General features: G+C 38.0%; 1 protein-coding gene, 1 long non-coding RNA gene and 2 pseudogenes across 6 annotated transcripts; 3 read left to right on the forward strand and 1 right to left on the reverse strand.

Annotated features, from left to right (window-relative positions):
- Positions 1-17,863: 17,863 nt before the first annotated feature.
- On the forward strand, positions 17,864-36,405 carry LOC126706717 (uncharacterized protein At4g06744-like). 4 transcript variants are annotated; one of them, XM_050406254.1, is made up of 3 exons: positions 17,864-18,982; positions 27,791-27,967; positions 35,857-36,405. In XM_050406254.1, the coding sequence occupies exons 1-3, from the start codon at positions 18,026-18,028 to the stop codon at positions 36,199-36,201; spliced, it is 1,479 nt and encodes a 492-aa protein (XP_050262211.1). In that variant the 5' UTR covers positions 17,864-18,025; the 3' UTR covers positions 36,202-36,405. The 4 variants fall into 4 exon arrangements, with proteins under 4 accessions (XP_050262211.1, XP_050262210.1, XP_050262209.1 ...); XM_050406253.1 differs by lacking the exons at positions 17,864-18,982; positions 27,791-27,967 and adding an exon at positions 34,492-34,894 and having other exon boundaries at positions 34,937-36,405; XM_050406255.1 differs by lacking the exons at positions 17,864-18,982; positions 27,791-27,967 and adding an exon at positions 34,494-34,903 and having other exon boundaries at positions 34,994-36,405.
- Positions 36,406-46,087: 9,682 nt separating this feature from the next.
- On the reverse strand, positions 46,088-49,072 carry LOC126706720 (uncharacterized). 2 transcript variants are annotated; one of them, XR_007648696.1, is made up of 2 exons: positions 48,567-49,072; positions 46,088-47,554 (listed from the first exon to the last, which is right to left on the reverse strand). It is a non-coding gene; the product is annotated as an uncharacterized LOC126706720 (long non-coding RNA). The 2 variants fall into 2 exon arrangements; XR_007648697.1 differs by having other exon boundaries at positions 48,553-49,072.
- A 5,502-nt stretch (positions 49,073-54,574) lies between these two features.
- LOC126704996 (leucine-rich repeat extensin-like protein 3) lies at positions 54,575-59,181 on the forward strand (annotated as a pseudogene).
- A 4,668-nt stretch (positions 59,182-63,849) lies between these two features.
- Positions 63,850-65,485, forward strand: LOC126706719 (uncharacterized protein At4g06744-like; annotated as a pseudogene).
- Positions 65,486-72,089: the final 6,604 nt, after the last annotated feature.

Here is a 72,089-nt window from a genome sequence, read left to right on the forward strand (position 1 = left end):
AGATATATTACTTTTTTTCTATCGTTCACAGCTTACCACATTAGAGTTGTGCCAAAATTATGACACAGAGTATTCTCTTAGATTTTTTTTTTCCTCACACGCAGAACATACAATTACGTACGAGCTATAATTTGCTGAACACTCATCTAGAGTCTAGCCTACCAGTCAACGCATTTTCTTGTAAGAGCAATTTGATAGGGAAAAAACACACCCACACGGCCTCACCCACTGGCTTGGATATGACTGTATAAATTATCACAAGCCAGGTACCAAGGCTTTTTTATTTATTTATAAATTATCACAAGCCAGGTACCAATGCTTTTTTATTTATTTTATTTAGTTTTATTATTATTATTTAAATTTTAAGTGGCATGGGTCGTTTTGATCGTTGTGGGATGTAGACACGAAAATGAAGGACACAATAATATCTTATGTTACACTCACAATTTTGGCCAATTTTTTTTTCCAACATTCCACTATTATACTAAAGTGACAGAAGCTGTATAAACATAATTCAACATTTATATTATATATCTTTTGTTCTTTCTGAAAAGAATACTTCTGTTCATGAATCATGAATCATGAATCATGATGTCGAGATTGTTTTTTGTGCCAATAATTGGTTGCAACTTGTCGAGATTGTTTTTAGCCAAGTCCTTTTTTGAGAGTGTTGTGTTGTGTGCTGGAGAGGTTTTTAAACTTGTCAAGTCCTTAAAAATTATTGGATTATCAGTACTTAGAAACATTATCATAAAAATACAAATCAATACAAGTCATGGCATGCTGTCCAGTTCAGTTTTAGCTGTGTGAGAAATATGAAGACAAGTTAATGTTACATTTGATGTCAAATAAATCCAAAAAAGTAAAAAATCAATAGTTTCACCATCCATTGAATCAGAAAATGAGCAATAGTGAATGTGAATCCATTAATATTATATAAAAAAGATCTGATAGCTTCTCAAATCCAAATTACTAATAAATGAAATAATTCTATGATGTGTAAAGTTGGAAATTCCTATTGGCTTTGATCTATGATATATGAGATTAGTGAACTGTGGGGTGATATCTTGGTGTTAATTTAACACTTGGGTCATGATCAGTGAGGTCAATTTTGTTATTGATTTGGGAGATCATTTGCACCATACCTAGTAGTGATTTTTCTTCACATACCTATCAGCCTACAATTTTTTGCATATTCTTTTTGTAAGGACACGATTCGTAACGACCCCAAGATAATATTGGGCTCGTACGTAAAAAGGGCCCAAACAATATCATTTATAGAGCATAGGTTTGAAAGGCTAGGCCTTGGTCACCGGACGGTGGTTTTTCGTGGTGTTCATACATAATTAAATCGTGTTCGTCCTAGGAGTCTTTCTCGTGGAGGTGGGCTGGGAGGCTCTGGTTTTTGGCCATTTTTCCCAGCCCCTTTTCCTGGATTGCTTCTCCCTCTTTTTATATTAGCCCGTGTTCCTTATCTTTCGTCCACGTGTAGGATCGACTTTTCCAAGACTGATACTTGTCCCATCAGCCCATACCCAGAGTGGTTGGGGGTGGTTGTAAAAGTTGAAGAGCATGGCTCTGTCAAGTGCAAAATGCTTTATGGCAGTTCTGGCAGTCTTTTAATCGTGCTGTTCCGCACTATGATCACTCTTCCTTTTAGGGGCATTTATGGCATGCCGAGTAGGAGCTCGTCCTCGGCCATTTCCTTAGATCATCCTTGACTCTCATGGTGCGTCCTCTGCCCTGTATTTCCTCGGCGCAGGCCTTGGGCCTTAACATGAAATGGGCTGGGGTCACAAACTCTCTGACCCCACAATAACCCCTCAAAATCCTGCTGTCCGACCTCTTGATCGGAGAGGAGGGTTTTGGGTGATGTCAAGCCTTTATTGCAGTCTGCTTAGTTTTGCCCTTCATCAATGTGAGTGTCTCATCATCTATCCAGGAAATACACCGGACTACGAGACATTCCTCTGAATTCATTCACGCTGCGTTCCTGCCGTTTCATTATCCAAAACGCGCCTTTAATGACTTCCCTTTACGAGACCATTTAATTTTGATGGTTATTGACGGCGTGGGGAAGTGGAGTGGGTATATTCTCGTTTACAGATTTTCTTGGAAATCTGGATAGATTGAATGCCTCCCATTTTGCCCTTCATATAAGAAGAAAGGCAAGAGGTTATTTCTCTTACATAGAGACCTTTTAATCCTTTTGAAGTCTGAAACCCTTAGCCTCCCCAGAGTTTCCTTTATTCGCTAGTTTACACCTTGAATTGTGATACGTTCGAGATAGGAGCGGGAATGAAGGGACCATACCCTTCCCAGAAATGCTATGTTCTTCTGAAGCTTAAAATGGCTCAGTCAAGGCAGGGATGGCAGAGACTCAAGATATCTCTCATCCTCTCTTTAGCCAAAATCTGAAGCAGGGGCTCATCGCGTCAAACTCTTGGTGCGACTGAGCTGGGGTCACCCATTATCAGTACCAGCCGCTCTCTTATGAGCATAACTAATATGGCACCAGCGTGTTAGGAGTCAGGGCTGACGCAGGGACTAAGTATCCCTGCTTCTTCCTCTCTTCCTTTACTGGTGCCTCATTTTGCCTCCCCTTCTTCTTCTTTCCCATCACCAGATCCATCCTGGTGCTTTTCCTTCTTCCTCTTCTTCTCCTCTTCCACCAAGGGAGGTCCTCCTCTCAATATGGGTGTTATTGGGGCAAAATTTGGAAAGACTTCGAAACAGAGCTTAAAAAGACTTCTGATTGTTCGTTTGCTTTGTTTTTTTATTGTTTTTGTAATTCGTTTCCTACATAGGCTTGTTTAAGCCCTTCATTGTACGCTGTAATACCTCTTTATATTAATAAAAGTCATTATTGCTTTATTTTGTATATTCTATCTCTTCTTTTTGAAATGGTTATGCAGTGAATAGACGTACTACCCTGTGACTTCTTTTTTATTTTTATACTCTGAACGATGCTTAGGGCCAAAACCCCAGTTAATAAAAAGACATTGCTTTGTGCTTATTGAAACTATCCGACATAATAATGCCGATTCGAACAAATAATACTTAGGGCTGAAATCCTTACTAAGAAGAAAAGGAAAAGATATTATGATAAGCTTATTAGAGCTGTCTGGCATAACGCCGACCTGAGAAAACAATACTTAGGGCCGAAACCCCTTACCAAGAAAAAAGATGTCATTATGAACTTATTAGAGGTATCGTGTACAATAAGACCGACCTGAAAATGGGTTGTGTACCCCAAACTTGAACAAGGTGATGGCTGAATGCTCGATGCCGACATGAAAATGGGTTGTATACCCCAAATTTGAACGAGGTGATGGCTGAATACTCGATGCCATGTAGGAAGTAATCATCCGAGGATATATAACCCAAAATGTACAGCCCTTGTAGGTCGCTGAGTAATAAGGCGTTTCGCCATCTTCCTAATAACTTTCATAGCCTTAAGCTTTTCTGGTATTTGGTCCGAGGACCATGCAATACCTTGGTTCTGTCCAAAACTTGGCATTTAAGTAGTTGGTTTCCCCATAGGTTTGAGTCCGAGGACCATGCAATACCTTGGTTCTGTCCAAAACTTGATATTTAAGTAGTTGGTTTCCCCATAGGTTTGAGTCCGAGGACCATGCAATACTTTGGTTCTGTCCAAAACTTGATATTTAAGTAGTTGGTTTCCCCATAGGTTTGAGTCCGAGGACCATGCAATACCTTGGTTCTGTCCAAAACTTGATATTTAAGTAGTTGGTTTCCCCATAGGTTTGAGTCCGAGGACCAGGCAATACCTTGGTTCTGTCCAAACTTGATTTCTAAGTAGTTGGTTTCCCCATAGGTTTGAGTCCGAGGACTATGCAATACATTGGTTCTGTCCAAAACTTGATTTCTAAGTAGTTGGTTTCCCCATAAGTTTGAGTCCGAGGACCATGCAATACCTTGATTCTGTCCAAAACTTGATATTTAAGTAGTTGGTTTCCCTATAGGTTTGAGTCCGAGGACCATGCAATACCTTAGTTCTGTCCAAAACTTGATATTTAAGTAGTTGGTTTCCCCATAGGTTTGAGTTCAAGGACCATGCAATACCTTGGTTCTGTCCAAAACTTGATTTTTAAGTAGTTGGTTTCTCCATAGGTTTGAGTCCGAGGACCAGGCAATACCTTGGTTCTGTCAAAAACTTGATTTCTAAGTAGTTGGGGGAATTAACCCCTTAGCTATGGCGCGAGACCTTGGTTTAGGGGGATTAGCTCCTCGGCCAAGCCCCTAGAACCATCCGTGCTGCTGACGCTACGTAGCGCAGCCTCTAGTGAAGAAACGTAGCCCCTAGTGGAACTTTACGCTAGAACACTACAACCGGTTGTTGGAAATGACAAAGAGACTGTCTCGACCTACAGCCTATGCCAACACACAAGCCTTTCCCACAGACGGCGCCAATTGTAAGGACATGATTCGTAACGACCCCAAGATAATATTGGGCTCGTACGTAAAGAGGGCCCAAACAATATCATTTATAGAGCGTGGGTTTGAAAGGCTAGGCCTTGGTCACCGGACGATGGTTTTTCGTGGTGTTCATACATAATTAAATCGTGTTCGCTCTAGGAGTCTTTCTCTTGGAGGCGAGCTGGGAGGCTCTGGTTTTTGGCCATTTTTCCCAGCCCCTTTTCCCGGATCGCTTCTCCCTCTTTTTATATTAGCCTGTGTTCCTTATCCTTCGTCCACGTGTAGGATCGATTTTTCCAAGACTGATACTTGTCCTATCAGCCCATACCCAGAGTGGTTGGGGGTGATTGTAAAAGTTGAAGAGCATGACTCTGTCAGGTGCAGAATGCTTTATGGCAGTTCTGGCAGCCTTTTAATCGTGCCGTTCCGCACTATGATCACTCTTCCTTTTAGGGGCATTTATGGCATGCCGAGCAGGAGCTCGTCCTCGGCCATTTCCTTAGATCGTCCTTGACTCTCATGGTGCGTCCTCTGCCCTGTATCTCCTCGGCGCAGGCCTTGGGTCTTAACATGAAATGGGCTGGGGTCACAAACTCTCTGGCCCCACACTTTTAATTAGGATCCAAGTCTTGGAATAGATTACTTCCGCAGAATTTGGATTTGGAACATTGTCTCAAATTGACAGTCAGTTGAACTCTTTAGATTGGCTGCGATATTTGAATACCATATGTATATATAGAAGGTTTTTTTTTTTTTTTTTTAATTTCTTTTTTTTCGCGCTAAATAGATGTAGTGTAAAAAACTAGAGGAACGAATGAATGATCTAATTCCATTCAATGATCAAAAAGTGAATATAGTGTACAGGTGGCTTTGCTTTTGAAAACCAAAACAGGCCAGCCAATTAATGAGCTCATGCCATGCTGATATTAGGTTACACATGATGAGGATGTGACAACCTAAACTGTATATGAACTTTGTCTTAGTATTACAGAACAATTTGTTACATTCAAAAAGTCTTTCCAAGATACACGTCGTTCAATTTATCTCCTCAGGCTCAAAGAGATCTTCTAACACTCCCCCTCAACATTGAAGACACGGTTTGTGGATTCTCACTTTGACAAACAACAATGAGAATTGAAAATAGTCCAATACTTTAGTAAACAGATCAACTAACCGAAGAGTACGTACGTAGTGGAAACATGTAATGTGCAAACCAATCCTTCTTGGATTTTATCTCGGATCAAGTGGCAGTCAATCACTAGATACGTGTTTGGTGTGTTCATGAAATACAGGATTGGTTGCTATATGTAAAGTGGCTAAGTGGCTTTATTGTTACAAAAAAGCAATGTAGCTTACGGGTGTAAAACATTTAATCACGAAGTAGTTACATAAGCCAAACTAATTCACTAACAGTAAACGTCATGGAACGATACTCAATTTCTATTGATGATTTTGATACTATGGTTTGCTCTTTTGATTTCCATGACATCAAAAAGCCTCTTAAGAAAACACAATATCCAATGGTAAACTAATGTGTTTCTAGGCAACTAGCCCAATCAGCATCAGGAAATGCTTTAAGATGAAAGGATGATGAAGATGGAAAAAATAAATCCCAAGCTACTGTTTCCTTGATTTATTGAAGGATATGAAATGTAGCATGTAAGTGAGGTGCTCTAGGCTTGTCTAGGAAATGACTCAACTTCTGAACAACATATGTGATATCTAGTTTGGTTAAAGTAAGATACAATAATCATCGAATAAGTCTTCTATAAGAACTAGTATCTTTTAGCAATTCCCCATCTCACTTAGAGAGCTTCAACTTTTGATCCATAGGGAATCTAATGGTTGGCAGCCCAACATTAATGCATATTGATGATACTGGAAACAATACCACCAATGAGTCGCACGCTCCTCACTCGATCGCAAATGGCACCTGCACAACGAAAAGAAATAACCTAGCAGAGAGCACCGGTGTGGTACTGGCCGAATACCCTCCGAAGGTCAAGTTAGAACTATTCTCACTGCTCTAGAGTGCTAGAGAGGGTAAAATTACGCGTACCTTGGATCACGAGGGTGTTAAGGTTTTTATAGTAGCAAGGGTCATCCTTCTTTTCCTTGGAGTAGAAGTCTTTTCCTTATAGGAGTCCTTTTGGGCGTATTTTCCGGGATCCTTTCCTTATAGGAGTCCTTTTGAATATTCTCTAGCGTGGGGAACAAGTCAACTTTTGACTTATACGATTGGTCCGTCAGCCTCAATGTATCTCCTTCAGCTTTTTGGGCGTCACTTGGTGAAACCGTCAATCATTGGGGGTCTGTTGCTACATCCGTCAGTCATCGATCCGTCTATTTATGTATGGAAGGCAGCGTAGCACCGTTAGTCTGAGGCTCTCTCCTTTTATCCTCGTCAGTTGCCCCCTACTCTATATGCCTGACGTTTTAAACCGTCAGCATGTGGAGTTACTAAAAAAAGATTTACGAATGATTCCTCGGGCCGCGAGCTATTTAATGCAAGCCCACGTGGCGCGCGGTAGTTGGTCTCGTTTCTGGGCACAGGCGTCGCCTCGCGTTTCGTGCGTTTTCCCCCTATATAAATATCATGCTTTGCTTCATTTTGTCATTTTAACTTCGCAGATCTTTTTAATAGAGAAACCGTCACTCTTACGTTTTGCTCCGTCAGCTCTTACCAGTGCCGTCATACTTTGTTCCATTTATTCAAGATCTATTTCACCTGTAAGTTCCTCTTCCTCTTTTCTTTCCTTTTGAATTTTTATTTTCTTTCATCGAGAACGTCAGTCTAGGAACTTAGGGTGTATCCGTCACTTGTAGGTAGTCAGATGTCAAGTGACGCGTCGAGTGATCAGTCGTCAGTCCGCGATGGAGCGGGCTACGACGAAGTCTTTGGCTCAGGTCAAGAGTCCGACGGCTTTTTGGAGTCGTCAGGAAGAGAAACGTCCGCCCAATCCCTTAGTATTGATGTAGAGGACCGTGTTGAGGGAGTCAGGGAAGAGGTGTTAAGTGAGGTTGAGGTCGAGAGGATCGACAAGGAAGTTGTTGACGACGGGAACTGGGAGGAAGGTGTCGTAGAGGTAGATAGTGACGAAGATGGGGGTGACGGTAGCGAGGTTAGTAGTGACGGTAATGAGGATGAGGATGACGAAGAGTCCAGTGAGGGAACTTCAGGGAGTTCTGGAGGTAACCGTCCCTTCATCCTTCCAGAGGAGTGGGCCGTCAATAAATTTCTCCCAAAGATGAGCAACAGAGTTTTTTCTGAGTTGCGTACCCGTTTTCAGATCCCGGATCATATTCCCCTCCGTCTCCCTAAAAAGAATGAGAAGTGTTATACAGGGAGAACGGCTGATGTGGGGATGTATGACGCCATGTTCGCAGCTGGCCTTAGGCTCCCACTGACGGCTTTACACCGTCAGCTGGTGGATTTCTTAGGATTGTCCGTCAGCCAGATCTCTCCGAATGCCTGGAGGATCTTTATTGGAGCTGAGGTTCTTTGGGGTCGCTTGAGTGGGGGGAACCGTCAACTTTCGCTAGACGAGTTCTTTTACTGCTACAGACCCCAGCATAAAGTATCCGCCAAGGGGACATATCACTTTGCACCTCGTGAAAAGAACTTAAGATTGGTGTTTGATATGCCGGATTCAAATAGGAATTGGAAAAATAGATTTTTCTTTGTTAAGGGGACGGACTGGGTGTGTCGTCCGGATGAATGGGATAAGTTGCCCGGGGGTTATTTTGATAACACTTGGGCTCATATTAGGGAGTCAGGTTGCCCCCGTCTCTTTCTTTTTACCGTCGCTTTTCATTTTCACCGTCTCTTTTTAACACTTTCCTTTTGTTTCAGCCATCACTCGTCCGGAGGTGTCTGACGAACAGAGGGATTTCATCCGTCGGATACTCACCATTTCACTTGAGCAACGTAGGTGTAGGGATTTGATAACCCTAGATACTCTACATTTGTATTGTGGTGGTCCTGAGCCGACGGTCGAAGCACGGAAGTTGGAAGAATTTTCAAGAAAACGTAAGAAAATGCGTTATTTAATCCGTCTGCTACTATTCATCCGTCAGATTACTTATCCGTTAGCTTTCTTTGTGCAGAGATGGAGGCTGCGAAGCAGAGGGTGAGGGCCGCTGCTGCTCGTAAGAAGGAAGAAGAAAAAGCGAAGGGGAAGGATGGAGCGTCAACTCCTCATTCCTCCTTGAAGGGCTCCATCAAGAGAAAATCTGACGGAAAGGATGATCCTCCTTCTAAGAAGGTGGCCGTCACCCCTACGGACGTGCCCTCCCAGAAGTCACCTCCCAAGCTTAGTCACGGTGCTGGGAAAGGAGTGATGACTTCCTCTGGTCCTGTCATTGAGGGGCCCCGTTGCTTGCTGACCCACAAGGATCACGCTGTCGAGAGTCTGGAGTCTCTTATCAAACAGACGGATCTGGATCCTTGTGCTCAGCTTGGGACGGATGACCTGGGGGCGTCAGCCTTCTTTGATATTGCGCGGGTATGTTTCCTACTTTTGTTAACCTGATATTTTTCCTTGCTTAATAGCTGACGGTTGTGCTTCCTTCAGGCCTTAGTTCGTGTTAAAGCACTTCAAGACCGTTGCACGGCCAAAGAAGGCGTCGTCTCTCGGGTGAGGAGGCACAATTCCACCCTGATGGATCAGCAGGCGCAATACAAGGAGGCCGTCCGTCTCTTGAACACAGATCTGAAGGACGTGAAGGAGAAGCTGGGAGAAGCAGAGGGTGAGCAGAAGAAACTTGAGGAGGAGGTTTCGTCTCTGCGTGCGCAGGTGGTGACGGCTGGGACTGACGCAGTTGAAAAGTTTAAGACAACTCAGTCCTTCATCGACTCTTGTGCTGATTACTATGGCGCAGGTTTTGATGATTGTCTGAAGCAAGTGTCGTTAGCTCATCCGGAGCTGGATCTGTCTGGAATCACCATGGACACTTCCGTTCCAATGACTCCTGCTGCTGACAGAGATGACGAACCCCTCAGCTTGGATTCTTTGCTTAATGATGCTGGTGTTGTTTTGGCCCAGCCTGCTGTCGCTACCCCTGCTGGGCCTTCAGATCAGATTGTGAAGGATAAAGCTGACGGGGTCTCCAAGGACGCTCCTGCCACTTAACCCTTTATTAGTTGTAATTTTTAAACAATGTCTTCAAGTGCCCGTATGTTTGTTGGGCTTTTTTGTTTGTAATTCAATCTATCCCTTGTTGTCCGTCATATAAACTTGACTTTTTATTTGATTAATTTTAATGAGATCGCCCATTATTTTTTGTATTTAGCCTTTTTGATTAGCTCGTTATCTTTACAGGCTTGTTGGTTGGAGAAACTTATTTGTAAGTAGTCTCATTTTTTGGTAAGACCGTCAATAAGTTGACCGTCTACCATATAAATTTTTCATCCATTGGACCGTCAGTTTTGAAGGCTCGATCCATATGAGAACTCTATTTATTGGACCGTTAGCTTTTAGCTTTAGCTTTTTCGGTCCGTTGTTTTGATGGCCGTTAGCCTCGATGCCTTTTGACATCTCTGTTGGACCGTCAGTTTTGAAGGCTCGATCCATATGAGCTCTTATTTGTTGGTCCGTCAGCTTTTAACTTTAGCCTTTTCGGACCGTTATCTTTATGGCCATTAGCCTTGATGTCTTTTGACATCTCCATTGGTCCGTCGGTTTTGAAGGCTCGATCCAAATGATAACTCTATCTATTGGACCGTCAGCTTTTAGCTTTAGCCTTCTCGAACCATTGTTTTCTTTGGCTTTTTAGCCTCGATGCCTTAACATCTTTCATTAGTCCGTCAGGCTTTTCCTTAGTCCGTGAGTTATGGACTTAGTCGTTCTTGGGTCGTAAACTTAGTGGACCGTCGGAGGAAAAATATACTTCAATGATTTCTGAATAAAACTCCTCTTATTGCCATGCATTTAAATAAAAGTAATTAAAACCAAACCCTGACCCTTGGGCTAAAAAAAAGTATTGTCGAAAAAACTAAAGCAAACGATAAATCTGAGGAGTTAAACTATAATTTGCTAAAAAGTAAAAGAAATTGGTCTTCATGCCGCTGCTTCTATTGGTAGTACTTCCGTAGGTGCTCGGTGTTCCATGGATGTGGTAGCTTCTGTCCCTCCAATGTTTCAAGGTGGTAAGTACCTTTTCTCTGCCACGACGAGATTCGGTAAGGACCTTCCCAATTGGGGCCGAGTTTCCCTTGGGTAGGGTCTCTAGCGGCGCCCATGACCTTCCTAAGAACAAGGTCTCCGACTTGGAAGTCTCTGTGTCGGACCCGAGAGTTGTAGTATTTGGCCATGCGATCCTGGTACCTAGCGAGCCTTTGTTCTGCTGCTGCCCTGATCTCATCCACTAGGTCGAGCTGTAGTCGCATAGCTTCATCGTTTTTGTCCTCATCATGGTTGTGTACCCTATAGCTTGCGAGTCCGACTTCTGCCGGGATGACTGCTTCGCTTCCGTACGTCAGGCGGAACGGTGTCTCTCCTGTTGGTGTTCTTGCCGTCGTCCTGTATGCCCATAGTACACTTGGCAATTCTTCGGGCCATATACCCTTTGCCCCCTCGAGCCGAGTCTTGATGATCTTGAGCAAGGATCGGTTTGTGACTTCGACTTGGCCATTAGCTTGAGGGTGGGCGGGGGAGGAGTAATGGTTCCTTATTCCCAACTGTGAGCAAAAATCCCGGAACTGGTCGTTGTCGAACTGTCTCCCGTTATCCGAGACAAAGACTCTAGGAATGCCAAACCTGCATACGATGCATCTCCAGACGAAGCTCCGAACGTTTTTCTCCGTAATCGTGGCTAATGCTTCAGCTTCCACCCATTTCGTGAAATAGTCGATGCCTACTACCAGGAATTTCAGCTGCCGCATAGCTGTAGGGAACGGTCCCATAATGTCTAATCCCCATTGTGCGAACGGCCATGGGGCTGTCATTGGGGTCAGCTCTTCGGTTGGTTGTCTAATGATATTGCTGAACCGTTGGCATTTGTCGCAGGCCCTGACATAGGCTTCGGCGTCCTTCTGCATGGTGGGCCAATAATACCCTGCTCGTACAAGCTTGTGTACCAATGATCTGGACCCTGAGTGGTTTCCGCAGATTCCTTCATGTACTTCTCTCATGACGTAGTCCGCCTCTTCCGCACCCAAGCATCTCAGATACGGTCGGGAGAAACCTCTCTTGTATAGGACGTCTTTTATCAGGACGAACCTTGCCGCCCGGACTTTAAGTTTCCTTGCGGCTTCCTTCTCGTCCGGTAAGACCCCGTTTTTTAGGTACGAAACCAACGGCGCTGCCCAGCCGCTGTCGGAGCATATTTCCTGCATATTGCTGAGATCTATTAGCGGGGAAAGCTGTACAAAGGAGAGTACATTACCAGGGACGATCATTCGTTCTGCTGAGGCGGCCTTCGCGAGACGATCCGCTCGCTCGTTTTCCTCTCTGGGAATCTGGATGATTTTGGCTTCTAGGTCGCCCACTCTTGTCCTTACTTCGTCAAAGTACTTCTTCATCTTTTCGCTCTTGCACTCGTAGTCACCATTTATCTGGTTGGTGATGACCTGTGAATCGCAGTAGACGACTACCCTTGCGGCTCCTGCTGCTTTGGCGAGGTCGAGTCCTGCTATTAGTGCCTCATATTCTGATTCATTATTGGTGGCGGGAAAGTTTAGACGGACCATACATTCAATGGTGTCTCCTTCAGGTGATAGTAACACAATGCCGGCCCCTGCGGCTTGCCTGTTGGATGATCCGTCCGTATGTATGCTCCATTGAGGGGACTCTGCTGCCCCCTGGTCCTCGTCATGGGTGAACTCAGCTATAAAGTCGGCGACAGCCTGTCCCTTGATGGCGGTCCGCGGACGATACTGAATGTCAAATTCGCTCAGCTCGATTGCCCATAATGCCAGCCGGCCCGCGGCCTCGGGGCTGCTCATTGCTCGCCGTAAAGGCTTGTCCGTCAGGACATTTACCGTGTGAGCTTGGAAGTACGGTTTGAGCTTTCGGGCTGCTGTAACCAATGCGAAGGCAAGTTTTTCCATCGGCGGGTATCTTTCCTCGGCACCGCGAAGCGCTCGGCTTGCGTAGTATACGGGTTTTTGCACTCTTTCTTCTTCTCTCATCAGGGCTGCGCTAACAGCTGCGGGGGAGACGGCCAGATAGAGAAAAAGCTCTTCTCCCGGCTGCGATGGGCTCAACAACGGTGGAGAGGAGAGGTAAATCTTCAATTCTTCGAACGCTTGCTGGCATTCGTTGGTCCATTCAAAGGATTTTTTCAATGTCCGGAAGAAGGGCAAACACTTGTCCGTTGCTCTCGACACGAACCTGTTGAGTGCCGCTATTTTTCCATTTAGGCTCTGTACCTCCTTTATACTTCTTGGTGGTGTCATTTCTATAATGGCTCGGATCTTATCCGGGTTCGCCTCGATTCCCCTTTGAGACACCATGAATCCCAAGAATTTTCCTGCCGTTACTCCAAAGGCGCATTTCCCTGGGTTGAGCTTCATATTATAGGAGCGGAGTGTATCAAATGTTTCTTTGAGATCTCCTAGATGATCTTCCTCCCTCCGGCTCTTAACTAGCATATCGTCCACGTAGACCTGGACATTCCTTCCAATCTGTTGTGCGAACATTTTGTTCATGAGCCTTTGGTACGTTGCGCCTGCGTTCTTTAAGCCGAAGGGCATGACCTTGTAACAGAATAGGCCTTGGCTGGTTACGAACGATGTTTTCTCCTGGTCGGCTTCGTGCATTCGGATTTGGTTGTATCCTGAAAAAGCGTCCATGAAGCTCAGCAACTGGTGTCGGGCCGTGGAATCAACTAGGACATCGACCCTGGGTAGGGGGTAGCTATCCTTGGGGCAAGCTTTGTTAAGGTCGGTGAAGTCCACACACATCCGCCATTTCCCGCTCGCTTTCTTCACCATTACTACATTTGCCAACCAGTCGGGATAGTACACTTCCCTGATGAAGCTTGCTTCCCGTAACTTTCTGACTTCCTCTGCTATGGCTCGGTCTCGCTCCGGGGCAAACACCCTCTTCTTTTGTCTGATGGGTGAAAAGGCGGGCGACACATTCAGCTTATGCACCATGATTGAAGGATCTATTCCTGGCATATCTTCATGACCCCATGCGAATACGTCTTGATTTTGCCTAAGGAATGTTATGAGCTCTTGACGGGTCGTGAGGCTAGCGAGTGTTCCAATTTTGGTCGTTCGGCCAGGATCGGAACTGTCAAGAGGTATTTCTTCTAGCTTCTCAACCGGCTCCGTCACCGTCCGGTGTTCTTCTATACTTAAAGTCTGAACCTGATCCTCCATTTCCACCATGGCTATGTAACATTCGCGCGCGGCCATCTGACTCCCGCGCAATTCCCCTACTCCGTAGTCAGTTGGGAACTTAATCATCAGGTGGTAGGTGGAGGTTACTGCCTTCCATGAGTTGAGCGTGGGTCGCCCGAGAATAGCGTTGTAAGCTGATGAGCAATCAACAACCAAGAACGTCACGTCCCTGGCTATCTGTTGGGGGTAATCACCCACAACTACGGATAAGGTGACCGCGCCCAGTGGGAATACTCGGCTCCCGCCGAAGCCGACAAGTGGGGCATTTGTTGGGATCAGTCGCCCCCTGTCGATTCTCATCTGCTGGAACGCGGTGTAGTATAAGATATCCGCTGAACTGCCATTGTCGACGAGCACCTGGTGCATATTGTAATCTCCTACACGCAAGCTGACGACGAGTGCATCGTCATGTGGATGGTGAAGGCGTCGTGCGTCTTCTTCTGAGAATCCGATTATGGGACCTTCTCTTCTTGCTATCTTCGGCACGGCTCCCGTCAGTTGAACATTCTGTATCATCCGGAGATAGGTCTTACGGGCCTTTTTGGATGACCCGGCAGCGGTCATCCCTCCTACGATCATCCTTATATCCCCAATTGGGGGTCTTGGTCGCTCGTTGTCCCGTCGGGGGTGCTGGTCTTGTGCGGGGGGATCCGCCCTCTCCTTGCTAACGAATCTCTGCAGCTTTCCTTGTCTAATAAGGGCTTCAATCTGCTGCTTGAGGTCATAACAATCTGCTGTGTCGTGGCCGTGGTCGCGGTGAAATCGGCAGTACTTATCTCGGGAACGTTTGTTGGGGTCGCTCTTCAGCTTTCCTGGGAACGTCAGCGATTCCTCGTCCTTGATCTGCATAAGGACTTGATCTATCGGGGCTGTTAGCGGAGTGAAGCTTGTGAACCTTCCCCCCGGGGGCTTAGGGCGTCTTTCGTCCCTTCGGTCCGTGGTTCTTGCCTTCTTTCGGTTTTGGTCCTGCCGTTCTCTTTTTCTAGGCCTCTCTTCCCGAGCTAAGAGTGCATCTTCAGCGTTCATATACTTTGTGGCACGATAAAGCACTTCCGACATGGTTTTTGGGTCGTTTTTGTATATGGAGAACAAAAACTTGCCCTTCTTTAAACCATTTGTAAATGCCGCGACAAGTATCTTGTCGTCAGCTTCGTCGATCGAGAGCGCCTCTTTGTTAAAGCGGGAGATGTAGGCTCTTAGAGTTTCGTCTTCCCGCTGCTTCATACTCATCAAGCAAGCCGTAGATTTCTTGTACCGATGGCCTCCAATAAAGTGTGCGGTAAACTGAGCGCTGAGTTCTTTGAAGGTGCTGATGGAGTTTGGGGCCAGTCGACTGAACCAAATCCTTGCTGCGCCCTTTAGCGTTGTAGGGAAGGCCCTGCACATGATGGCGTCCGCTACTCCTTGAAGGTGCATTAGGGTTTTGAAGGTCTCCAGGTGGTCCAGTGGGTCCTTGACCCCGTCATAACTGTCTATCTGCGGCATGCGGAACTTACTTGGCAACGGGTAGGAGTTGACGGTAGTGGTGAATGGTGAGTCCGTTCGGTTGACAAGGTCGTCCAGGTCGCTCGATACTCGTCCCTTGAGAGCATTCATCATAACCTCCATTTGTTCCTTCATGGCTTGCATCTCCGCGAGAACGAGGGGCGGAGTGGTTTCCGCGAGGGAGGGGATGCTCGTGTTCTGCCGTTCAGGTTTGCTCGGGGCGTTGCTGGCCTGGGGTCCTTCCTGGTTTCTCCTGTCAGCGCTGGTTCCTTCCTGTTCTGCTCCTTGGTTGTTGGGAGCTGCATTCTTCTGTCTCAATTGCTCTTCTAGGTCGTGATTTTGCTTCGTGAGGCGCTCCACGGCAGCGGCGAGCGTCCTCACCTGTCTTTCAAGCGCGGTTGTAGGAGTTTCTTCCTCTTGAATGTCGTTGTTGGTCGCCATTGAGCGAGTGAGTACCATGTAACTCTCTTGTCTTGAAAGCGAGAACGTGCTAAAGCGTTTCCCACAGACGGCGCCAACTGATGATACTGGAAACAATACCACCAATGAGTCGCACGCTCCTCACTCGATCGCAAATGGCACCTGCACAACGAAAAGAAATAACCTAGCAGAGAGCACCGGTGTGGTACCGGCCGAATACCCTCCGAAGGTCAAGTTAGAACTATTCTCACTGCTCTAGAGTGCTAGAGAGGGTAAAATTACGCGTACCTTGGATCACGAGGGTGTTAAGGTTTTTATAGTAGCAAGGGTCATCCTTCTTTTCCTTGGAGTAGAAGTCTTTTCCTTATAGGAGTCCTTTTGGGCGTATTTTCCGGGATCCTTTCCTTATAGGAGTCCTTTTGAATATTCTCTAGCGTGGGGAACAAGTCAACTTTTGACTTATACGATTGGTCCGTCAGCCTCAATGTATCTCCTTCAGCTTTTTGGGCGTCACTTGGTGAAACCGTCAATCATTGGGGGTCTGTTGCTACATCCGTCAGTCATCGATCCGTCTATTTATGTATGGAAGGCAGCGTAGCACCGTTAGTCTGAGGCTCTCTCCTTTTATCCTCGTCACATATTGGTCATGACATAATGAGATTCTCTTACTAGACCTTACCACCTCAAGAACAAGGAAGTATTTCAAAGGTTTAAGGTTAGTCAAGACAGATTGTAGATCATTAATTATTGGCTGTCAAAAATGTCATCCATGATCAGACTTAGATTGGGAGAAGCCATGACCCGCGAGATTAGTGGAAATTTTGGGCAAACCATTACCTAGATGCTTCGTTTTAGTTGATCATAGGACTCGTTGAGTTTTCAAATTTGATGTGACTCCCCACTTGCTGTGAAAACGTGGTGGGAGTGTGATATAATTCTCGTCATGTAGCTCACCATTAAGAAAGACATTATTGAGACTTCACATTCAGTAAGTCTTCGTAAGTTACATGTCGTATAACTCATCTCCTCAAACAGGTATTCTAACATATAGCATGTGTGAAGTTGAATAATGGTTAGGTCCGTTTATCTCCGTATATGCCTTCTAAACATATAATTCAATTATCAGTTTATCTTTTTCTTTCTAATTTATTTATTTATTTTTTGTGGGATCTGAATAGATGTAATATATATTTGTCTCATTTCATGGCTCTCGTGACCACTTTCCCTGAAAATTAAGTAACTAGTTGTGTTTTTTTTGATGGGCAACAAGCTGATATTCTTTCCCTATTGTCCTCGTATAGTTGTATTTAGCGTTATAATTTTCATGTCTTGCTGGTACCACGATAGCCTTTAGTAAAGGACATCGGCCGACTCAGTCCCCCTTCCTCAAGTTTCCATTATTGCACTTACCTTTTTGAGTAGTGCTTTATAGTGCCTTTTGTTCAAGCCTTATGTTGGAATAGGACACCATGGGCTTAGATGCCCTTAAACCTTATCTCTTTTAAATTTAATGAGCATTTCTTTTTTTTTTAAAGGAAAGTGAAAAATGGTTAGAAAGGGTTATCAACGTAACTTGCATAATTATAGTAAATCCTAACCGCTCCCAAGATAAGATTTAAAAAATAAAACGAAAAAAGGTTAGAAAATAAGATTTATTTATTTATTTATTTTTTTGATGAGAGGTTAGAAAATAAGAATTAGTATAACTTTTCTACTTGGGCTTAATTATGGTAAAGCTAACTACTCTTGAACTAAGGCCTCTTTTTGATGAAATATAAAAAGCATCAACACATTGCTAACAGAGAAGCTAACAGAGAAAGGGAAGACTTAAAACCTAAAACACTTCACATAATGGCCTAAGACCCTAGTCATTAGGCCGCCAATTGCGTTGGTATTAAATGAGTATCTTATGTTATTTCTTTTAGTTAGATATCTTTTAGTCCTTGTGAAAATTTGAAGTACAATCCATGTGAGCAAGTTCTCTTTCATGCCAAATATCATACCTTTTCATTAGGACCTACCAAAAGTTATTTTAATCATAAAATATAATGCAAGTCAGTGAGTGACAATCGGGGTAGTGAGAAAAATGTCACTCTCTAGGAAATGAGGTGCACCAGCCTCTCACTTTCTTTCTCAGTCCGAGACAAACTTTTATAGCAATATTGTCTCCCAATCTCATCATCTGTATACTCGTGATTGTAAGAGTCACTCTGACTTTTCTTCTTTTCTTCCGCATATGGAGTACACTTAAGAGTTAAGTCTATATATTACTAACTACTTTCCATAGCCCTTTCCAATCTCACAGTGTGTTACTGTGCACTGACATTAGAAATGGGCACCGTCACATTCTCTGCTTCCTTTTTGCTATCAAATTTCTTGCTATTTTTGTTCTTGTACAATGAAGTGGCTTTTGGTAATGAGGTTGTTGAGTCCAATAGGGAAACATTGGAAATTATCATAGGTGGTGGAGGTGGTGGCTATAATCCTTTTCCCATTCTTGAATGCCCTCCTCCTCCTCCTGAACCCATTTGCCCTCCACCACCTTCTCCACCGCCACCGCCACCGCCATCGCCACCTCCACCGCCATCGCCACCTCCACCACCTCCTCCTTCGCCACCGCCTCCACCTCCCCCATCGCCTCCACCGCCTCCACCGCCACCGCGTCCTGACCCCTACTCGAGATTAAACGCGGCCAACATAGTACTTCAACGCTTCAAAAATAGAGTCAAGGATGACAAAGGCTGTACAAAAAACTGGAAGGGCAAGGACCTAAAAGTATGCAACTTCACTGGCATCGCCTGTGCCAATTATCCAATATTGGACAAGAAACTAGCAGTTGCTGGAATAGACTTCAATGGGTGTGGGCTCTATGGTGACAAAAAAAACCTTCTACTCTCTGATTTCGTTGAAGAGTTAAAAGAACTAACATTCTTCCACGCAAACTCCAACAATTTCACCGGTGTCATCCCAAAAGATATAACCAAAAATCCGTTCTTCTACGAGCTGGACCTTAGTAACAACCAGTTAACTGGCAGTTTCCCATATCAAGTTCTTGCTGCCACAAATTTAACATTCTTGGACCTCCGGTTTAACAATTTCCAGGACAAGGTTCCACCTCAAGTGTTCAACTTAGACTTGGACGTACTGTTCATCAACAACAACAAATTTTACGATACTCTTCCTAGTAATCTTGGCAACACGCCAGCCCTTTATCTCACTGTCGCCAACAACTTCTTCAATGGGCCAATCCCACAAAGCATTGGCAATGCTAAAGACACTCTGGTTGAGGTGCTCTTCTTAGGCAACAGACTCAGTGGGTGCTTGCCATATGAAATTGGGTTTCTGAAAAAGGCCACAGTTTTCGATGTGAGCTTCAACTATCTATCGGGTCCAATACCACTCTCATTTCAGTGTTTGTCCAAAATAGAGCTGCTTGTCTTGGCTCAAAACCAGTTCTATGGGGAGGTTCCTGAGGCTGTTTGCAAGCTGCCTAATTTGTCAAACTTCTCCTTATCATACAACTACTTCACTCAGGTTGGTCCTATATGCAGGAAATTGATCGACAAAAAGATACTTGATGTAAGGATGAATTGCATTCTAGGCCTTTTTGATCAGAGATCAGAGGAAGAATGTGCTGTATTTTTCTCTAAGTACAAGTACCACGCTTGCCCCAATCCGCTATCCTTGAAGAAAGTTCCATGTGCTACAAATAATCATTATTCAGGTTCACTTGATGCCTCTGATAATCAACCAATGGCTTTAGCTCCTTCACCAAGATCCTATGATACTCTTATACCGCATAGGTTGTGATTTTCCTCCTCTAAATTGATTTAATAAGGTAGAGTCATGAAGGGCCTATGTATTATATTTGCATATGTTTGTTATTCTCTAAATATTTGTTAAGTTATAAATAAGCAATGGGCATCTTGATCACCTGATCAGATGCTAATTGATGTAGCTAGTGTAGCACTGAATATCGTCGATCATAAATTGGATTCATCACATTGTGTTCAAGAGGCTGTTTCAATGCGTATTGCTTATTTCATACTTTGCTTATTGTCAAGTGTGTTCTGTGCACGTCTACATGGTATAACTAAAAGTCTAAAAATCCAAGTGCATGATCCATACGGATAGGGTGTAAAACCCTCAGCTTGTCAATAACTAAGCCATTGAACCTGCCACTCACAATCAATACCCATCTTCTTTCTCCTTTTGACCAAACCAGCCGGCTACCAATTTAGGGTTGGCTATGGCTTGGTTTTGAATTGGGTATATATCAGAACCCGACCTGAAATTTTTACTTGTGCATACCTATACCTCGGAACCTAATTAGTGCTTCTACCTGATTCCTGCCCAAATTTCTGACACGCGGATATTCAGACTAGGCCCCAAACATTTTTTTTTTTTTTGGGTGAAAATTTTGATTTTCCATCAAAACATTTTCAAACTAAAAACCAATTCTTCTCAGTTTTTTTTAATGGATTCAAAGTCTTGTTTGCTAGACCAAATAAATGGAAAATTATATAGTACTAATAAAACCCATAATAAATAAATCACCTTAATTTTTATTTTAGTCAGTTTAGTACACCTAAAGATACTCAAAAGTTTAGAAGTGGAGCCATGCTATTATGAACACAAGGTAGAATTCAGTGTCATTTTAAATTGAACCATAAACCATGCATATAGCTAATTGTAGAATTTTTCATGTATTTAAGAAAATCTAAGACCTAGAAAGTTTAGAATCCAAAAAGTTCAAAAAATGACCAAAATTTTCAACAAACAGAATAGTATTAAGAACAACTGAATGATACCAACAAGGCAAGAACTACGCAATTCCAGTGACTGATATACTACAACAGAAGGACCAAAATAAAATGAAGGAAAATCATCTACCATTCATTCAAAATTTTTTTTTTTTCCAAAAAGCAAATAATTTGGGTTCAAAAAAGCAAATAAAAAGAGATTGGTGGGTCATACTACACACTCTGACATATCAGTGAAACTACTACTAAATATCTTGAGTGAATGACTGTTTGGATTTTTTTTTCTTCTCCTGGGAAGTGTATGGCCTACTATATATTATCATCTTCTGGGAAATCCTCTACCCAAAAAGGCTTTTTGGTGCACAGCTAACCTGTTCAATATTAAACATTTAAGCTTAAAAATTTATATCAAACACTTCAAAGATACATGTACGTAGCAATGACTTTTATATTCTAAATACAAGAGGATATAGGTCCCAGCCTAAAGATGCGCACATATTAAGAATGAATTTTTACATATAACATCAAATCAGATGGAGTTCCAATTCTCATAATTAAAGATGAACTTACATGTTACATCATCCAACAACTGATTGCTGCTATAATAACCAGTGTCAGGTGGAACCTGAAATGAGAAAAATAGATTAGGCATATTTTATATATTACAAAAAGAGCATAAGGTTATGGAAAGCAGATACATGAAGGCATTTTAGAAGGATAAGAATTATGCTAGCTTAACATATATTGTCTATTAGATAGTTGAACATTTCAAGCAAATGTAGATGTCCAATTACCATGTTTACTGAAACCACCATCAGCCAATGAAATCAGTATAAATGATGATCCATTTAAAAACATCAACACTTTACCAAGATTGAATAAGAAACTAAAACTGGCACACAATCAGCCAGTTTGCAAGCCCATTCCTCAATATCCAAAAGAACAAAACCAACAAATTTGACATCTAAAGCCATTTCAGTGGTTTACAAAATCTTCATGCTCTTCATAATCATCAACAAAAGGGAACATTTTGAGAGGGGGGGGGGAATCTGAGTACATGGAAATTAGATACATGTCCATTAACTCGACTTTCCTTCTCTTCATGTTCTTCATAATTATCAAGAATGTTTTGAATTGTAGCAACTTCCGGCGTAGGTAAATATCCTACCAAAAAAAAAAAAACCATATTAAATATGTAATAAATAATATAATCATACAATTATGAAACATATAAAAAAAAAAATAAAAAAAAAACCTTTTAAGTTTACTCTATAACTAATTTTGCAAAAATCAATGTTTCAAAGTTATCATGATAAAGATGGTTACAGTGTGGACTCAATAATTTCCCGCTAGTGCTAAAAGTGGACTTTAAGGCAATTATTGTCACAAGAATAGCCAAAATATCCTATGCAACAGGATTACTTACTGTCATTGCTACTCCACCAATCCAAAACATCAAATCCTTTAGTTCTAAACACGACACTCTTATTAGTGTTGATGGGACTGACGAACTCACCTTGCTTGGACGATCTCAGCATATACTTCGTTGATGGATTGACGAACTCAACCTCCCTGAATGATCCCTTCGAGACCGACGAGGCTGTCCTCTAAGACGAACTAACCACATGTCCGTATTACTGACGAAAGTAACGAAGCCATTCAATGTAGCCAATAATGTCCCAAGCGGTTACAAGACCAGCTGTACAGACTGTTGGATGCCTCATTAAGGCACACATTATTGAGCATGAGGCGTTACCAAGAGAGACATTAAAGCCACATTAACTACCATAACGGCTAGGGGCTATGGAAGCATATATAAAGCCCTCACAACACTAATACAAAGGACACAGACACACCTCAAAGCATTACTAGTTATTCTGATACTTTGTTATTTTCTCAAAGTTCTCTTATACTGATTTTGGCATCGGAAATGTTGTGGCAGGCACCACACCGGTGTCCACCTTAAGGGAGCTGTCTTACCATTTTCACAGTGACATCGACGAAGATACGGCTCCATCTGGACGAACCTACAAGACTGACGATTTGCACTTCATCAAGTGTAATGATCAAACTCCGATAGAATATTCTTACACCTTTGGCTTATGTTAGTATTTTCATTACTAACATACAAATTATATCATCACATTCAACACTTGAGGTAGAAGATGCTAAAGAAACTTGAACCAATGGCGTAGCTATTAAAGATCAATGGGGGCCGAGACCCCCCCCCCCCCCCCCAAATTTTTGAAAAAATTAAAAATTCTTTTTGGAAATATCTTATTTGAAAATTTTTTAAATAACCTTATCATTTTGGCTCCACCATACCTGATAATAAACACTGTCTACCTTTAAAAAAAGATTTGTGACCACCCTAAGTTTTTATTTTTTATTTTTTATACCCAATAAAATTAAACTTTGGTCCATAATTTGGTCCACTTAACAATATATTAAGGCCTTTCAAGCAAAAAGAAAAAGCCCAAAAAAGAATTGCACATTACTATTTTACATTTCATAAAAAAAAAAAAAAAAAATTATATATAGCCTCTCCAAAGATAAATTCCTGGTTCCATCACTGACTTGAACAAATCAAGTTTCACATAATCAATTGAACAAGAGGATCTATAAAACTCTCTACAAATCACTAGCATATGTTGAATATTGCCTCAAATTTTTAATAGGTTTTTGTTTGAGTTTTTTTGGCATTGAATTGAATGAAAGGTTTTCCTTAGTGTAGAAGATAGAGAATTTACTTAGTATGAAAGACAATGATTTTTGAGAGAGAGTTTCAACCTATGGCGTCTACTCCTGATGATAGCTATTTATCATCCGACCAAGACACCAATCAGTTTTTGGTGTAGGCAGAGATTGAACCCCAGATCTCTTATACAACCATCAGAGACTTTATCAGTTGAGCTAACTGGAACCCACAAAGACAATGATTCTTCCTATATGAAATGAAAAGTATTCTTTATTGAAGAAGTAATAAGTATACTTTCTCCACTAAGGAATATGATTAAAGCAATATGATAATTACATATATCCCTAAAATTATCAAATTTAAATATATAATAAACAAGCCAATAACAATAATTTAATTTAATTTATTACTTAAATCACTATTATCAAATATAATATAAATATCAAACAAACAAAACAATAACAGAGAAGATACAACCACTATCCAAAAAAAAAGATACAACCACTATCAAAACTAATAAATATGAAATAAAATAATAGAACACTAAAATTTAGCTGATTGTTACAAAACAAATATATAAAGCTTAAATTAAAATAATAGAAAACGCTCTAGTACTTTGCAGTTTGTATGCATAGAATAAGGATGATGTGAACAGGTATTCTTAGAGTAATTGTTAATAATCTATTTTAGAAAAGTTTTGGCATAACTTTTATGAAAAATGAAAAAAAATATATATAAAAAATTAATTAATTTTTTTTTAATAAAAAATTTTTTTAGATGGATTATTAACCATTGTCCTAAGCTATCTATTAGCATTTTTCATAAAATAATACTAAATTTAATATTATTAAAAAAATTAAAACTTAAAACACACCAAGCTGTAAAGCACAACTCAAGTAGATAGTCATCCATCCTTTCTAGGCAAATACATAGTTATCAAGAATCAAGATATTTTTTCGAATGAATGAAGATAAGTATTTGTTATTTTAGTGTAATGCATGTGTCTGCAAAGATATTTGCAATTTACTCAAACATAAACATAGAGAGAGAGAGAGAGATGATGCCAATGTACTACTGATGATTGTTCATGATCTGGACGAAGCCTGCGTTGGTCGTGGAATGGAAGCTGTAAGCATTCTGTTGAGTCGCTTAGTTACGTAGTGACTCAGGCTTAAGGGAATTTTGTTTAGTCAGGTTATTTATTTATTTATTTATTTATTTTAAACCATTTTTTTTAATTATTAGGAAGATTAATTCTGATTTACTGACAAAGGATTTATTTTTGATAGTTTTTTTTTTTTTTTGGGGGGGGGGGGGGGGGGGGGTGGGGTGTTAAAAGATGGAATTTTTTTGATGTACTGAATAGGAATCATAGGATAGTGGATATTGCAGGTTTGGGAATATGTTAAAAGTTGCTTTTACAATGTATTTGGAAGGGCAATGGGCTAAGGAAGTACCAGATGCTTTTCTTAGTTCATTGTATCAATTTTTACTGGGTATTAATTTCTATAACGATTTAAAATTTCAGAAAGGTCCAAATGAATTTTAAGAGAGAAACCAAACCATTAGTATAATCGGCCGGATGCTTTTATTACCAGTTCTTTCTACTATGTATCAATTATTTTTTTGATTTTTCTGTACCAGTTTAAAATTTGAGACAGACTTTGACTTGAGTTACTTGATTAAAAGAAAATTTGAGACAGGCCAGATATTTTGTTTAAGAGAGAAATCAATAGAATATTTTTGGGTAAATTATAAAGTTGGTTCTATCTTTTACACTATATTTTAATTTAATTCTTAACTTTTAAATTGTGTCAATTTAATTCTAAAATTTTTTTTAGTATGTATCAGTTGAGTTGAGTGCCTGAAGTTATCATTTGGATGAAAAAGACTAATGTATCAAACATGATCTAAAAAAAAAAAAAAAAAAAAAAAAAAAAAAAAAAAAAAAAAAAACTAGAATCTGGATTGCCATATCAGCATAACTTTAAATTTTTTTTTGACTAACCTCACGTCCAAAATAAAATGATAATTAAAAATTTATTTAACATTTAAATATGCCACATCTGTATTTATATGAAAAAAAATTCCAAATAACCAAAAACGTCACTCTCTAGGAAAATGGGTGCAACCGTGCAACAGCCTCACTTTCTTTCTCAGTCCGAGACAAACTTTTATAGCAATACTGTCTCCCAATCTTGTTAACTGTATACCCGTGACTGTAAGAGTCTCTCTGACTTTTCTTCTGCATACAGTCCACACTTAAGTTAAGGCTATGGCTGGGTTTGGATACGCGTTTGCGTTTTTGCTGCTGTGCGTTTCTGCGTTTTCTCTTTTTTTTTTTTTTTTTTTTCACGAGATTTTCCCACAAGCGGCTACTGTTCATGCAACAGTAGCCGCAACTTTTGACCGGTTTTATGTGAACAGTGCATTTGTGCACTGTTTACGGACCCACAAATCTCATTTTTTATCAACTTTTTCATTAAAAATGGGTCCCACGGTACTATTCACACATTTAAAAATTATTTTGCTACAGTGTTTTCAGTTTTCAGTTTTCAGTTTCAGCAAAATAAGTTCTATCCAAACACACCCATTACTAACTTTCCTTAGTTCTTTCCAATCTCAAGGGTTAGTGTCACAGCGTGTGCACTGACATTAGAAATGGGCACTATCACATTCTCTGCTTCCTTTTTGCTATCAAATTTCTTGCTATTTTTGAGAGACATGGCAAAACGGAGCGGTCAGGTTAGGTTAATCTGGTTGCGGGTTAAATGGGTCACAGGTCAGTCATTTTAAGCAGGTTAAAAATTGGTTTTGGTCAATTGGATTGGGTCAGGTTGACCCGTATTTTTTACATGAATTTTTTTATTTTATAAAGAAAACAATATGTATTTACCATTTGGCAACAAATTACTTGATGTAAAATGCATTATTTTGAATTCACCACTTATATAAAAAATGAACTCAGTTAAACTTATTAATACTTATTCAATAATTTTAAAATTATACAAATCCTAATATTGCTATCTAAAACAAAATAACACAAAAATAAGTATAACAAATACACAAGTTTTATTTCTACACAATATCAACATTCCAAAATATAAAACAAAATTTCAAATGACTTATTGGATAACTCATTTGATAAAGAATAAAAACATATAAGAAATTTACAATCTTGAAATTTAATTTTATAATCTATTATCAATTGTGGTTGACACTCTATTTCAATTTGAGATATATATTAAAGTTTGATTGCTTACTTATTTATACATGGTCTCTTTTATGAATATTATATTATTGTTAAGTAACACACACTAGAAAATATTATAATTTATTTTGAAAAGCCGTTTATTTTGAACATAATTTTTTTTAAAATAGGTCTAAGAATTCATAATTTATGCAAATTTGATACTTTGGCTTCATTATTTTCACACTTGTGAATTGCAACTAGATTATCTTGACATGTACTTTGCTATTTAATATCTAAAAATCTTTACTCATCACAGAATGCTTAACCATTTATTTTTCAATTAATTTGCATGCAGTTATGTAAATGTATCAATTGTTTCCTTAAAACTCACAATAAACAATTAAACCAATATTGTCTTAATTTTACTATCTTTTACAAAAAAAAAAGTTTTAAAAAAGGATTCGGACTCGGGCCAGGTTAACCTACAAAAAACATGGGTCGGGTCACAAGTCAACCCGTTTTTGTTTCAAGTCAAAAAAATTGGGTTTGGGTCGGGTATTTTTGGGGTCAAGTTGGGTTGTGCTAGAAAATTTTAACCCGTTTTGCTATCTATAATTTTTGTGTTTGTACAATGAAGTGGCTTTTGGTAACGAGGTTGTTAAGTCCAACAAGGAAACATTGGAAATTATCATAGGTGGTGGAGGTGGCGGCTATAATCCTGTTCCCGCTCCTGAATGCCCTCCTCCTCCTAAACCCATTTACCCTTCACCGCCTCCACCACCACTACCGCCCCCACCACCTCCACCGCCTCCACCTAAACTTGACATTTACAAGCTATTAAACAAGGCATTCTCTGTACTTCAACGCTTCAAAAAAAAGAGTCAAGGATGACCCAAAAGGCTGTACAAAAACTGGAATGGCAACAATCTAAAAGTATGCAGCTACAAGGGCATCGCCTCTGCCCCATATCCATCTGACAAACTTGTGGCAGTTGCTGGAATAGACCTCAATGGGTGTGGGCTTAACGGTTATAATAATCAACTTCCACTCTCTGATTTCCTTGAAAAGTTAGAAGACTCAACATTCTTCCACGCAAACTCCAACAATTTCACCGGTGTCATCCCAAAACATATATACAAAATTCCGTACTTCTACGAGCTGGACCTTAGTAACAACCAGTTAACTGGCAGTTTCCCATATGAAGTTCTTGCAGCCAAACAGTTAACATTCTTGGACCTCCGGTTTAACACTTTCCAGGACAAGGTTCCACCTCAAGTGTTCAACTTAGACGTGGACGTACTGTTCATCAACAACAACAAATTTTACGATACTCTTCCTAGTAATCTTGGCAACACGCCAGCCCTTTATCTCACTGTAGCCAACAACTTGTTCAATGGGCCAATCCCACAAAGCATTGGCAATGCTAAAACACTCTGGTTGAGGTGCTCTTCTTAGGCAACAGACTCAATGGGTGCTTGCCATATGAAATTGGGTTTCTGAAAAAGGCCACAGTTTTCGATGTGAGCTTCAACTATCTGTCGGGTCCAATACCACTCTCATTTCAGTGTTTGTCCAAAATAGAGCTGCTTGTCTTGGCTCGAAACCAGTTCTATGGGGAGGTTCCTGAAGCCGTTTGCAAGCTGCCTAATTTGTCAAACTTCTCCTTATCATACAACTACTTCACTCAGGTTGGTCCTATATGCTGGAAATTGATCGACAAAAAGATACTTGATGTAAGGATGAATTGCATTCTAGGCCTTTCTGATCAGAGATCAGAGGAAGAATGTGCTGTATTTTTCTCTTAAGTACAAGTACCACGCTTGCCCCAATCCGCTGTCCTTGAAGAAAGTTCCATGTGCTACAAATTATCATTATTCAGGTTCACTTTGATGCCTTTGATAATCAACCAATGGCTGTAGCTCCTTCACCAAGATCCTATGATACTCTTATACCGCATAGGCATCTTGATCACCTGAGCAGATGCTAATTGATGTAGCCAGTGTAGCACTGAATATTGTCGATCATAAATTAGATGAATGTAGCACTGAATCACAATTAGCATTAATGCTTTAGACACTGCCGAGGCCGTAAGTTCTTTTTTTTTTTTTTTTTTTTTTTTTCTCTTCACAACTCACATTTTGTTGGGCCAGGCTTCATTTCATTTTGAAAATAATAGTAGTAAGCAAAAATGGTATTTGCTTTTGGTAGTGAGGTTCTAAATATTGTTTTTGCAGTACCCAATTCCAATGAGGAAGGCGACCAGGGCCGGTTGAATGATAGAGCAATAGATGTTGTTGCTTAAGGCCCCAAGTAAAAAAAAGGCCCTCAAATTTTAACCAATAGGGTTATATATAATCAATAAATAAAATAATATATTTTTATTAAATGAAAAACAAACAAAAAAGGTGAGAAAAATGCTTAGTTCACAATATTTTTCACAACACTTTTACAACAAACGCTAAGTAGCAGATTGTTGCAATTTGTTATTGATGACAAAAAAATAATTATAGTGGTGTTTTCAAATAGAAAACAAGAAGCAATTTAAAATTTAGAATTTGTTGTGAAAAATATTGTGAATGTTGCACTTCTAAAAAATAAAATAATAATAATAGTTGAATTAACAAACTTTTATTAGTTTTCATATGGATCTACCATTAACACAACTCTTTTATTTATACCACTATCAATCTGCCACGTTAACAAGTGTAAAAAGTTTTGTCAAATTTTTTGTTTATAAAATTTCTAAAAAAAGAAAGAATTCTACGTAGTTTATGTTAATTAGTAATAATTTTGAATCTAAAACAAGATAATCAATTTTTGCCTTAGGCCCCTAAATGTATCAAGCCGCCCCTAAAGAAGGCCCAAGGAAAAATTGATCTCTATATTGGTACTTTGGCAGCTGGCTAAAGTCTCAACCTCGTGACAAGGTATTCCATTTGAAAGGAAAAAAAAAAAAAAAAATCTATTTAATTATGAGATAGAGTTTGTGATTTTTTTTTATTTGTTTAAAAAATTGTAAATTATAACAATTGAGGTTGGGTAGAAATCTTTTTTAAATGGAATATTTTGTTAGAATAGTCATAATTCTATGATGTGTAAAGCTGGAAATTCCTATTGGCTTTGATACCTATGATATATGAGATTAGTGAACTGTGGGGTGATATCCTAGGTTGCACGGACACGCCATTTTTGGCGTCGTGTCAGTGTCGAACACATGTTGGATACTAGAACGGGTACGACTCGCTAGATTCCGGTGTCTGGCGAGTGTCCTTTTTTTTTTTTTTTTTTTTTTTTTTTCTCCGACACGCGCTGACGCAGCTTCAACGCGTCCGACACGCCAGTAGTGAAGAAAAAAAGAAGAAGAAAATCACAGATTTTGAGTTTGAGAAGTCATTTTGAGAAACCCACCTCTCAAGTTCCCAACCCACCCTCCCTCTGACCTCTGCCGCTGCCCTGTGTCCCTCGTCGGAGCTAGATCGGGCCAATCGATGAGCTCCATAGACGTCGAGTGACGCCGTGCCCTGTTCCTTTCGGCGATCTCTCTTTCTCTCTCGGCGTGGACAACAGGTCTGACCTCCTCTCTCTGGGTTTTTTTTTTTTTTTTTTGGTGACTGAATGGTAATGGGTGTACTCAGTACTGTTACTCACTTATTTATATAAGTTATAAGTTATAACGCGTATTATTATTATTATTATTTCTAATCCCACTCTCACAGTTAATGTATTTCTTTATTCAGCCTTTTGTTTTACCTTATAAATTATAATATTTATTATGAATTTAGTGATTTTTGTTTTTGTGTGTCTTGCTATAGTTTTATTTATTTATTAAAGTTAAATATTGTATATTATTGTACTACTTTGGGTGTTAGTTTACTTATTTGTAGTTCTTACATAACTTAAATTCTAAACATAAATGTACTTTATATCTAAAAATATTAAAAAATATGCCTAAATATAAAATATAATTAATTATTTAACCGTCGTGTCGTGTCCTTATTTTTCAAAAATTGTCGTATCCCTGTGTCTGTGTCCGTGTTGTTCCTAATCGATGGGGTCAATTTTTTTGTCGATTTGGGAGATCATTAATTTGCACCATAACTAGTTGTGATTTTTCTTCACATGCCTATCAGCCTACAATTTTTTGCATATTCTTTTAATTAGGAACCAAGTCTTGGATTAATAGATAACTTCCACAGAATTTGGATTTGGAACATTGTCTCAAATTGACAGTCAGTTGAACTCTTTAGATTGGCTGCCATATTTGAATACTATATGTATATATAGAAGGTTTTTAATTTTTTTTACGCTAAGTAGATGTAGTGTAAAAAACTAGAGGAACGAATGAATGAGCTAATTCCATTCAATGATCAAAAAGTGAATATAGCGTACAGGTGGCTTTGCTTTTGAAAACCTAAACAGGCCAGCCAATTAATGAGCTCATGCCATGCTGATATTAGGTTACACATGATGAGGATGTGACAACCTAAACTGTATATGAACATCAATAACAACTTAAAGCATTGGAGTCATACGACATGAACTTTGTCTTAGTATTACAGAACAATTTGTTACATTCAAAAAGTCTTTGCAAGGTACACGTCGTTCAATTTATCTCCTCAGGCTCAAAGAGATCTTCTAACACTCTCCCTCAACATTGAAGACACGGTTTGTGGATTCTCACTTTGACAAACAACAATGAGAATTGAAAATAATCCAATACTTTAGTAAACAGATCAACTAACCGAAGAGTACGTAGTGGAAACATGTAATGTGCAAACCAATCATTCTTGGATTTTATCTCGGATCAAGTGGCAGTCAATCACAATATATGTGTTTGGTGTGTTCATGAAATACAGGATTGGTTGCTATATGTAATGTGGCTAAGTGGCTTTATTGTTACAAAAAAGCAATGTAGCTTACGGGTGTAAAACATTTAATCACGAAGTAGTTTCATAAGCCAAACTAATTCACTAACAGTAAACGTCATGGAACGATACTCAATTTCTATTGATGATTTTGATACTATGGTTTGATCTTTTGATTTCCATGACATCAAAAAGCCTCTTGAGAAAACACAATATCCAATGGTAAACTTATGTGTTTCAAGGCAACTAGCCCAATCAGCATCAGGAAATGCTTTAAGATAAAAGGATGATGAAGATGGAAAAAATAAATCCCAAGCTACTGTTTCCTTGATTTATTGAAGGATATGAATGTAGCATGTAAGTGAGGTGCTCTAGGCTTGTCTAGGAAATGACTCAACTTGTGAACAACATATGTGATATCTAGTTTGGTTAAAGATACAATAATCATCCAGTAAGCCTTCTATAAGAACTAGTATCTTTTAGCAATTCCCCATCAAACTTAGAGAGCTTCAACTTTTGATCCATAGGGAATCTAATGGTTGGCAGCCCAACATTCCTGTGCCTAACAACACTTCTAATGCATATTGGTCATGACATAATGAGATTCTCTTACTAGACCTTACCACCTCAAGAACAAGGAAGTATTTCGAAGGTTTAAAGTTAGTCAAGACAGACTGTAGATCATTAATTATTTCTATCAAAAATGTCATCCATGATCAGACTTAGATTGGGAGAAGCCATGACCCACAAGATTAGTGGAAATTTTGGGCAAACCATTACCTAGATGCTTGTTTTAGTCGATACAAGGACTCGTTCAGTTTTCAAATTTGATGTGACTCCCCACTTGTTGTGAAAATGTAGTGGGAGTGTGATATAATTCTTGTCATGTAACTCACCATTAAGAAAGACATTATTGAGACTTCACATTTAGTAAGTCTTCGTAAGCTACATGTCGTATAACTCATCTCCTCAAACAAGTATTCTAACATATAGCATGTGTATAACTCATCTCCTCAAACAAGTATTCTAACATATAGCATGTGTGAAGTTGAATAATGGTTAAAGCATCGGCAGTGAGCCTGTCAAATGCCAAATGTAAAGTACATTTGGCATACAGAACCAAATTACGCTCAGCAACTGGATGGCTAAAACGGGGAGAGGCCAAATTCTTTTGGCATAGCGCTAAAGTACTATCTCATATGTGAGATGGTACTGTAGCTGAATAGTATAATTTTTTTTTTTTTAAAAATACTCTCTCTCTCCCCCCTTTTTAACTTGGGAATTTCTCTCTCCTCTCTCATTATTTCTCCTCTTTTCTCTCTCTTCCTTCTCTCTTTCTCATTTGCTCTCTTCTCTCTTCAGACCCAAAACCCTATGGGTTTTGTCAACGGTGGAATTAGATGGCTCCGATGGTCCGACTGCTTGGCATAAGGGCTCCAACGGCTCGGCGTGAGGGCTCCGATGGGTTTGAATTGAGCTTCCCAATGGTGAATCCGCTTCCTTCGAGCTTCAACAAAATCGACCTACCCAGTGGCGAATTGAGCAATCTAGTTTTCATAAATTTTAGTTGTGTTTGTGGGTGAAGATTGTGTGGCTTCGCAGTGGTTAGCGATGGAGATCGTGGTGGGTTAGTGTTGGGTCGCTTGGGTTGTGTGGGTTAGGTGGGTTGTGATCTGTGTGGGAGTGGGTTTTGGGTCGATGGGTGGTGGGTGGTGGTGGGTTGATTTCAATAGGTGTGATTTTGGTGGGCAACGGCGTGGTCAGTGGATGCAATGCGTGGGTCTGGTGGTGCAATGACTTAGGCAGTAGGTGCAGCGGTGTGGGTCTGATTTTTGACCGTGGGTTGTTGTGGTTTTTTTTTTGTGTTGACAGTAGATTATGTGTTGCTAATGGTGGTGGTGGTGGTGTTAGGTATGTGTAGTGCAGTGGTGGTGGTGATTGTGGTTCTTGAATAGAAAGAAAGAGAGAGAAAGAATAAATAATGTGTTGTATTGTAAATGATGGTGATTGTGGGATATATTATTTTATTGTGTAGAAATATTATTTTAATTAGTAGAATAAGAAAATAAAAGTTGGGATGCTGGGAGTGTTGTAAAATTGTATTATATAATTGATAAAGTGGCTTTTTGAGATAGTAAAATAAGATAAGATAGAATTTCCGGCTGTTAGGTCCGTCTATCTCCGTATATGCCTTTTAAATATATAATTCAGTTATCAGTTTATCTTCTTCTTTCTAATTTTTTTAATTTTTTTTTTTTTTTTTTTGTGGGATCTGAATAGATGTAATATATATTTGTCTCATTGCATGGCTCGCGTGACCACTTTCCCTGAAATGAAGTAACAAGTTGTGTTTTTTTTGATGGGCAACAAGCTGATATTCTTTCCCTATTGTCCATGTATAGTTGTGTGTAGTGTTGTAATTTTCATGTCTTGCTGGTACCACGATAGCCTTTAGCAGTGGACATCGGCCGACTCGGTCCCCTTCCCCAAGCTTCCATTATTGCACTTATCTTTTTGAGTAGTGCTTTATGGTGCCTTTTGTTCAAGCCTTATGTTGGAATAGGACACCATGGGCTTAGATGCCCTTAAACCTTATCTCTTTTAAATTTAATGAGCATTTCTTTTTCTTTAAGAAGAAAAGTGAAAAATGGTTAGAAAAGATTATCAACGTAACTTGCATTAATTATAGTAAACCCTAACCGCTTCCAAGATAAGATTAAAAAAAAAAAACGAAAAATGGTCCGAAAATAAGAATTAGTATAGCTTTTCTACTTGGGCTTAATTATAGTAAAGCTAACTTTCAAAAAAATTTATAGTAAAGCTAACCACTCTTGGACTAAGACCTCTTTTTGATGAAATATAAAAAGCATCAACACATTATTAACGGAGAAAGGGAAGACTTAAACCTAAAACAATTCACATAATGGCCTAAGACCCTAGTCATTAGGCTGCCAATTGCGTTGGTATTAAATGAGTATCTTATATTATTTCTTTTAGTTAGATATCTTTTAGACCTTGTGGAAATTTTGAGGTACAATACATGTGAGGAAGTTTTGTTTCATGCCAAATATCGATCATTCCTTTTCATCAGGACCTACCAAAAGTTATTTTTATCATAAAATATAATGCAAGGAGTCAGTGAGTGACAATCAGGGTAGAGAGAAAAATGTCACTCTCCAGGAAATGAGGTGCAACAGCCTCTCATTCTTTCTCAGTCCGAGACAAACTTTTATAGCAATATTATCTCCCAATCTCATTATCTGCATACTCGTGATTGTAAGACTCTCTCTGACTTTTCTTCTGCATATGGAGTACACTTATGAGTTAAGTCTATATATTACTAACTTTCCATAGCTCTTAAAACCCAAAAGAAAAAAAAATTCCTTAGCTCTTTCCAATCTCACAGTGTGTACTGTGCACTGACATTAGAAATGGGCATCGTCACATTCTCTGCTTCCTTTTTGCTATCAAATTTCTTGCTATTTTTGTGCTTGTACAATGAAGTGGCTTTTGGTAATGAGGTTGTTGAGCCCAATAGGGAAACATTGGAAATTATCATAGGTGGTGGAGGTGGTGGCTATAATCCTTTTCCCAGTCCTGAATGCCCTCCTCCTCCTCCTCCTGAACCCATTTGCCCTCCACCACCTTCTCCACCGCCACCGCCATCGCCGCCTCCACCACCTCCTCCTTCTCCACCGCCACCGCCATCGCCGCCTCCACCACCTCCTCCTTCGCCACCGCCACCGCCATCGCCGCCTCCACCACCTCCTCTTTCGCCACCGCCACCGCCATCGCCGCCTCCACCACCTCCTCCTTCGCCACCGCCCCCATCGCCTCCACCTCTGGACCTTGACTTTCGATTAAATGCGGTCTACCCTGTACTTCAACGCTTCAAAGCCAAAACCACAGACCCAAAAGGCTGTACTAAAAATTGGAATGGCAGGGGACAAAAAATATGCCGTTACAAAGGCATCGCCTGTGCCACCTATCCAAACGAAAAGAGAAAAGCAGTTGCTGGAATAGACTTCAATGGGTGTGGGCTTTCTGGTAAGAATAGCAATCCATATTCACTCGATGGTTTCCTTGAAGAGTTAAAAGACATAACATTCTTCCACGCAAACTCCAACAATTTCACTGGTCGCATCCCAGCAAAGATATCCAAGCTTAAATACTTCTACGAGCTGGATCTCAGTAACAACCAATTGACCGGCTATTTCCCATATGAAGTTCTTGCTGCCACAAAGTTAACATTTTTGGACCTCCGGTTTAACACTTTCCATGACAAGGTTCCACCTCAAGTGTTCAACTTAGACGTGGACGTACTGTTCATCAACAACAACTATTTTTACGATACTCTTCCTAATAATCTTGGCAACACGCCAGCCCTTTATCTCACTGTCGCCAACAACTTGTTCCATGGGCCAATCCCACAAAGCATTGGCAATGCTAAAGACACTCTGCTTGAGGTGCTCTTCTTAGGCAACAGACTCAGTGGGTGCTTGCCATATGAAATTGGGTTTCTGAAAAAGGCCACAGTTTTCGATGTGAGCTTCAACTATCTATCGGGTCCAATACCACTCTCATTTCAGTGCTTGTCCAAAATAGAGCTGCTTGTCTTGGCTCGAAACCAGTTCTATGGGGAGGTTCCTGAGGCTGTTTGCAAGCTGCCTAATTTGTCAAACTTCTCCTTATCATACAACTACTTCACTCAGGTTGGTCCTATATGCAGGAAATTGATCGACAGAAAGATACTTGATGTAAGGATGAATTGCATTCTAGGCCTTCCTCATCAGAGATCAGAGGAAGAATGTGCTGTATTTTTCTCTAAGTACAAGTACCACGCTTGCCCCAATCCGCTTTCCTTGAAGAAAGTTCCATGTGCTACAAATAATCATTATTCAGGTTCACTCGATGCCTCTGATAATCAACCAATGGCTGTAGCTCCTTCACCAAGATCCTATGATACTCTTATACCGCATAGGTTGTGATTTTCCTCCTCTAAATTGATTTAATAAGGTAGAGTCATGAAGGGCCTACGTATTATATTTGCATATGTTTGTTATTCTCTAAATATTTGTTAAGTTATAAATAAGCAATGGGCATCTTGATCACCTGAGCAGATGCTAATTGATGTAGCTAGTGTAGCACTGAATATCGTCGTTCATAAATTGGATTCATCACATTGTGTTCAAGAGGCTGTTGCAATGCGTATTGCTTTTTTCATACTTTGCTTATTGTCAAGTGTGTTCTGTGCACGTCAACATGGTATAACTAAAAGTCTAAAAATCCAAGAGTGCATGATCCGTACGGATAGGACGTAAAACCCTCAGCTTGTCAATAACTAAGCCATTGAACCTGCCACTCACAATCAATACCCATCTTCTTTCTCTTTTTGACCAAACCAGCCGGCCACCAGTTTGGATTGGCAATGGCTTCGACCTGATTCCTGCCCAAATTTCTGACACGCGGATATTCAGACTTGGCCCGAAACTTTTTTTATTTTTTTAATTTTAAAATTAAATTTTTTTTTTTTTTTTTTTTTTTTTGTGAAAAATTTGATATTCCATCAAAACATTTTCAAACTAAAAACCAATTCTTCTCAGTTTTTTTAATGGATTCAAAGTCTTGTTTGCTAGACCAAATAAATGGAAAATTATATAGTACTAATAAAACCCTTAATAAATAAATCACCTTAATTTTATTTTAGTCAATTTAAGCGCCGTTTGGATCTGTGTCTGTCCACGTCTGGCGTTTGCGTTTTGCTCCCTTTTTTTTTGTTTTATTTTGTTTTATTTTTTTTTTCATGCGTTTAGCTTTTAGAGACAAATTTTACTGTTCATGTACTATTTATGCACTGTTCACGTATTTAAAAATATTAAAAATGAGTCCCACGGTACTATTCATACATTTAAAAATTATTTTGTTACAGTGTTTTCAGTTTCAGCAAAAATAAGTTGTATCCAAATGGACCCTTAGTACACCAAAAGATACTCAAAAGTTTAGAAGTTGAGCCATGCTATTATGAACACAAGGTAGAATTCAGTGTCATTTTAAATTGAACCATAAACCATGCATATAGCTAATTGTAGAATTTTTCCTGTATTTTAGAAAATCTAAGACCTAGAAAGTCTAGAATCCCAAAAGTTCAAAAAATGACCAAAGATTTCAACAAACAGAACAATATTAAGAACAACCGAATGATACCAACAAGGCAAGAACTACGCAATTCCAGTGACTGATATACTACAATAGAAGGACCAAAATAAAATGAAGTAAAATCATCTACCATTCATTCAAATTTTTTTTTTTTTTTTCCAAAAGCAAATAATTTGGGTTCAAAAAAGCAAATAAAAAGAGATTGGCGGGTCATACTACACACTCTGACATATCAGTGAAACTACTACTAAATGTCTTGAGTGAATGACTGTTTGGATTTTTTTTCTTCTCCTGGTAAGTGTATGGCCTGCTATTATCATCTTCTAGGAAATCCTCTACCCAGTGTAAATTGAACCTGTTCAATATTAAACATTTAAGCTTAAAAATTTATATCAAACACTTCAAAGATACATGTACGTAGCAATGACTTTTATATTCTAAATACAAGAGGATAAAGGTCCCAGCCTAAAGATGCGCACATATTAAGAATGAATTTTTACATATAACATCAAATCAGATGGAGTTCCAGTTCTCATAATTAAAGATGAACTTACATGTTACATCATCTAAAAATTGATTGTTGCTATAATAACCAGTGTCAAGTGGAACCTAAAATGAGAAAAATAGATTAGGCATATTTTGCATATTTTATATATTACTAAAAGAGCATAAGGTTATGGAAAGCAGATACATGCAGGCATTTTAGAAGGATAAGAATTATGCTAGCTTAACATATATTGTCTATTAGATAGTTGAACATTTCAAGCAAATGTAGATGTCCAGTTACCATGTTTACTCAAACCACCATCAGCCAATGAAATCAGTATAAATGACGATCCATTTAAAAACATCAACAATTTACCAAGATTGAATAAGAAACTAAAACTGGCACACAATCAGCCAGTTTGCAAGCCCATTCCTCAATATCCAAAAGAACAAAACCAACAAATTTGACATCTAAAGCCATTTCAGTGGTTTACAAAATCTTCATGCTCTTCATAATCATCAACAAAAGGGAACATTTTGAGGGGGGGGGGGGGGGGGGGGGGGAAATCTGAGTACATGGAAATTAGATACATGTCTATTAGCCCGACTTTCCTTCTCTTCATGTTCTTCATAATTATCAAGAATGTTTTGAATTGTAGCAACTTCCGGCGTAGGTAAAGATCCTACAAAAAAAAGAAACCATATTAAATATGTAATAAATTATATAATCATACAATTATGAAACATTAAAAAAAAAAAAAAAAAAAAAAAAACCTTTTAAGTTTACTCTATAACTAATTTTGCACAAATCAATGTTTCTAAGTTATCATGATAAAGATGGTTACCATGTGGACTCAATAATTTCCTACTAGTCCTAAAAGTGGACTTTAAGGCAATTATTGTCACAAGAATAGCCAAAATATCCTATGCAATAGGATTACTTACTGTCATTGCTATTCCACCAATCCAAAACATCAAATCCTTTAGTTCTAAACACGACACTCATTAGTGTAATGATCAAACTCCTATAGAATATTCTTACACCTTTGGCTTATGTTAGTATTTTCATTACTAACATACAAATTATATCATCACATTCAACACTTGAGGTAGAAGATGCTAAAGAAACTTGAACCAATGGCGTAGCTATTAAAGATCGAGGGGGGCCTAGACCCTCCCAAAATTTTCGAAAAAATTAAAAATTCTTTTTGGAAATATCTTATTTGAAATTTTTTTAAATAACCTTATCATTTTGGCTCCACCATACCTGATAATAAACACTGTCTACCCTTAAAAAAAGATTTGTGACCACCCTAAGTTTTTTATTTTATTTTTTATGCTCAATAAAATTAAACTTTGGTCCATAATTTGGTCCACTTAACAATATATTAAGGCCTTTCAAGTAAAAAGAAAACCCCAAAAAGTAATTGCACATTACTATTTTACATTTCATAAAAATAAAATAAAAAAATTAAAACTTAAAACACACCAAGCTGTAAAGCACAACTCAAGTAGATAGTCATCCATCCTTTCTAGGCAAATACATAGTTATCAAGAATCAAGATATTTTTTTGAATGAATGAAGATAAGTATTTGTTATTTTGGTGTAATGCATGTGTTTGCAAAGATATTCGCAATTTACTCAAACATAAACATAGAGAGAGAGAGAGAGAGAGAGAGAGAGAGAGAGAGAGGTAGATGATGCCAATGTACTACTGATGATTGTTGATCTGGACGGAGCCTGCGTTGGTCGTGGAATGGAAGTTGTAAGCATTCTGTTGAGTCCGGCTTAGTTAAGTAGTGACTCAAGCTTAAGGCAATTTTGTTTAGTTAGGTTATTTATTTATTTTTTTAAAACTGATTTTTTTTTTAATTATTAGGAGGATTAATTCTGATTTACTGACAAAGGATTTATATTTGATATATATATATATATATATATATATATTTTGTTGGGGTTTAAAAGATAGAAATTTTTTGATGTGCTGGATAGGAATCATAGGATAGTGGATATTGCAGGTTTGGGAATATGTTAAAAGTTGCTTTTACAATGTATTTGGAAGGGCAATGGGCTAAGGAAGTACCAGATGCTTTTCTTAGTTCATTGTATCAATTTTTACTGGGTTTTTCTATAACAATTTAAAATTTCAGAAAGGCCCAAATGAATTTTAAGAGAGAAACCAAACCATTAGTATATTCGGCCGGATGCTTTTATTACTAGTTCTTTCTTCTTTGTATCAATTATTTTTTTTTATTTTTCTGTACCAGTTTAAAGTTCGAGACAGACTTTGACTTGAGTCACTTGATTAAAAGAAAATTTGAGACAGGCCCAGATATTTTGTTTAAGAGAGAAAAATCAATAGGATATTTTTGAATAAATTATAAAGTTGGTCCTATCTTTTACATTATATTTTAATTTAATTCTTAACTTTTAAATTGTGTCAATTTAATTTTTAACTTGTTTTAGTAGTGTATTAGTTGAGTGCCTGACGTTATCATTTGGATGAAAAAGACTAATGTATCAAACATAATAACAAAAAATTATTTTTTATGCATATCAAACTAGTATCTGAATTGCCATATCAGCATAACCTTAAAAAAAAAATTGACTAACCTCACGTCCAAAATAAAATGATAATTAAAAATTTATTTAACATTTAAATATGCCACATCTGTATTTATATGAAAAAAATTCCAAATAACCAAAAACTGAAAAACGTCACTCTCTAGGAAAATGGGTGCAACCGTGCAATAGCCTCTCACTTTCTTTCTCACTCCGAGGCAAACTTTTATAGCAATACTGGGTCTGTTTGGATAGAACTTATTTTGTTGAAACTGAAAACTGAAAACACTGTAGCAAAATAATTTTTAAATGTGTAAATAGTACCGTGGGACCCATTTTTAATGAAAAAGTTGATAAAAAGTGGAGTTTGTGGGATCCGTGAACAGTGCATTTATGCACTGTTCACAAAAGACCGGTCAACAGTTGCGGCTGAAAAAAAAAAAAAAAGAAAAAAAAAAAGAGAAAACGCAGACACAGCACTTAAACGTGCTATCCAAACATACACACTGTCTCCTAATCTTATTAACCATATACTCGTGACTATAAGAGTCTCCCTGACTTTTCTTCTGCATATAGTCTACACTTAAGAGTTAAGTCTATATATTACAAACTTTCCTTAGTTCTTTCCAATCTCAAGGGTCTAGTGTCACAGTGTGTGCACTGACATTAGAAATGGGCACTATCACATTCTCTGCTTCCTTTCTGCTATCAAATTTCTTGCTATTTTGTTAGACATGGCAAAACGGACGAGTTGGGTCGGGTCAATTAGGTTGCGGGTCAATCAAGTCACGGGTAAAAAACAGGTCATTTTAAGTGGTGTAAAAAGGGGTTCAGGTTAATCGGGTGGGGTCATATTTTTCATATGAATTTTTTTTTTTTAAGAAAATAATATATATTTGCCATTTGGAAAATTATGCAACAAATTACTTGATGTAAAATACATTATTTTGAATTCACCACTTATATCAAGAATGAACTTAGTTAAACTTATTATTACTGTAGAGGTATTGGGCCTAGGAGCTCATTATTTATGTATATAATGGGCCTAAGGCCTAAGCTAAGAATTGGAAGGTGTTCGAGGAGGGTAAATATTGTCAAGAGAGCCCATGTTAGCAAATGAAGAAGTCAGTTTTGATCATAACGGCCCAAAGGGTTGTGCCGAGGATGAATGCCTCCTCTGCTAACCAAGGCCAAAGTCCATAGAGGTGGTCTACCATCCGAGGGAACGTCCCAGGAACATTCTGTTGATACAGATAAGCACTATGGGAATACAGGACAGGGAGGAGTCCTAAAATATCTAAAGAGAAAGCTGTTACTATCACATTAAATGTTTTGCAGCTAACTTTCTAGCTGCATTAATGTGGAGAAGGCCCTTAAACAGTGTTGCATTGGCTACCCCAACACACAGAGGGACTGAGAGGGTGTCCGATGGGACGAGCACTCAAGTGATGGCTTGGATGATCAATAAATGAAGGGCCAAGATTGCCTAATGAGAACTATATAATAGAAGAGACTCTCCATGGATAAGGGATCGAAATCAAGAGAGAAACACTGTAGCAATCAGGAACCAACTTTGTAATCAAACTTGTAAGAAATATATAAGAACTAACTTCCTCAGACTGTGCCGAGGACGATTTTCTTTGGGTAAATTTAATCTACTTTCCTATTCTTGTTAATTGAGTTCACTTTATTTGTTGCCCAACTCATTTTAACCCGGTTTTCCAACCCATTCTCTACAAATTCATTATTTTTGGACTTTTTGGGCCTAGGTCCATCCATCTTCTAGGCTAGGAACTCAAATCTGGCCCTTACAATTGGCCCTATTTGTGGGGAATTCTAGTGTGATAGTAAGTTTGATTTCCAACTATGGTAGGTTTAAGCCCACATCAGGCAGAGTCTAGGAGGTCCCAACGTGAAGATCATTTTGTCTACCTCAAGCGAAGAAGGGACTGGGAGGAGAGTGCGCATACTACCCACACAAGTAGAAGCCATTCTCGGGGTGCTAACCACCTTTCTCATGAGAAAAATACCAAAACCATGCAGTAGAAGATTGACCATTTGAAGAGAGAGTTGTGCCACGAGCGAAGAAGGCGAACTCCCTCTATTGCTGATTTCTCTTCTAGCGATTAAAAGGGTGGTAGTTTTGGACAGAGATCAAGAACTCCTCTCAGTGAGTCTTTCTCATATGATGGGGAATATCGCTATGAGCACAGATACATAAACTCATCTTCCAAAGGCTTGGGGAATGATGTGATGAGCAGAGCACTCAAACAAATTTCCAGATCACCTTTCACACGCAGAATTGAGGAAGGGAGACTTCCTCGATGTTCACTCAACTCGCGTTCACCATGTACAATAGTTGTATGGACCTTGTGGAGCACATAAGTCACTTCAACTAGAGAATGACCGTGCACTCCAAGAATGAGACCTTGATGTGCAAGGTATTTCCATCCAACTTGAGGCCTGTGGCGATGAGGTGGTTTAATGGTTTGGGTGTAGGTTCTATTGGCACCTTCAAGGAGCTCACCCAAGCGTTTGGGTCTCGTTTTATTACGTGTAGTAGGGTTCCTCGACCCTTAGATTCTCTGTTGTCCATGTCCATGTACAATAGTTGTATGGACCTTGTGGAGCACATAAGTCACTTCAACTAGAGAATGACCGTGCACTCCAAGAATGAGACCTTGATGTGCAAGGTATTTCCATCCAACTTGAGGCCTGTGGCAATGAGGTGGTTTAATGGTTTGGGTGTAGGTTCTATTGGCACCTTCAAGGAGCTCACCCAAGCGTTTGGGTCTCGTTTTATTAAGTGTAGTAGGGTTCCTCGACCCTTAGATTCTTTGTTGTCCATGTCCATGCAAGAAGGTGAGACCCTGAAAACATACCCGGACAGGTACTGGGAGATGTTTAATAAGATTGGTGGGGATTTTGATGACGTGACCATAAGGACCTTCAAGGTCAGACTACCTACCGAGCATGATCTGAGAAAGTCCTTGACCAAGAAGCTGATCAGGAGTGTTCGTTGGCTTATGGATCGCATTGATGAGTACAAAAGGGTTGAGGAATACTAACATCAAGATAAGGAAAAGGGCAAGGTTATCCCTCAGGAGAGGAGAGATTTCAGGTCAGACCGATTCAACAACAACATACTTCAAAGGGATTTTGCAGGACAGTCTGGATCTACAGCTCCTCAGGTGGTTAACACTGTGTTCCAAGAACCAATGCATCAAGTCTTGGAGAAGATCAATAACAAGACATACTTCAAATGACCAAACAAAATGGGAGGAGACCCCTTGAGGTGCAACTAGAGCCTTCATTACCAATATCACCAGGAGCGGGGGCATACCACTGAGGACTGCAAAATTCTATGGAATCATCTAGAGCAGCTAGTTAAAGAGGGAAGGTTGCAGCAGTTTTTGTATCGGCCCAATAGGTAGAGAGACCAGTCAAGGTCAGAGGCACAGAGGAACGCTTCTTCAAGGCCCCCTTTGGGCACCATCAACATCATCTTTGCTGCTCTTGGGAGAACCGATTCACAACCCTTCAGGGTGATACCTGTGGCTCGGCCCCTCACTGAGGACGTTAATCCTATGCTGAAGAGGGCTAGAGTGAAGGTTTGACCAGCGTTGAGTTTTTCAGATGAGGATAAGGTTGGAACCATACAACTGCATGATGATGCTTGAGTGATCACGCTCAGGATAGAAGGATACGACATGAAGAAAGTGATGGTAGACCAGGGCAGTGGCCCAGAGTAATGTATCCTGATTTATACAAGGGGTTGAACCTGAAACCTGAAGATTTGACAGCATACGATTTACCATTAATAAGTTTTGATGGGAAAGTTGTCATCCTGAAGGGTCAGATTAGACTACCTGTACAGGTGGGATCAGAGGTGGTAGAGGTGAACTTTATTGTGGTGGACGCCTATTCTCCCTACACAGCCATCGTGGGAAGACCCTGGCTTCATGCCTTGGGGGCTGTATCCTCCATTCTGCATCTGAAGGTGAAATATCCATCTGGGGACCGGATCGAAGAGTTTGTTGGGAGTCAATCCTTGGCTAGGCAGTGCCTGGTGGCCGCCATTTTGCATCAGCCTAAGGCTGAGCCCTTGACCTTCGTTGAGGAGGGCTCATAGCAATCAAAGACCCTGGTGTCACTTGCCAGTGGGCCAGCCGAGGAGGTGAAATGTGAGGATTTGGAGAAGATTGTTGTGGGGAATGATTCAAAGAAGGTTTTTCAGGTCGGGGCTCAGCTGCCTCCTTAGGAGAAGGAAGAGCTGATAGATTTTCTCAGGGGGAACATTGATGTGTTCGAATGGAGTGCTTACGAAGCTCCAAGGGTGGATCCAAGTTTCATCTTCCACCATTTGAATGTCAATCCATCTGTCACCCCTAAAAAGCAACCTCCTCGGCGCTCATCCAAGGATCATTCTGATGTTGTTGAGACGAGGTAATGAAGCTCAAGCAGGTTGGGGCTATTAAGGAGGTTTTTTACCCTAAGTGGTTGGCCAATATCGTAGTAGTGAAGAAGAAGAGTGGGAAGTGGTGAGTGTGCATAGACTTCACAGATCTGAATAAGGCTTGCCCAAAAGATCCTTTCCCCATGCCTCAGATAGACCAACTATTGGATGCCACTGTAGGCCATCCTTGGATGAGCTTTTTGGACTCTTTTTAAGGCTACCACCAGATACCTTTAGCTTTGGACAATCAAAAGAAGACAACCTTTGTTACTCCTACTGGGAATTACTATTACAAAGTGATGCCTTTTGGTTTAAAGAATGTAAGGGCTACCTACCAAAAGATGATGACCAGGATGTTTGAGCCACAGTTAGGAAAAAACATTGAGATTTTATATAGATGATATGGTGGTAAAGAGTAAAACAGAATCCAAGCATGGTAATGACCTCGGGGATATCTTTGGGACGTTAAGGAGACACAAGCTGCGCCTTAACGCTTCTAAGTGTTCTTTTGGTGTTGGGTCAGGAAAGTTCTTGGGGTACGTGGTTACACACCATGGAATTGAAGTTAATCTTGACATAATTAAGGCGATCAATGATTTACAACCACTCCGGAATCCCAAGAAGGTCCAGAAGCTAATAGGGATGACTGCTGTTTTAAACCGATTCATCTCTCGGTCAGTAGACAGGTGTAGACCTTTCTTCCAGTTGTTGAACAAGTGGAAGGGATTTGAATGGACTGAGGAGTGTATTTTATCCTTCCAGCAGTTGAAGAAATATCTATCTCGTCCCCCCATTATGTCCAAGCTTGAGGTGGATGAAGTTTTATTTGCCTACATCGCAGTGGCTTCCCATGTGGTAAGCTTGGTGCTGATACAGGTCGATGGTGGCATGCAAAGGACAATTTATTATGTAAGCAAGTCACTACATGAGGCCGAGGTCTGTTACCTACCACTGGAGAAAGCCATTTTAGTAGTGGTGCATGGCACACGTAATGTCACGCCCCAAACTCGGTACTCGGATTTGTGACCATGACCGGCATGCTAATATCAAGCCTAAACCTGATATTAACAAGAACCAACTTAAAATTTTTGAAAACTTTTACAAAAGCTTTCCTCTTTCTTTTCATTTTTGTTTCTTTACTTAAATGATATAACCTTTCACTTGACATTCAGAGCATCTACATTGTACTCCAAAGAATAACATAATTCATCAATTGTTCAAATTCGGAATTTCACATAATACATCTCTTAATACTTTAAGGTATACACTTTCATTAGATCCTAAAATAAACAATGCTACAAATCTAAACATCATATTACTAATTTAGGATCTATACATATAAAACTAAACCAGCTCCTTCCAAAACTCGACTAAGGCTCCTTCTGCTCCAAAATAAAACTTGTTAACTGAAAGAGTGGAAGGGGTGAGCTACACAACTCAGTAAAGGTAAGATATATGAGAATTCAATAAGGATGCATGTAAATCAAATCATTTCATTCTATGAATATTCGAATAGGAGAACATCTTTTCATGCATAGTATTTTATACTATTCATAATAATAACTTATACGCTCTTCATAGAAAATAATTGTTCTCCTTTTTCTTATTAGGTCAATATTATCGAAACCTTTCGGATTAAACTTCTTTCATTTCCTACAAGGTCGCCATATATATATTCTCATTACAAAATAATTATTTTAACTTAAATCAGATAATCGGCAACTTTGTATTAGACTAGAAACATCTTGACTAATAAGAAAACTTTTCTTTATAAACCTCTTTCCAAAAAATATTATAACTTTCATAGTCATAAAACTTAACATTTCATAAAGAACAGATATCTGATAACTTTTAAACATAGCTTGTACTTTCATTAGAAACTTTACCTTTATAGCATATTAGAACTTAAGAAACTTTTATCTTTAATGAATAGCTTTTCTTTTCATTAGAAACTTCTTCTTGCCATGAGAGTTTTCACTTTTCATAATGCATTTAAACAAAATAATTCTCTCATGATTAATAACATAACATAGCTGTTCATAAATAACTTATTGGTTAGCCTATATCTGATAAGTCTGTACTTATTTGGGAGGCTTCTAGCACCACGGTGCTAGGCATCCATCATTCCCCATAATGCCAGGTATTCCCAAGATTACATCATAATACATATCTTCTAACCATGAGGGTAGGTTGGCTTCCCCCATAAATTGGCGGTAACCAACAAGGGGCGGGTACAGAAGAGCTAGTCCCACTTAATGGCCAAATCATATAACATTTTCCATGAAAAGCCAGTAATTAACCCCTACTGGCAGAGTTCAGATCACCAGAGGACATAACTCGAAAACATTTTATACTTTACATCATACTGAAATTTCTTATTTTGCATAACATTTCCTAATAATAGTATTTCCATTCTTTTCTTTAAACTTCATGTTCGTGGAAATTAGTAATGGCATCAATATGCTCAAATCATATACATAGAATTTTGAAAATGCACGAACACATCTTTGCCAGAATAATGATTACATGCCATATCTCTAATCAAAAATATTTTAATGCATAATATTCTTTAAAATAACCTCATGACTTACCAAATGCCCATATAACTTATCCCTTACCTGAAAGCAGAGGAACCAAGAGCCTACAGTCGAAGGAGCTTAGACTTGGATACTGGTAACACCTAAACCATAAATTGAAGCTTATTACTATCTATAATTTCCTTGTCATAGACTCACACATTCATCTCAAAGCCTATTTCTTAGAATCAAGGAAATCCTAATCCCACCTCAACGAGGTTCCCACAAACAAAATACATTCATCAGACAACATGATGTACTAAATCATAGAGAAACCAATTCATAAAATTTATATATGATTCTAACATACCAAAGGATGAGCATATTAAATTATAGCTCAAAACATTTACCCTAACTTTAGAATTAAATCCTTAAAGTTAGGCATGTCCCTTACTGTTCACTGTTCTATTCCAGCAGCATATGCCCCATTTGTAAAATACAAACGGGCTGTCCAAACACATCCAATTGTCATGAAATTTTACAGAACCACTCCCCTATATGTTCAGCATATATCATAAAAATTTCGGAGTCAAAGAATAAACCCATGATTTACTAAAAATCACGCAAGACAGCATACTCAAATCTGTCCTGTCAGAAATTCATGCAACTTATAAATTTAACCATTATTTTATGTTCATCCAAATTCTGTGAGACCACTTCTATAACAGCCACAAGTGTCTTAGGTTTCATAGGAATTATCCCTAGCATCCAAATTCACTATATGTAATTTAATACATAATTTGTCATGCATAAACACAGAATCTGTCACAGTGACAGCTTTGCAACATTTTATTTTAAATTCATAAACAATCATCAAACGATGATATTTTCATATGGGGATTTTTATACACTCATAAGACATGTTATAAAACACTTATACATAGTCATTTAACCATTTAGAGCAACAATACACACAACAAAAATCCCAGCAGCAGCATCAAAAATACTCATCCTAAATTTTTCTTACTGCCTTAATCATATAAAATCATTAATTAGTAAAAACCCTAATCTACCTTTCACAAACCATCAACACAGCTCAAAGCTTCTTAAAATAGCATATATATATATATATACATATATATATATATATATATAGACTTACATGAAAGGATTTACCTTTCCTAGTGGCTGGACCAGAAAGTATGAGAGGTAGAGAGCTTAAGAGAGTTGAAGAAGCTTCCTTCTTGCTGCTGGACATGTAGGTGTGAAAGGGAGAAAATAATTGAGAGCTTTTCCTTCTTTTGGTGTTGGAACCGTAGGAATGAAAGAGGGAGAGAGCTCTTAACTATTCTAGTTGCTTCTAAAAGAGTAGAAAGAAGAAAGATGATGAAGCCTTATCTCTCTTCTAATTTGTTGATCCATGGACCTGACTAAGTGGACCTAAGAGAGCTTCCTAGCTCTTTCCTTGAGAGAAAAAGAGAGCAAAGTGAGCTGAAATTTTTGATTTGTGTGTGTACCCGTGGAAAATGAGAGCAAGAGAGCTTATGGGGTGTCCTAGAGCTTGAGAAAGTCAAAGAAGGAATAAAGGTGCAACCAATAAGAACAAAGAAGGAAGAAAACAAAGAAGTAAAGCAAGAATGACCAAGGGAATTTCTGGTGCAGCCAAGAAGTCCAGCAAAATATCTTGGGTGATTCACGTGTATTGCTAGGAAAGAAAAGATAACTTACCTTTTCAACTTTCTTGCATTCACACTCACTTTTCTACAAAATAATATCACTTTGCATACACACACATATATATATATATATATATAATATCCTTACCTTTGTACACTTCATTAAACACCAATAATTATATATCTAATAACTTAAACCACTTAATATAATTTTGTACATACTTAGTATATATTTAAAATACCGATAGCAATTCAGTTATGTATAATCTTTACAATTTTCATTCAATGGCATTATAAAATAATATGCTTATTAAATACTCTTCTATTAATTTTTGTAAGTAAGTGGCTTAAAATATTAATAATACTTAACCACTTAAACACATAGTTTAATTATAAAAATTGGGTCGGGGTGTTACACGTAAGCTCCCCCATTACTTCCAATCACACACGGTTGTTGTCCTCACCCAGCTCCCACTTAGATCTCTACTTTGGAGCGCTGATTACACTGGGAGAATTACCAAATGGGGTATGATCCTAGGAGCCTTTGATATCAAGTACATGCCTCACACTTCTGTCAAGGGTCAAGTCCTCGCCGATCTGGTGGCTGAGTTTGCTGAAACTCTGTTAGAAAAGAGAATGAAAAAGCATAATATCGATGAAAAATCGGTTGGTGCAATCTCTTTACAAGAACCTTTGTCCTAGAAGGTATATGTTGATGGGGTAGCAAACCACAGAGGATCTGGAGTGGGATTAGTTATGATATCTCCTGAGAGGATTACAATTGAGATATCCTTGATATTGATCTTTTCGACCACAAACAATGAGGCTGAGTATGAAGCTCTGTTGGCCGAGATGACCATGGTTCAGAAGATGGATAGAAAAGCAGTGGAAATATTCTCTGATTCAAGACTGGTTGTAAGCCAAGTTTAAGGAGAGTTAGAAGCCAGAGATCTCATAATGTAGGAGTACTTGTGCTAGGTTAAACATTTACAGTCAAGATTTGAATCTTTTAACTTATCACAAATCCCTAGAAGTAGAAATACACATTTTGACTCTCTTGTCACACTGGAAACCTCCTCGGCACAAAGTTTTCCTCGGGTGATTCTTGTGAAAGACTTGTATAGGCCTACTGAGGTAGGGAGCAATGTGGTTCACATTCATCAAATTAGGGTAAGACCGAGTTGGATGGATTCCATAGTATTGTTCCTTAAGGAGGATGTCCTACTTGAGGATAAGTCTGCGGCTGAAAAGGTATGGAGGAAGGCTCCTCGGTTTTAGCTATCCAAGGACCAAAAGTTGTACAAGAGATCATTTTTTGGCCTATATCTGCTATGCATACACCCAGAAGCAGTTGAGCTTCTCCTAGAAGAGTTGCATGAAGGGATTTGTGGAAGTCACACAGGGGGAAGGTCTTTGTGTCATAAGGCCCTCACACAAGGCTATTGGTGGCCAAATATGCAGAAGGAAGCACAAGAATATGTGAAGAAGTGTGACCAGTGTTAAAGATTTGCACCAAATATTCATCAACTAGGAGGAGTCCTTAACCCACTGTCTAGCCCTTGGCCTTTTACTCAATGGGGATTGGACATTGTAGGTCCTTTCCCTAAAGCGGCAGGGAATAAAAGATATTTGTTGGTCGGCACGAATGACGTTACCAAGTGGGCTGAAATTGAACCTTTGGCAAATATCAGAGATGCGGATGCTAATAAATTTATTTGGAAGAATATTGTCACTCGGTTTGGAATCCCTTATACACTCATCTTGGACAGCGGATTGTAGTTTGATAGCAAGGCCTTCAGGAGTTATTGCTGTGATCTAGGCATAACAAATAGATATTCTACCCCGACATATCCACAAGAGAACGGGCAGGACGAAGTTGTTAATAAAGTCATAGTTAGCGGGCTTAAAAAGAGGCTGGACGACGCAAGGGAAAATGGGTGGAAGAACTGCCACACGTCCTTTGTACATACCGAACTATGCCCCGTAGATCCACAGGGGAGACGCCCTTTTCAATGACTTATGGTGCCGAGGCTGTTCTCTAGAAATTGGATTCCCCACACTAAGAACAAGTTCTTTCACCCCAAGCAGCAATGATGGGCTATTGGAGAAGAGCTTGGACTTAATTGAAAAACGAAGAGAAAATGCCATGGTCCAATTGGCCAACTATTAACACAAGCTCAAATAAGGGTATGATGCCAATGTAAAGCAACGATCATTGACAGTTAGAGACTTGGTCTTAAGAAAGGTTTTAGGAACTGCAAAGAACCCAGCATGAGGAAAATTGGGACCCAACTGGGAAGGGCCATATCGTATCACATTGGTGACCAGAATAGGAGCATATTATCTTGAAGATCTAGAGGAAAACGCTATACCATGTCCCTAGAATGTAAATAACCTGAGAAGGTATTACTATTAATGAAAGTTTTTTTCACCATATTTGAGTTTTTTATATTGTGTGTCATGTGTTCTACTATCTATCTAAGTATCAAACAGAACCTTGGTCATGCCTGAATTCTCGGACCACATATCTTAGGTAAATTGATATCTTGCAATCGTTTTTCTAAGTATTAAACAGAACCTTAGTCATGTTTGGTCCTCAGACTATATACCTTGGATAAATTAATACTTCCTGGTATCAATCTAAGTATCAAACAGAACTTTGGTCATGCCTGAATCCTCAGACCATATACCTTGGGTAAATTGATATCTTGTACTCATTTTTCTAAGTATTAAACAAAACCTTGGTCATGCCTGATTCCTCGGATCACATACCTCAGGTAAATTAATACTTCCTGACATCAATCTAAGTATCAAATAGAACCTTGGTCATGCCTAAATCCTCAGACCACATACCTTGGGTAAATTGATATCTTGTAATCGTTTTTCTAAGTATTAAATAGAACCTTGGTCATGCTTGGTCCTCAGACCACATACCTCGGATAAATTAATACTTCTTGGCATCAATCTAAGTATCAAACAGAACTTTGGTCATGCCTGGATCCTCAGACCACATACTTTAGGTAAATTGAAATCTTGTAATCATTTTTCTAAGTATTAAATAGAACTTTGGTCATGTTTGGTTCTTCGGACCACATACCTCGGGTAAATTAATACTTCTTGACATCAATCTAAGTATCAAACAGAACCTTAGTTATGCTTGGATCCTCGGACCACATACCTTGGATAAATTGATATCTTATAATCATTTTTCTAAGCATTAAACATAACCTTGGTCATGCCTAGTCCTTGAACCACATACCTCGGGTAAATTAATACTTCCTGACATCAATCTAAGTACCAAACAGAACTTAGATCATGTCTGGCTCCTCAGACCACATACCTTGAGTAAATCAATACTTCCTATTATTTTCCTGAGTATTATGCATGGTTCCTCAGACCACATATATTGGGTAAGTTCACATTTAATGTTATTTGTCTAAGTATTAAGTTAAACTGGCCATGCTAAATGGTAAATATCATTGTTATAATAGCAGGACCAAGTGAACACTCATTAGATTCATTTAAAGCATTTGAAAGTATGTGCATAAGCTAGTTTAAGCATTGAATATCACCCCTAGTTTCTTAGACTTACTAGGAATTGGGGAACCAAAAGGGATCTGGGATGAGTGGACGCTTTACCATCATGTATGTCTTTAAAGTTCAAATTACACTTGATTGAGATTATGGATTTTATGTGCTTAATTTGTTTCGTTGTTAATCATGTAAGGTGCAATAATTGTACTGCCACTTATGCTAAATTATCAAATGGTACCATATCCCATCTTTAAATCAGTTAAGTATTGGATAATATAAAAATCATGTTAATATCACTGCAAACATCATAAGTATGAAAGAAAAACTTATGATTACCATTAACTTAAGCCTTAGAAAAAGGCTGAGTTGATTACATAGGATCAAGTTGAACTACAAGTTCTGTGAGCCAAAAAAAAAAAAAAAAAACAAGAAGAAAGAAAAAGAAGAAGCAAATAAACAACAAAAAAGCATTCATGGCTTCATCTTTATTACAAGTTTTTCCTTGGAGGTCTTGATGGGTTGAGTAGTTACTACTATTGAGGGTGCCGTATCTTTACCCTTGGGATCTTCCTTGGCAGGGATGGGAAAAGTTGCCAAAACCAATTCCATGTTTTGAGAACCCATCCCTTCCTTGGAAGAATCTTTGGGTATGTTTGAAGGTTTTGTGATCTCAGCAGAAACCTCCTTAGGGACTTCTTTTGCTTTGTCAGCTTGGTCGGCCTGCTCTACCACTTCTTCAAGGCTGTTGGATTGAGAAGGGTCCTTGGCAAGGCCTCCTCAATATGGCTTACAACAGTGGGGTCCGCATCATCTAGAGAGGCCGAAGAACCTAGCGCTCGGATTACGGGGGGGGGGGGGGGGTAGTACACATTTTTTGCTTTCCTCAGTGCCGAGGAGGCATCAACCCCTGCTCGGTTGAAAGCCTCACTCCACACTTAGGAGCAGTATGCTCTACACATCCCCGCGACCTTGGCCCGGAGGGATTCCTCGGTCTTGGCTACCCCCACGTCGTAGCCTTCTTGTTCGGCCTAGTCCTTGGCCTTCTCAGCATCTTCTAACTTTTTCTTTAGCAGTTTGATCTGATCCCGAGTAGTGGCAAGCTCGTCCTCGGTCAGGCGGAGTTGCTTGTGCTGAGTCTCCGCCTGCCTTTCAACACTTTCCACTGCTGCCTTGGCACTTTTCCAACCCCTTTCTGCCTCTATAAGCTTGGCATCTGTCTCTTTCAGCCTCTTATCGACCACCTCGAAGGCCTCAACAGCAGCTACTCTCCAACTCTCCTCATCCTTCATTTGTCGGTGGGAGATGTCCACCAACTTCTTGGCTCTAAAGGCTACTTGAACAACCTGCAAAGGAAACTTGGTGGTTAGTATAAAATAACAAATTATAAAAAAAAAAAAAAAAAAAGGGGGAGAAGAAAAAAGAAAAGCAATAAGGCTTACCATGGCAAGGTTTCTTTTTAAACTTAGAAACACTTCATGGTCCTCAGGTCGACCATGTCTTTGGGTAGTAATAGAGTTTGCTCTACAACATCTGCTACATGCCCGGCTTTACCTTTTTGGAAGTTCCTGATCGATGAGTTAGCAGGGAAAGGGGACCCATCTAGCACCAAAGGAGGGTTCCAGTTTGGAACCTTGGTACAAAGGTTTCATCCTTTATCTCCGGGTACCCCATCTGCTAGGACTTTGTCTGGCCAGTTTTGGCAACTTTGGCCCCTCTTTGAGGCTCTATCTCTTAGGGGAGGCCACCTTGGCCCTCTTCTGTCACCTCCTTCCCTTTTTGTTATCTTTTCCTTTTCTTGTCAGCTATCTCTTGTTGGGGGTCATGAGGAGTGGGAAAAGGGGGGAGTATAGTTTGAACGGCTACCTCTTGTGCCTTTCCCTTTACTTGGGACTCCATCACCTCTATGAGGCTAGACCTCGGTTTACGTTGTATCCCCATGTCTTCTTGTGCTTAGCTCACTTGGACAGAAGGGGAATGGCTAGAGCCTTTGGCAGGGACTTTTGGAGATGGAAAGTGGTTGAAGACTTCAAAATTGTCTTCGAATTCGGAGATGTCAACTACCTCTTCCTCCTCATTAATGGCAAGCTGAAATGGTGTGGCCTCCTCCTCGACAGCTTGTTGAGATGACAACTCCGCCTTGGGTATATCCTCGGGAATAGGGTTAGTGGTTAGAACTCCTTCTGGGATGGGACCGGGAAGGAGAAAACCTAGAGTGACGACGCTAATGCAGTGTAGACAGGGGTCCTTGGCTTTAATCACGCACTTTGGTGCTTGAAAACCAGACGAGATTGGCTTGTACCCTAAGATTAAGTGGGCCGTTCGCAGTTGGCCATCCTTGTGTACGAAAACCTTGGCCCGGAGTATTTTATCTAGGCTCTCTTTGTTGACCAAATTGAAGTTCGGCTCAGTTGCGTGTCTATCTGCAAAACCATCAAGAAGACAAAAAAAAAATTTCTCTTGTTAGAAGTAAAAATGGAACAAATAAAAGAAAAAGAAAAGAGAACTTTAAAATGAACGCCCTAGACCTAGAAACCCCACCTAACTGCCCCTCTCTCATTGGGCAGGGAAGGCCATCGCACCATTCCCCTGACACGATTAGGAAATCCTTATTTAGGCCTTTGTTGGATTCAGGAAGGCATTGAATGAGCCTAACCTCGGGATACCTAGACTTTAAGTAATACCCTTGCCTCTTCAGATGGTGGAGGTTATAAACCCAGTTGACATCATGGTGGGTAAGCCCTAAACCCATTTTTTCGTTAAGGGCATCTACGCACCTTAAAATCCTAAATACATTTGGGACACATTGGGTGGGGGCTAACCTATAAGCCCTAAGGTAATCTCTGGTCACGGTGCCCATGGGAATTCTCATCCCACCCTCTATGAAAGCAATCATTGGGATCACTACCTCCCCCTCTCGCCTTTCTTCAAACCATTGCCCTTCCTTACAATATCTAATACCTATTCTTAGGGGGATCCTATATTGAGCTCTAAAGTTCTCTATCCCCTCCTCGAAGTCTACCAAACTTTCAAATCTACCCATTTTTGGAAAGGTGGGAAGGGACTAAGAAGATTGAGAAAAGAAAATGGAGCCGTTGAGGAAAAGACAAAGAGAAAAGAAGAGTGTATAGAAAAATAAAGAGTAAAAGTTCAAGAAGACTTTCTGAAAGAATAAAAGTGTCCTCGGACAGGCCTTTGGTATTTGTAAGGGCTCGGGTGAGTTGGAAAAGTGTGCAGGTTCAAGGTATGTGCGCTAAAACGAAATGAATGCTAAAGTGAGATGAGAAGTTGATTTGAGAGGTATTTATATCAAGGAGGGAGTTAGAAGTGGGAAAATTCCCGCTCGTACCCAACAAAAACATTTGCCGTTGGATTTGCATCACATCGTAAAACGTGGGGAACAAGAAGCCGTAAGAATTTAATGAAGGCGTGTCTTGAATGCCAAAGCACCAAGAGCGTGCCTTGGGTAGTTAAAAAGGCATCTTCATTGGTAGAGGTGGGATGTAGAGAGCACAGGGCAACTATAGTGACGTCAAAATCCTTCTTTCTTCCCAAGGAGCCAAAAAGTAGAATCTCGAGGGGCTATTGTAGGGGTATTAGGTCCAGGAACTCATTATTTATGTATATAATGGGCCTAAGGCCCAAGCCAAGGACTGGAAGGCATCCAAGAAGGGTAAACATTGTCAAGAGAGCCTATGTTAGCAAATGAAGAAGTCAATTTTGATCATAACGGCCCAGGCCGTTGTGCTGAGGATGAATGCCTCCTCGGCTAACGAAGGCCGAGGTCTGTAGAGGTGGTCTACTGTCCGAGTGAACGTCCCAGGAACATTCTATTGATACGAATAAGCACTATGGGAACACAGGACAAGGAGGAGTTCTAAAATATCTATGGTGAAAGCTGCTACCACCGCATTGAATGCTCTGCAGCTAACTTTCTAGCTGTATTAATGTGGAGAAAACCCCTAAACAGTGTTGCATTAGCTACCCCAACACATAGAGAGACTGAGAGGGTGTCCAATAGGACAAGCACTCAAGTGGTGGCTTGGATGATCAACAAGTGAAGAGCCAAGATTGCCTAAGGAGAACTATATAATAGAAGAGACCCTCTATGGAGAAGGGATCGAAATCAAGAGAGAAACACTGTAGCAATCAGGAGCCAACTTTGTAATCAAACCTATAAGAAATATATAAGAGCTAACTTCCTCGGACTGTGCCGAGGATGATTTTCTTTGGGTTAATTCAATCTACTTTCCTGTTCTTGTTAATTGAGTTCATTTTATTTGTTATCCAACTCATTTTAACCTAGTTTTCCAATCCATTCTCTACAAATTTATTATTTTGGCATTTTTGGGCCTAGGTCCATCCATCGACTAGGCTAAGAACTCAAATCTAGTCCTTACAAATACTTATTGAATAATTTTAAAATTATACAAATCCTAATATTACTATCTAAAACAAAATAATATAAAGATAAGTAAAACGAATATACAAGTTTTATTTCTACCTAATATCAACATTTCAAAATGAAAAAAAAAAAAAAAAATACAAATGACTTATTGGATAACTCATTTGATAAAAAATAAAAACATATAAGAAATTTACAATCTTGAAAATTAATTTTATAATCTATTATCAATTGTGGTTGACACTCTATTTTAATTTGAGATATACATTAAAGTTTGATTGCTTATTTATTTATACATGGTATCTTTTATGAATATTATATCATTGTTAAACAACACACACTCTAGAAAATATCATAATTTATTTTAAAAAGTCGTTTATTTTGAACATTATTTTTTTAAAAAAAATAGGTCTAAGAATTCATAATTTATGCTAATTTGATACTTTGGCTTCACTATTTTCACACTTGTGAACTGTAACTAGATTATCTTAGCATGTACTTTGCTATTTGATATCTAAAAATCTTTACTTATCACAGAATGCTCAACCATTTATCTTTCAATTAATTTACATACAGTTATGTAAATGTATCAATTGTTTCCTTAAAACTCACAATAAACAATTAAACCAATCTTGTCTTAATTTTATTATTTTTTTACCAAAAAAAAAGTTTTAAAAATATGATTCGGGTTCAGGTCGGGTTGACCTGCAAAAAATATGGGTCGGGTCACAAGTTTTTGCTTCAAGTCAAAAAAATCGGGTCTAGGTTGGGTATTTTTGGGGTCAAGTCGGGTTGAATCAGAAAATTCTGACCCGTTTTGACATGTATAATTTTTGTGTTTGTACAATGAAGTGGCTTTGGTAATGAGGTTGTTAAGTCCAATAGGGAAACATTGGAAATTATCATAGGTGGTGGCTATAATCCTGTTCCCACTCTTGAATGCCCTCCTCCTCCTCCTCTTGAACCCATTTGCCCTCCACTGCCTCCTCCACCACCACCACCGCCCCCACCACCTCCACTGCCTCCACCTAAACTTGACATTTACAAGCGATTAAACAAGGCATTCTCTGTACTTCAACGCTTCAAAAAAGAGAGTCAAGGATGACCCAAAAGGCTGTCCAAAAAGGGGAATGGCAACAATCTTAAGGTATGCAGCTACAAGGGCATCGCCTGTGCCCATATCCATCCGACAAACTTGTGGCAGTTGCTGGAATAGACCTCAATGGGTGTGGGCTTAACGGTTATAATAATCAACTTCCACTCTCTGATTTCCTTGAGAAGTTAGAAGACTCAACATTCTTCCACGCAAACTCCAACAATTTCACCGGTGTCATCCCAAAAGATATATCCAAAATTCCGTACTTGTACGAGCTGGACCTTAGTAACAAGTTAACTGGTAGTTTCCCATGTGAAGTTCTTGCAGCCAAACAGTTGACATTCTTGGACCTCCGGTTTAACAATTTCCATGACAAGGTTCCACCTCAAGTGTTCAACTTAGACGTGGACGTACTGTTCATCAACAACAACTATTTTTACGATACTCTTTCCTAGTAATCTTGGCAACACGCCAGGCTTTTATCTCACTGTCGCCAATAACTTGTTCAACGGGCCAATCCCACAAAGCATTGGCAATGCTAAAGACACTCTGCTTGAGGTGCTCTTCTTAGGCAACAGACTCGATGGGTGCTTGCCATATGAAATTGGGTTACTCAAAAATGCCACAGTTTTCGATGTGAGCTTCAACCAGTTGATGGGTCCAATACCACTCTCATTTCAGTACTGTTTGTTCAAAAAAGAGCTGCTTGTCTTGGCTCAAAACCAGTTCTATGGGGAGGTTCCTGAGGCTATTTGCAAGCTGCCTAATTTGTCTAACTTCTCCTTATCATACAACTACTTCACTCAGGTTGGTCCTATATGCAGGAAATTGATCGACAAAAAGATACTTGATGTAAGGAAGAATTGCATTCTAGGCCTTTCTAATCAGAGATCAAAGGAAGAATGTGCTGCATTTTTCTCTAAGAACAAGTACCACGCTTGCCCCCATCCGCTGTCCTTGAAGAAAGTTCCACGTCTTACTAACCAGCATTATTCAGGTTCACTTGATGCCTCTGATAACCAACCAATGGCTGTAGCTCCTTCACCAAGATCCTATAATACTCTTATACCGCAAAAGTTGTGATTTAATTTCCTCATCTAAATTGACTTAATAAGGTTAAGTCATGAAGGGCGCGCCTTTGTATTATATTTGCATATGTTTGTTATTCTCTTTTAATATTTGTTTAGTTATGAATATTAAGCAATGGGCATCTTGACTTGAGCAGATGCAAATTGACGTTAAGTAGTGTAGCACTGAATATATATCGTCGATCATAAATTGGATTCATCAGATTGTGTTCACGAGGTTGTTTCAATGCGTATTGCTTATTTCATCCTTTAATTGCTTATTGTCAAGTGCGTTCTGTGCACGTCAACATTGTACAACTACAGGTCTAAAAGCCATGCCATGGGTGCATAATTCATACGGATAGGGTGTAAAACCCTCAGCTTGTCACAAACTAAGCCATTGAACTGGTACGTACAATTAATACCCATCTTCTCTCTCTCTTTGACCGGACCAGCCAACCGTATGGCTATGGCCCAGTTTGGAATGAGTTACCTAAAGGGCTAAACCCGACCCGAAATTTTTACTAGTGGATACCAGACCTCGAAACCTGATTAGCGCCTCTACCCAATTCCTTCCCAAATTTCTGACACGTGGATTTCCACAGTTGGCCTGAACCATTTATTATTATTATTATCTTTTATTTATTAGATTAAAATAATTTTTAGTTAAAAATGTGATTCTGCATCCAGGCTTTTCAAAACTAAAAACCAATTCTTCTTAGTTTTTTTTTTTTTTTTTTAATGGATTCTAAATCTTGTTTGCACTTGAGACACTCAAATGTTTAAAAGTTAGGCCATGCTATATATTATGAACACAAGGTAGAACCATGCTATATATTAAAAGTTAGGCCATGCCATGTTTAAAATGTCATTTTAATTAGAACCATAAACCATGCATATAGCTAATTGTAAAAATTTTTATGTATGTCAAAAAATCTAAGACCTACCCATCACTAGAAAGCCACTAGAATCTAAAAAGTTCAAAAAATGACCAAAAATTTCAACAAACAGAACAGTATTAAGAACAACCGAATAATACCAACTACATAATTCAATGATAGATATAATACAATAGAAGGACCAAAATAAAATGAAGGAAAATAATCTACCCTACATTCCCAAAAAAAAAAAACAAAGCCAAAGCTTTTGAAAATTATGCTAGAGTAGATGGAATGAAAATGTGAACAGAAAATCCATTTGCATAATTTGGGCTCCAAAAAGCAAATAAGGAGAGATTGGTGGGTCATACTACACACTCTAACATAACAATTAAACTACTACTGAATGTCTTGAGTGAATGATTGTTTGGATTTTTTTTCTTCTCCTAGTAGGTGTATGGCCCGCTATTATCATTTTCCAGGAAATCCTCCACCCAAAAAGGCTTCTTGGTGCACAATGAACCTATCAAATATTAAACATTTAAGCTTAAACATTTATATCAAACACTTCAAAGATACACGTAGCAATGACTTTTCTATTCTAAATACAAAAGGATATAGGTCCCAGCCTAAAGATGTGCACATATTAAAAATGAATTTTTACATATATCTTCAAATCAAATGGACTTCCGGTTCTCATAGTTAAAGACAAACTTACATGTTACATCATCCAACAACTGATTGTTGCTATAATAACCAATGTCAAGAGGAACCTAAAACGAAAAAAAATAGATTAGGCATATTTTACATATTACAACAAGAGCATAAGGTTATGGAAAGTAGATACATGTAGGAAATTTTAGAAGGATAAAGATATATACAAGCTTAGATGTCCAAAATTCCATTTCTACTCAAACCACCATCAGCCAATGAAATCAGTATAAATGATGATCCATTAAAAACATCAAATCTTTACCAAGATTGAATAAGAAACTAAAACTGGCACACAATCAGCCAGTTTGCAAGCCCATTCCTTAATATCCAAAAGAACAAAACTAAAAAATTTGACATCTAAAGCCATTTCAGTGGTTTACAAAATCTTCATGGTCTTCATAATCATCAACAAAAGGGAACATTTTGAGAGGGGGGGGGGGGAATCTGAGAATATGGATATTAGATACATGTCCATTAGCCCGACTTTCCTTCTCTTCATGTTCTTCATGATCATCAAGAATGTTTTGAATTGTTGCAACTTTCGGCATAGGTAAAGATCTGACAAACAAAATAAACCATATTAAATATGTAATAAATAATATAGTCATACAATTATGAATTAAACACCAAAAAAAAAAAAAAAAATCTTTAAGTTCACTCCATAACCAATTTTGCACCAATGTTTGTAAGGTATCATGATGGAGATGGTTACAGTATGGACTCAACAGTCTCCTGCTAGTGCTAAAAGCGGATTTTAAGGCAATTGTTGTCACAATAATAGCCAAAATATCCTTCGCATCAGGATTACTTATTGTCATTGCTATTCCACCAACCTGAAACATCAAATCCTTTAGTTCTAAACACCACACTCTTATTAGTGTAATGATCAAACTTCGATAGAATATTCTTACACCTTTGGCTTATGTTAGTAGTTTCATTACTAACATACAAATTATATCATCAAATGCAACACTTGAGGTAGAAGATGTTAAAAAAACTTGAACAAATCAAGTTTCACGTAATCAAATGAACAAGAGTATCTATAAAACTCTTTACAAATCACTAGCATATGTTGAATATTGTCTCAAATTCCTAATAAGTTTTTTTTTTTTTGAGTTTCTTTAGCATGGAATGGAAGGTTTTTCTCAGTGTGAAAGACAGAATCTATATATATAATCATAGGTGAAACTGAGAGAAACTCAAATTAAAATTCCAAATTAGAGTTCCAATTTTGCGCAATGTGTCCTAAATAAATTTATTCTTAAAGAATTTTATTTCTTAATTTTAGAATCAAATGTGGGATCGCATCATAAATATTCATCTAAGTGAGTTATTAAGTACAAAAACCAAAGAGTTTAGAATAAATAAATTGTAAAAAAAAAAAAATGCTTCACAATGATTTTTTTTTTTTTTTTTTTTTAAATATGGACAATTTACATTTTATACTTAATAATATCTTTACAAGTTTTTTTAAAGAGTTAACAAAATATAAAAATGACTATCAATAGTATTTAAATTATATATATAAGAATTATATTATGCATCTTATTATATATTTTTAAGTGTATCCATGCTAATGCATGGGGTTACAAACTAGTTTACTTAATGTGGAAGACAATGATTCTCCTTGATATGAAATCAAAAATACATTTTTTATTAAAGAAGTAACGAGTGTTCTTTTTCCACTAATGAATATGATTAAAGCAATATGACAATTACATATATCCCTACAACTATCAAATTTAAATATATAATAAACAAGCCAATAACAATAATTTAATTTAATTCATTACTCAAATCATTACTATCAAATATAATATAAATATCAAAGAAACAAAACAATAACAGAGAAGATACAACCAATATCAAAACTAATAAATATGAAATAGAATAATAGAACACTAAAAATTTGGCTGATTGTTACAAAACATATATAAAGCTTAAATTAAAATAATAGAAGACATTTTTTTTTTTTTTTGGCTAAACAATAGAAAACATTTTAGTACTTTGCAGTTTGCACATATAAAATAATAGAAAATTTAATATTATTAAGAAAAATAAAACTTAAAACACACCAAGCTGTAAAGCACACCAACTCAAGTAGATAGTCATCCTTTCTAGGCAAATACACAGTTATCAAGAATCAGGATAATTATTTGTTATTTTGGTGTAATGTATCTGCATAGATAGATGATGCCAATGTACTACTGATAATTATTGATTTGGACGAAACCTGCGTCGGTCGTGAATGGAAGTTGTAAGCATTCGGTTGAGTCCGACTTAGGTAATGCTCAGGCTTAACCGCTTAAGGGAATTTTGTTTAGTACAGTTAGTTTTTTTTTTTTTTTTTTTAAATTATTAGGAGGATTAATTCTGATTTACTGAAAAAGGATTTATTTTTGATTTTTTTTTTGGGGGGGGGGGGGGGGGGGGGTGTTTAAAAGATAGAAATTTTTTGATATACTGGATAGGAATCATAGGATAGTGGATATTGCAGGTCTGGGAATATGTTGAAAGTTGCTTTTACGATGTATTTGGAAGGGCAATGGGCTAAGGAATGTACCAGATGCTTTTCTTAGTTCATTGTATCAATTTTTTCTGGGTTTTTCTATACTAATTTAGAATTTCAGAAAGGCCCAAATGAATTTTAAGAGAGAAACCAAACCAGTAATATATTTGGGCTATGGGCTAAGGAATGGACCGGATGCTTTTATTACTAGTTCTTTCTTCTTTGTATCAATTATTTTTTGAATTTTTCTGTACCAGTTTAAAATTTGGGAAAGACTTTGACTTGACTAAAAGAAAATTTGAGACAGGCCCAGATATTTTGTTTAAGAGAGAAATCAATAGAATATTTTTATTTTCTCAAAACCTACGGGAATAGGTTCTACTTTTAACAATAATACGAAGGAATAGGACAAGTTTATACATATAGTAGTTTATATTTAAAGTAATATTAGACAATCCCCCTTTTTTTTTAAGTTCGGTGGGCCTTAGCCCGCCTTGACTGATGTAGTGTAAGTCTACACTTAGTCTTTTTATATATATATATATATATAGGTATATATATATATATATAGGTATATGTTACGAACTCTTTCCAATCTCAAAAAGTGTCAGAAATGGGCACCATCCCATTTTCTTCTTGGTTTTTCCTACCATGTCTCTTGTTGCTTTTATGTTTGTACAATGAAGTTGCTTTTGGTGGTGGCTATAGCCATACTTCTCCTCCTCCACCTACTCCTAGATGCCCTCCTCCTCCACCCCCACCACCACCTCCTCCTCCTCCTCCACCACCTAAATGCCTTCATCCACCACCACCACCTCCTAAACCCATTTGCCCCCCACCTCCTCCGCCACCACCTCCACCACCTCCACCGCCACCACCTTCAGACCCCTACTCGAGATTAAAAGAGGCCAACAAAGTACTTCAAAAGTTCAAATTTAAAGTCAAGGATGACCCAAAAGGCTGTGTAAAGAACTGGAATGGCGAGTACCTAAAAGTATGCAACTACACTGGCATAGCCTGTGCCAATTATCCAACGGACAAGAAACTAGCAGTTGCTGGAATAGACTTCAATGGGTGTGGGCTCAACGGTCACAATAATCAACTTCTACTCTCTGAATTCGTTGAAGAGTTAAAAGACCTAACATTCTTCCACGCAAACTCCAACAATTTCACCGGTGACATCCCCAGCAAAATATCCGAAAATCCATACTTCTACGAGCTGGACCTTAGTAACAACAAGCTCTGTGGCAGTTTCCCCTATCAAGTTCTTGCTGCCAAATATTTGACTTTCTTGGACCTCCGGTTTAACGATTTCGCTGGCACAGTTCCACCTAAAGTGTTCACCTTAGATGTGGACGTACTTTTCATCAACAACAACAAATTCCAGCAAAACCTTCCAAGTAATCTTGGCTCCACGCCAGCCCTTTATCTCACTCTGGCCAACAACATGTTCACTGGGCCAATCCCAAGAACCATTGGCCAGGCTTCAGAAACCCTTCTTGAGGTGCTCTTCTTGGGCAACAATCTCACTGGGTGCTTGCCATCTGAAATTGGGTTATTAAAGAAGGCCACAGTTTTTGATGTGAGCTTCAACCAGTTGATAGGTCCAATACCACAGTCATTTCAGTGCTTGGTCAAAATAGAGCTGCTCAACCTGGCTCGAAACCAGTTCTATGGGGAGGTTCCTGAGGCTGTTTGTGAGTTGCCTAATCTGTCTAACTTCTCCTTATCATACAACTACTTCACTCAGGTTGGTCCTAAATGCAGGAAGTTGATTGACAAAAAGATACTTGATGTTAGGAAAAATTGCATTCTAGGCCTTCCTAATCAGAGATCAGAGGCTGATTGTACTGCATTTTTCTCCAAGTGCCCCGCTTGCCCCAATCTGCAATCCTTGCACAAAGTAATTTCATGTAACCATTATACAGGTTCACTTGGTGCCTCTGATAATCAACCAATGGCTGTAGCTCCGTCACCAAGATCCTATGATACTCTTAAACCGCATAGGTTGTGATTTTCCTGCTCTAAATTGACTTAATAAGGTTAAGTCATGATCCATGAAGGGCCTTTGTATTGTATTTGCTTGTCTGTTTATTCTCTTAACATTTGTAAAGTTATAAATAAGCAATGGCCATCTTGACTTGAGCAGATGCTAATTGATGGAATTAATGTATCACTGAATATCGTCGATCATAAATGGATTCATCAGATTGTCTTCATGAGATTGGTTCAATCCGTATTGCTTATTTCATCTTTTATTTTCTTTGAACAATATTTCATCCTTTGCTTATGGTCAAGTCTGCTCCGGTCTCTGTGCATGTCAACATTGTACAACTAAAGCCCACTATTTCTTTCTCTTTTCTGGTTTGGTAATTTATGGCGCAATTAATGCCAGAAGAATTTTCTTTGAAACAATGTTGGACGTCGATTACATTGTTTGTGCCACAAATTTGTTGTAACTTTAACGTTTGTGTAACGTTTGTTTGATTGGAGGTGTGAAAAGTGGGAGGATAAAAGAAATTTAGTTTTTTCTTATTTAATTTTGGTTGTGAGTATGAAAAATTGGAAAGATAAAAAGTTATTTTTTTGATTAAGAAGAAAAATAAGAAAATAAAAAATGAAGTTGGTATAAACTATAAACTAACAATTAAAAAGAAAAAAAAAAGTAACACATTTTATAATTAAAAAATTGTGTATGGGCACTTCAAATTTTTTTTTAAAAAAATAGTATGAGCCAACAGTAGATGAGCATAAAAAAAAATTAAAAAAAAAAAAAACAGAAACTTGAGGTAACACAGAGAGACAGAATAACATAAACAAAAATTAAAGGAAGGAAAAAAAAAAAAAATTGGCAGGGAAATGACGAAACCCATGTGCAAGTACACATTGGTATTTTCTTCAGCTTAGTATATTGGGGTTTCTCCTCGTTTTCTCCTTATTTTGGAGAAAAAAACATTTTGATGGGTTTGGAGAGAAAGCTCTTGGCTCCACCACTTTTTTTTCCTTTCTCTTTCCCAACCAAACACCCATTAAAAATACTCTTTTCAACTTTCTTTTTTTTAATTTTTCATCCTCCCTCAAATCCCTCCAAATAAATATACCTTAATTTGGCAGGCTTTGGGGGTGGGGAAAAAAAAGTGTGGGTTCATTTGAAAGTAGCAAATACCTAATTATAGTTGGATTTACTTGTCCATACAAGTTGTGAGATGATTGTTTGACACCTAAAGAAGACTGCCAAAGCAGTCATTCCCAATACATCCCCCGGTTGGCATAGGGCATTGGCAAAACCTTGAAGTCATCCCTGTGTCCTATGCCTACTTCATGGCTCCAGCGTTGTTGTTGTGGGAATGCTCGTGGCTTCAGATGTAGAACATTACATAGGTATGGGGTCTCCGACAGCATGCCCACAGGGCATACCATGGCCTTTCCTGTGTGCCCACGGGGCTTGCCATGGCCTGGGCAACGTGCCCAAGGGCATGTTATGACCTATTGCAAGTGCCATATTTGCATGGAGGCTAATGTTGATGATCGTTTTTGCGACGTATTTTCTTCAAGCTTGATTGAGCCTAGCTTCCTTTTAGGCTCACTTCATATTTTGTAATTACAGTTTGCTATATAGAATAATTGTGAAAAGAGATATGATCTTAAAATTGCTAAATATATTTTTATTTATTAAAATACAGGAGAAATAGTAAAATAAGAAGAGCAACAACTTGTAACTCAATTGGCCATGGCACTATCTTCTTTCTTAATGGAAATGACCAAAATTCAATTTCATAAGTCCGAATCATCAATATATTTATATAAAAAGTGAAAAGAAAGTACAACAAATAAAAGTGGAATCGTGAAAAGATAGCATTTTTTTCCTATTCTATTGTGCTAAATTTATATTGTTTGATATGTATACATCTATTGCTTATATAATAAACGGAAAGTTTGATTCAAAATTAATTATATAAATAGGAGTATGTTTTGTGTTAGAATTTAGTAGTTAATCGCATTTCCTATCCTTTGTGAGTAATTATTTAAAAAAAAAAAAAAAAAAAAAAAAAAAAACAAAAGACTTCTTTGATTTTGTTATTCTTTAATTATTTATGAGTTGTTCGACTATGTGACAAAATGTCACAGTAGTTGGTGTCATCCCATCATAGATTAGAATAAAAATAAATGAAATAATAAATATCATACCAAGATTCACCATAATTGACAAACAAAAATATTATAAAAATATTGCAATATTTTGTTGAGATGTTATTTATCTTTTTTTTTTTTTTTTTTTTTTAAGAATCATTTTGTTGGGTTCTTAAACTTTCACTTTATATATATTATTTCTATTTTTTTGGGTTTCTTCACTCTTGTCCATGTGGACTGATGGAGAAAAGGATAAGGCGCACAGTTTACAGTAATTTATACAAATGTCGGTAGGAAGCAGCGAGGCCCACTTCTATTCTAATCCAGCTTTGATGAAAAAGACAGGTCCGAGAAAATGAAGGTGCCTTTTTCTTTCTTTTCTTGAAAAGAGAAAAGCAGATGGCCTCCCAGGGTTTTGTGCAGATAAACGACAAAAGTTACTACTAGTGGCGGAATTATTTCTTTAGGCCCAAACTAAACGTAAAAATATTCTTAAGGAAAAAAACCTTTTATGATCAAAAAGTTGTATTTAACGTTTTTTCATTGTACTAAAATCATTTATAATTGATGTTAAATGAAATTTTTTAGCAGTGTTTTTTTTTACATTCACAATTAAACAATCACTTAAAATCTCATGTTTTATATTGATGAAATCTAGAATCACATTTAAAGAAATAATATCTAATTGTTTAAGTTCACATTTTGGATCCTTTATAAGGTGTTCAATATCTAAAGTTTCAGTATTAGGAATAAATTGTGGATTTTTTTTTTTTCACAAATTACTCAAATTTTAGCTAATTTAAAAAGAAAAAAAATAATGAATAATTAAGTATAAACTACTAAATGCAATGAGATAAAACCAAAGAATTAAAAAAAATTCTCAAAGCTAAATATAAAGACAACTAGTCTCATCACACACGCTTTGCACGTGCGATAAGGTTTTTTTATAAAAAAAAACCCGTGTTTTTATTTTTTGTATATCATTTTTATTTTGATAATCTAATTTATAAATAGATAAATCAATTAGAAATATCAACAAGAGAGTGATTTTATTTTTTAGACAATATTTTAGTGGAAGTTAGATTTATATTTTTATCGAATTGTCCTTTAATTTTGTCTCTACTTAAATATAAGAGTGTATGTGCATTTTTTAACCCCAAAAGAAAAAAAAAATTCAAACAGAAAGCCTATTAAACAGTAACATAGATAAACAGTACTGTTATTTATAAAATTCACTTTGAACTGACATCCCTGTTATTCATTTATGCCACAGCCTAGTAAAGCGTACTCAACAGCACTGTAATATACTAATACTAATATATTATTATTATATAAAGTTATAAACAAAATGCTCCCCCCCCCCCCCCCCCCCCCCCCCCACCAAAAAAAAAAAACTTGATAGCCACAATTTTTTACAGCTTTTCTCCACGATTTGAAACACAAGCAATTTTAAATTATTAAAGCACAACAATACAGTGTACAACACATGGTATCTCAAAACAAAAGTGTTAAAACTAGCAGTATATACTATATACACACTTTGATTGAGTCATTCACAGCACTTAAACAAAGAGAAAAGAGAGAGATATATACCGTCGGTACTGCTATTGCTAAGTGAAGGAGCTTGAGGCCGATGGATGACCATAGACTCACGTCAATGCCACTGGTGGCTGGCCATTTGATGGGGAAGGTGCACAACACATTGAGTAACTTAGACAGATTAGTTTCATTTTTGAGTCTTTGATCTATGGTGATTTGATTTGGAATGTGTCAAAAGGAGAAATCTGGGTTTTTCCTTTAGGATTTGGAGGTCACTGGTTAATGAATGTGCCACCTGATGGATTCCTTTTTAGGTCATTTTTTGTATCATTTTTTTTTTTTTTTGGGTTTTTGGTACCAATTAAATATTTTGGGTTTTACAAAACTACTTCAAAAATTTAAGGAATAGGGACCAAATTCTAAGATTTAGGGGGGTTAGTAAGTAATTTTTGTGTGCAAATCATGCTTATATTACATATTATAAGCAAAAATTAGAAAAGTCAGGGGGCCATAACAGTCCCTAGCCCTAACGTAACTCCACCACTAGTTACGACATAAATAAATAAATAACTTGTGTTTTTTTGGTTGTGTATAGATAAGTAATAACATCATAACAGTTTTAGCGTGTGTTTCACCTAGGTAAAGAACAAAAAAAGAAAAAAAAAAAAAAGAAGAAGAATTGGTGTATTAGCTTAATTAATAATAAAATCATAAAAATTAAAGAGTAATTATAATGTCATATATTAAATTATATATATATATATATATATGTATGTATAATCTTATGATTGAATCATTGAATTGTGTATTGTCTTCGGATTTATTTATATAAAAAATCAATTTACAATTTTTTTTAAGTTTTAAATTTATTTGTTTATGCATAATAACCTTTTTAAGGTTTTCATTTTTTGGTATAACTATCTCTATCAATTAATAACAAATAAAAATTTCAACAACAAAAAAACTAAATTTAAGTACTCACTAAATTTTGATACGTCCAATTATATATATATATATATATATATATATATGTATATGTGTGTATATATTGCAAAGTATTATCATCATAAATCAATGTGCTAATAGTGTTCATAATAAGTACATGTAAAATGATGTTAGTGAGATTACATCTCAAAAAGTCAGAAAAGAAGATTGTGATCTCAACTATAGAAGAAATCTTTCTTTTTCTTCTTCTATAAGTATTCTTTTAGCCATTAGCTACAGTTATTAGTACCAAATACTGATCTTATTAGTATTTTCATTTTTCATTTGTCTGAAAAAATATATAAATACTATTTTCTCCTTGAATATTTGCTTAATTGCATATATTTAAATGAAAATGTCAAGATAAAATTGGATATTATAAAGAGATGTTTGGAAGATGTAGAGAGAAGTAAAAATAGTAGAGGGGGAAGGTAATTGAAATATACTAAAATTTAGTATATCATAGTCATTTTTGATTCTCTCCTCCTTTACTCTTCTCTCATCTCCCTTTTAAAATTTAGTACATTTTAGTCACTTTGTGTGTATTTGAACCAATTTATTTAGTTTTTCTTTTCACTAAAAACATGCTAAAATATTTTTATTTTAAAAAAAAAAAGTAAAATTTTAAAAAGCTATATATACACATTAAGCCAACTATCAGCACTACTTTTTCTGTTTTCGCTTTTGTCATTTTAGCTGTCTCTCTCTCCAATTTTTTTTTGGGATGAATCTCTATCCTCAATTATATATAGGTCATTTGATTACACATCCATCATGCATGGTCAGCAAGATTGCAATTCTTTTGGTACAAAAAATTAGGTCTTGCGGCTTATTAGCGGCTAAGAAATGACTATGGAAGAAGTCACACTCGGTGACAACTGACTATGGAAGAAGCCACACTCACAATTTAAAATTGTTTAGTCGTGTTGTGGGGACAGTTAAAATTGGGCTTCGGCCCGCGAATTATGGGCTCGGTTAAAAGACGGGAGACTTTGTTGGTCATTATTAGGTTTAGCATGGGTGGGTAAACAGTCCAAAATGTTGTTGGTGGGGACCGAAAGAGGACTGACAATGAGGGAGAAAAGAATACACACATTTACCTATCGCAATTAGCGATGTTGATCAGTCGTCAATGCAAAAAAGAGTATTCTAATTCAATTGATTTGACACTATCTTTATATTCTTATTGAAGCTATATTCTGTCTAAATTTTAGATAGGAATTTGAATTTGAATGTCTTGAAAATATCAGGAAGTATCATTCGATCATTTTAAGTTATGAAACTCTTGATAAGAAAATATGTAATTTAATTAGGCTTTGTTTGGAGAAAAATTTTTTTAATAAAATAATTAGGGATATTTCAAAAACACCTCATGAAGTTTAATGGAATGACACTGCCCCAAAACTTAACACAAATAAAACTCTCTCCTCTTTAAGGTTTAAAGGAAATCATCACATTAATCATTTCATTAATAACCTTAAATAGAATATTTCAAATTTTGAAAGGATTTCCTTAACCAAGCCTAACCATAGTTAGCGATTTTTGGGGGGCTAAATATTACCACCAAACATCCAGTAACAATTTTCTGCAACACCTGATATAGTAAGCAACTCAAGCAATTATGGTGAATCAGTTTGGGTAAAATCTATAATTGTCTTCAATCTCCCACTGGCACATATTTTTCAAATGGGTTAGACAAGGGTCATGATGATGAGGTTAAGTATACGATTGACTTGAGTAATAAATACCTATTATGAGCAAAGTAATTAGAGGGATTGGTGTGGTATCGACCTAAATGTCTTTGATAAAGCTATTGGAAGGACAACAATTTTGTTTTGTTTTTTGAGACCCGGAAGGACAACAATTTGATGTTAACTTAGTTGTCTCCCATGCATCAAAGAATACTTTTCTTGGGAATTAACTAAGATAATTTATGAGTATTCAATATTTTACCTTTGTTATGGTATGAAATTCCATTATTAACTTTATATTGAATTTTGATGGTATGCATTTTAGGTGAGAATCTATAGGGGGCGACAGTTAGTCTTACTTTTCCAACTTTTATTGATGGGTATTTGATATTAAGGTCTGGTTAATGAGTGTCAAATTGTATTAGTTAATGTTTGGTTTTTTATTGCAATTAATTAGTTATTTTATTTTATTTATTTA

Source organism: Quercus robur, chromosome 11 (genome assembly GCF_932294415.1).
Source record: "Quercus robur chromosome 11, dhQueRobu3.1, whole genome shotgun sequence".
In the NCBI taxonomy this organism is placed as follows: domain Eukaryota; kingdom Viridiplantae; phylum Streptophyta; class Magnoliopsida; order Fagales; family Fagaceae; genus Quercus; species Quercus robur.

Coding starts and splice junctions, on each gene's coding strand:
- LOC126706717 (XM_050406252.1), top strand. CDS start 34,645: ATGGGCATCGTCACATTCTCTGCTTCCTTTTTGCTATCAAATTTCTTG.